This window comes from Temnothorax longispinosus, chromosome 8, assembly GCF_030848805.1.
Source record: "Temnothorax longispinosus isolate EJ_2023e chromosome 8, Tlon_JGU_v1, whole genome shotgun sequence".
Taxonomy (NCBI): domain Eukaryota; kingdom Metazoa; phylum Arthropoda; class Insecta; order Hymenoptera; family Formicidae; genus Temnothorax; species Temnothorax longispinosus.
The window spans coordinates 20,806,515-20,878,603 of record NC_092365.1 but is presented as its reverse complement, the minus strand read 5'-3'; the positions used below and the strand labels follow the sequence as shown (position 1 = coordinate 20,878,603).

The 72,089-nt window shown below is 40.2% G+C and overlaps 2 protein-coding genes across 2 annotated transcripts; both read left to right on the top strand.

Moving 5' to 3' along the window:
- Window positions 1–13,624: 13,624 nt before the first annotated feature.
- LOC139817613 (uncharacterized) lies at window positions 13,625–18,235 on the top strand. Its single transcript, XM_071785846.1, has 3 exons — window positions 13,625–13,871; window positions 17,086–17,245; window positions 17,416–18,235. Exons 1-3 carry the CDS (start codon window positions 13,855–13,857, stop codon window positions 17,584–17,586), a joined length of 348 nt encoding a protein of 115 aa, XP_071641947.1. The 5' UTR covers window positions 13,625–13,854; the 3' UTR covers window positions 17,587–18,235.
- Window positions 18,236–22,154: 3,919 nt separating this feature from the next.
- Dap (cyclin-dependent kinase inhibitor dacapo) lies at window positions 22,155–33,173 on the top strand. Its single transcript, XM_071785360.1, has 2 exons — window positions 22,155–24,417; window positions 29,812–33,173. The coding sequence occupies exons 1-2, from the start codon at window positions 23,688–23,690 to the stop codon at window positions 29,907–29,909; spliced, it is 828 nt and encodes a 275-aa protein (XP_071641461.1). The 5' UTR covers window positions 22,155–23,687; the 3' UTR covers window positions 29,910–33,173.
- Window positions 33,174–72,089: the final 38,916 nt, after the last annotated feature.

Sequence of the window (72,089 nt, the reverse complement as noted above, 5' to 3'; positions counted from 1 at the left end):
ATTTTGTACTAATTTTCTTATCTATTAATTTACGCATATTTCCAATTATCTGTGTAATATTATATTAGTGAATAAAAATATTAAGATGACATTAATATTACCATGTAATTTAAAATTGTAAATAACATATTGCTTCGAATTTTGGACTAAATGATAGATCGATTAAAAATAGATTTTAAGCCGTTCGTGACTTTGAAATTCAAAACTTCCCTTAGTTCCATCAGACAGGACATGTCCAGGTGTGCTGTTGAATGTACACTTAATGGGTACCTATCGCTTATACACGTGTAATGCGCCCCACCGCACGTTTAATTGATTGAATTAGCTATAGAACCAGTTTAGATCGGGACAGCACCTGATCGTAACAAAGTCCCGACTGATCGATTTTGACGAATCGCTTGCGATTTCCACTGGACGATCTATCAAACAGTTCTTTTTACTGTATCAAAGCTATCAATCATTTTTTTAGATTTATGCTTTCATTACTTGGTCTGACAATGGAACAAATATTTCATTACTAATGAAGCAAGTAAAAGATTTTAATCCGAGATACAGGGAAACTTTCTTTTCTATATTTTTCTTTTTTTTTAATGTTTTGAAAACCGATAAAATATTCTGGTAGGTACATATTCTGACATTATACTTTCAATTTAGAATAAAAAGACTCAGCTAGAAAAAAAAGGATTGTATCGTCTCATCCATCTTGAAAATGTCACGTATTACAATAATCGTGTACGAACATCATGATAAATTACCAGTAATCGTTCGTATATTGCTTCCGATCTTTTACAAACTGTATCTACAGCAGCAGATCAATGCCACAAACTTTAACGGTTCGTTCACACTCCCGTGAAAAACTTGAACTGTCGTCCAGACAAACGGTTGGCAAGAAAACGCGTGTCGGCAGCGGCGATAAATTGCGATCTTTACGGTGGGTCGGGGCGGTCCTAAATGAGAGGGGTAAATGTCCGATCGAGGATCACCAAACGATGTCCACAATGGCCAAAATGAACTCGCCCAGTAGCATTTCGCTTTCTAACGGCAGCACGTGTCCATCCACGTATCTTCCCCCCGCGTGTGTCTACCATATATTAACTAATACCCTGTAAACACGCGCTCGAGAGAAGGTCCAGCAGGCCGCTCTAATTAAAGGACATTCATATCGAGAGACCCGCTTCGTCGAGACCCCTTTACTTTCGGCTTTCGCGAAAACTGGTTCGAGTGTCCGTTTGGCCTGGCCCGCCACGCGAGCACCATTTGCCCGGTTTTTTTTTTGCATATGATTTGACACTTTCGAATTCTTAGTACCTGGCATTTATGTCTACCAACAGTCCATTTTGACATTTTAAAATAAGAACTTTATAATACAAAAAGGAAAAAAGGATTAATAATTTTTAATACTTTTTTTACTTATCTCATATACGGATAAAGAAACATTTGTATGAAATAACACATTTGAAGTTCGCTATGACTTTGCACCACGGCAATCAATTAGCTATATGGACGTGAAATACGTTTAGATAAAAATTAGTAACAAAAAGTTTCTCATATTTTGAAAGATTTGACATAAAGATAAACACTCTAAAATTAATTAACTTTTATTAATTAAAATGCTACATATTGAAAAGAGAACTTAAAATGTCAAAAAATAAAAGTCTTTAAAGAATTGTTTCGCAGTTTCCCGCGATTCTCAGTAGGAAATTTACATCAATAACTTTATTTACAACAAAATAGATAAACACTTGATAGAAAATTCCTGCATAAATATAACAATTATTGAATTCCTAATTATATGCTCATTATAGTCATTATTCTGAAAATACGTCGTACCTATTCAAAGAGTGCATCGCCAAGACAAATCATGCGATACGTCCTTGCAATTTTAATCGTCGTCTTTGATTGCCGCTACGTTTCATCGTTAAGCTGACAATAATCCCATTGGCAACTATAAAAACAATGAAGATATTATAAATCTGTCAATGGTACTTGCACGCTGTTCGAGCTCAATGAAATAATCGCGTAAGTCACTCAACTGTTTGGAGAAGAAACCGTTTCTTTCTTACCGTTTGCATTCCATGACCGTCGATGAGTCATGATTTATTTATACCTAACGATTTACGATCACGATTGATTAAGCAAATGTTTGGATACTGATTGCATGCAGACTTCTTCGGTTAAAACTGCGCGCATTATTGAAATTCTTACTCGATGGTACATAAACCGAATGCAAAAGTACATCGTAGATACCGAATTTCTATAACTTGTTCTCAAATTCTCTTTTTTGCAGACTATAATACAAAACTATGATACAAAAATATAATATAAAAAAACAATCCAAATATAATATATAAATACAAAAGGACTAATAAAAGCGAAACGCAATTAAATCGATGACGCAAACGATAGAGAGAGATAAAAAAAAACGATTCTCTGTACGGTGCATTTCTCCGGCGATGAAATTTCAGTCGGCATGACTTTCCCCTCGCGTCGAAGTTCGATCGATCCATCGCCGATGGATTATGGTTACACAAAGTAAGTGCGTTCGTTTGCGACATGCGGTTCCCCCCAGGGATGTCTCACGGAGGAGACCTCTCCTCCGATTCTCTTGGCCGGTGGACCAAGACACACCGCAAAAACTAACCGTATCGAGTCGCTCAGGGTTACGAATCACCGAGCCAGGCAGCGTCCTTCGTCCTGCCTCTCACGGATCCTTGTGAGAATCGTCGCGAATTTGATCACAATCGTGACTTGTTCTCCTGGATCACAACAGAACAGACGATGGCAAGGCTATTTCCAGACTCTTTCCAGCAAGCGAGCCGACGCGAATTACTGTCCATCTGCCCCGCCGCAACCAAGGTCCCTGAACCATCATTGACCATATCCAATTTTACGTTCACTTGACGAACTTTCGTTCCCCTTTCAATCTTTATATATTTTTTATCCTATTCTTAGCACAATGAAATATATATTTGCTGTTCGTTGGATTTGTGATTTTTTTATGTGTATTTACATTAATGTACATAATATACTGTCATCTATGACTGTTTTCCCATTTCCTGAAATATATATTCCGATAAAAAAATGACATATTAAAATGTAAATAGAATTAAATTTAGTATATTCGATTTTAAGATAAACGACAAGTGTGGTAATCGGCGATAACGGATATCATCTAAACGATTGTATAAATATGAGTGTGAAAATCTAATAAGAAAATAGTAGATGGCTAAACGACGTGGCTCGTAAGGAAGGAGGATTGCTGGCAGGATGCCTCGCCTAGATCCTGTCTGGAAGTCCTTCGGAGCGTGAAATCACTTCCAGCCTGAATATAAAGAGCGAAAAAACGAGTGTCCGTTTGTGTTTCGATCGTTCCGTACCACCGCCTCCGCAACTGCGCTCGAGATCATCGCGCGCCTGCTAAGCTTCTTCCCTTCGTGCGTCGCGTCGTGGACTTTGATTACTTTCTCCGGCACTCGAAGGGATCGCCATTAGCAGCAGTTAAGAACACGGCCTGAAGATACAGCTACGACGAACGCATTAGTCGAGCAATGTGGCCAGAAGTCTACCTTTTTATCAACTTCGGTTCGTCAATTTAAAACTTCATTAATGTCAGGGTGCATTTGAGTTACAATATTTAACAAGAATCTATTTTAAATTCTGATTAAGCCTTCATCGTTAAAAATACATTATTCTTTGACGCTCGATAAATAAATCTCTATTAAATATTGTTTAATTTCTCAAATAAGTTACAAGCGAAACAGAAGCATTAAAAGAAAAGGTTAAATTGTATACGAGGTTTTATTTTATACGAAATTTTATTTGTTCAAAAAATATCGAAAGTGTCGGCAGCAGAAGTTGTGCGAATGAGCTGTAAGTTAAATTCTAAGGTTGTCTCAGAGCGAGGTTGATTGCCTAATGAAAACTGACAGCCGGTATCGGTTTTCGTTTCGCATACATTTTTGATTACCCGTCGAAAGTGCGGCGCACTCCGTCGAGATAACGGCGAACGAGCGAAACGAGAGGAGGAGAGCGACAACGTTTTAAAGTTATTACGAAGAAATCGTCGCTCAAGAAAAAAGAAACGGTTAAAAATTTGTTGCCAAACAGGTTAACGTACTCTTATGACTCGTGACGCGCGGTAATGTCGCATCCGGTTTACTGGCGACTTGAAGGAAAAAAAACGTTACGAGAGCGTTCTTTGTGTGTAACATGGGCCAGACGGTCACACTTGAAACTTAAAGCTGATACAATCCTTTAAATTTTAAGAGCGCGGAAGTTTCTGAAATATACATTTCCAGAATCTCAATATATACAGTCCTAAACTAAATTGCGTTTTCACAAATAGCCGGAAGATCATTTTTCTTTTTTTTTTACATTTATTGATTTATTCAAGATGTTTCTTATTCCTATTCTATAACTGCATTCTGCATGCATGACGTGTCGATACGCATCAACGTACTAGATCTTTTTAAATCAAACGACGTGCACGTTTTCAAGTATCGCGGCTCAACGAATTAGAGTTTCCCCCTTTTTCCGGAAATAGACTTCCTTTCTCGACCGATACTCCCTCGCTGCTCGACGTACACCCCAATGTTTCTCCTCATCCGATGCCCTCCTGCAGTCATATACGCTCGTCCCGAGTCTATAAATAAAATCGACGGCTCCGCGACGCGCCGTCGTGTGCGTGCAGCGTGCACTGGGGTCAAAATCCACCGAGTGGTGTGTTCCACTTATAAATAGACATACGTAAATGGATTAACCGCGGCGGAATGTGCAGTTTGGTGCCCAAGTCCCTTTAAAACGTGGAAGAACGACCGCGGCATTAACGGAGCGCCACGCACCGTTCTGCACCTCGCTGACGAGAAGCACGCAGCATCAGTCGGTGCGATAAACTTGCGAAGAACGGTTCCCTCATCGGTGAATTTTAATATCTCGATATATCATGACCAATGTTCGCACAGCGTAATTTTCCATAATTGATCGTGCAACCGCGGTTCTCTCGGTTTCTACAGTTTGCGATAGAATCTTATTAGCAGCGAGAAAGGTGAGTCAAAATTACTCGCGTAGCGTGACGAAAAAAGCGGAGTAATTTTAGATACGAGACCGTTTTGAATAATATATATTTAATTCCATTCCAAGTTAAGAATCGTCGTCTTTCAGATGAAAGTTGACAATATACTGTACTACAGATTAATCATAATACAGCTTTTGTTTGAGGAATAAAGATTTCCTGCTTCAAACTTGTATACTTCGAAAGTACTGTCATTTAAAATTGCTTTATATTCATATCTATCCCGCGTATATTTTGTCCCAAATCGAACAAATACATTGTGGAATAGAATTCTTAAACATTTTATCAAGTTCAATTATTAACTCTAGTTAGATACAACTCGGTTAGTTTGATAGTGCAACGAAATATCTACGTTTTTTTTCACATCGCAGCGCTAATCTGCAGAAAAAAGAAGAGTTAGTCGAAACTCTGATTAATATTAACTAACGCGTCGGCGGTCATTTCTTAATATCTTGATGGTACGCGTACCGCATCCTGATGTGACATGCATATGCCTGTTCGGTCGCACATAATATCTGGAGCAGATATGTGTGTGACATACACACACACATCCGATATCTCACTAAAATTACACGAGACGATCGCATGAGATCATGGTGTCCGTTCTGCGTAATAACAATGAGCTGGACGTCACAGCATATCCACGCAAAGTGAACTTATAAAAGTATACCGCGAAATGTACCGCGCAGAACGTGCAATCCTGCGGTCGCTCTCGCGTCCGGGTAATTCCAGACTCGTAATAATCAGGGAGACAAGAGACAGATCGAGAACGGATGTAAGTGGGTCTGAGGAAGAAGAGTGAAGGGGGTTGCGCGTGACTAGTGTTACATACGGGATTTAACAGTGTAACGTTACGTTCGTTGGACGGGGCCCTTTCCTGCGCTTCTCGGATTCGCGGCGCGGGTCTTGGATTTCTCGCGGGAGGGAAAGGAGGTGATTGTGTGTGTATTGGGGTTTTAAATTCCGGGGCCAGGTTGAATGCGCCCACAGGCTGTCCTCTATGCGCCGTTTCTCCTCGATATCGAGGACAGTATCCACGTCATCGACGAGATAGGACAATACTCGTCGCGCGTCCGTGCTCGCGTGACGCCTCACCAATGATCGCGGCGAGAGCATACTCGCGACCGGAAATCGCGCTAAGAAGCGTAAGATAGGGGAGAACTTACATTTCCACCAGGCTGGGCGATATTTTTAACACTTAATGAGTGACATGCCTCATTTGGGAGTCTATGAAGATAACGGAAAAATAAAAATATCTCTTCTCATTGTGCATATGTAAATTTATAGTTACGAGTTACGATACTTGAATGATCTCATAAAGTAATGTTGAACAAGATAGATAAGTCCAATTTAAACTAGATAAATGCCCTTATGACGTTAAATATGCATATAACGCAAATATCTCATCAATAATTGGTACGGAAACAATTATTGGTATCGAAGAGCAATTCGAGTAATTAACTAGTACTTATCGCTCATTTACGTTGAGTAAAACTTATCAAAAAAATATTTCTCTTGTTACAAATTACAACAATTATTTAGCAAAGCAAAATCATAAAGATTGCCATGATAATTTTATAAAGATACGAAGGAGAAAGAAAAGCAACTCGTATCATGTTATCTTGACCTAGGATCGGATCATACCCTCTCGGTATAAATGCGAGTTCTCCGAACATGTGTACTCGAGCAATTATGTGTAATTAAAATTTATATGCTTTGGTATATACAGCGCAGTACTCTCCGTGAATATTCTCGGGTGGGAACGGGAATGATAATTATCCTCCTACTTTGCTTGATAATGTTTTATGCGTACAGAAATACGAATAAATAAAACAAAAAACGCGAAATGAGAAAACGAAGATAAGTGAAATTTTTTATAATCAAGCGACTGAAAGGCGAGAAATCGGTCTTTTTCTCCGCATTTAAAAATTTGTATCGGTTTTTATCTCGGTTAACACGCTGACAATTCTGTTGTGTATCGTACCATTGTGACGGGATTCATAAAAAAAAGTCACCGATATATCTGCGCGGCTCTTTCGAGTTCCAGACAGTGCGAGAGCAAATATTTGGGAATCTGAACGAGGATGTGCCGAAAGTGCTAAGTGCTGCGCTCGTGCCTCATGTGTCTGTAAAATTCATCGGATGCACGCGACGCTTTCATCGCCAGCATTATCTTTCTCTTAAATATTTCACCGTATATGTATCGTACCGTCATTAAATAGAATTTTTATGCAGTTGCGTTATCAATAAAAAATATAGCACGAATAACATAAAACAATTATCTCTAAACTCGAAACGTATTATACTCGTTTGTGAACAAGAAATTGTAATTTTTAAATATGAATTCGATAGACGTGATACTGCGAAGAGAAACTCAAGTAGTAGTTGAAAATGAAAGACAAATTCGACAAAACAAAAAAGTGCAGTTTCCGTTCTCGACGTATTAAAATCACAAAAGAATTGTCGTCTGATAATCTCCTTTAAGGCGTGGGACGCATACGCGTCACTGACCTGCCGCAAATAAACGTACGTTACGCGAACGAAATAACCTGCCGAAATAAACTACTAAACGATATTCCACGTCCGCGACCTACGTAAATCTATTTTCGTCTAGTGGCACGAGGTCCAAGGGGGCGGTTAGAATTGTAAGATGGTTGTGTCTTGATTCTGAGAAAAAGAATCGATAGCCCGAGACGGCCCGAGATCCTGAATAAAAACGCAAGAGGACATGATCTCACAAATTATGTCTAAATAGTGCGCAGAACGTGTTGTTTTTCCAAACAATGTCACGGTCCATAAATTTCAAAGATAAGTTTAAAAACTGTATAATCGAGAGCTCATTGAAAAAAAAGATAACCAAATGAGGGGGAATATATTTAGGAAGACGTTTCACGCGCGATATATAGAAACTACGTCGCTCGATACAATGTAGATCGCAATTGCGTGCCGTAACGTTAATTATATTAAAGGGGTTCCCGAGATAATTAACCGGCCGATAGCGATCATCGACATCGAAACGAGAGAGCGTTGAGGAAATCTCTACGATCCTACGGTAATTTCTAGTTCACATTCTTACATGAGATACACATACCGCGAGGTGAAGGACTCTTTAACGACGCTTGTTTACGGAACACACAATCTCAACAATACGCGTTTTCTACAGCAATATATATTCGAAAGTTGCATATTTTATTAACGCGTATCGTCCAAATAATTACGTGCGAAATATAAAATGTTAATTAACTGTGATGTAAAGATAATTTTTTAAGGTAACTTTTAAGCTACTTATCTAATTTCTTTCTCGCTTTATTTCTCCTCGTCCTTCCTTCTATTTGCTCGTACGAAGAAACAGAACCTCCGTTAATATCTAGCAGTGATTCACTTTTTCCGAGCATTCCGTGATTTCTTCGTCTATCCCGCGACCTCCCTTCGTACACTTATAAACGGCTGTAGCTTGTAACGGAGACAGATTGGACGCACATGAGGCCGCGCGCGCGCGCGCGCTTTGACTTTTCTCGTGCAGCTTTCCGCCCCTGGAGACGTCGCGGCTGCCAGATGAAAACATCCGACAGGAAATATTCCCCATGGATCAGGGGGAGAGTTGCTTTTTTTATACATACTGATTTAAACCGCAGTTACACAGCAGAAAGCATGGAAGGGTGACACCGCAGGCTAACTTTAAATATGAACGGTCTTAGACATTAACGGGGGGGGGGGGGATTCGTTTAACGCATGCACCCTTCGGTTAAAGGGACCATATGATTTTTTAAGGCCTTTCTTCGGAGTCAGACTCATGTCCTCTCATACACTTTTACATCAAATATACCTTTCTAATACGAAAAGAAATATTATCCATTCATTCGCATTTTTATCTTATCTATTTGTCCCGCGTTCTTAGAAAAAATATTCAATATTTCGGCAAACTTCTTAGAATAGGTAAATAAAGAATTAACGTTGGCACAATCTTCAACGCCTTACAATCTGCGACGATTTTCCGGAAAGGTATCAAACGCTTGACTCACTTCCTACACCCAATTGCAACCTGTCCCCTTTCTCGCGTCTCGAGTCTCTTCCTCGTCGAACAGAGCGTGACCGGGGTGATTTCTCTTCACGAAAAGAATACATTTCAAGGTCCGTGGATTCATGCAGGAAGCGACAGTTGGCGTGAAAGATTTTAGCATATGTCGGATCCGTAGAAAGCAACACGTGCACCATCGCTACCGCGCAGAAATTGAATGAATATGCATTCCATTCATAAGAATCACTCGAGGTTCGTTGCCTGCCCGAAGGAGGAACGCACAGCTGACTCCCCCGATGTCGAAATCAAGGCGCGTGATTTTGGATGCAAATTAGAAAGGCTCCGGATGCGTGTGTCCAAAAAAAGAGCAGAAATCACAAAGATTAGAAATCACACGAAAAATCAGGAGGAAGAGTTCGAAAATCTTCACAAATCAGATATAAGTTAGATCGAGGCTGAAAGTCCAACATTCCATTCGCCAGACGAAGGAATAATTTGATATCAACAATTACTATCGGATAGAATGCGAAACGAATGTGGTCGCGTGCTATCGAGCAAATCTGAAACGCATTAGCGACAAGTTAATAACGTCGATACTCGAGTGCCGGGAGCACGCAATTTTTACGACCCACGATAAGAAACGAAGTCAAGAACGCGCGCAAGGTAAAGTGGTTTTTGATAACATTATTAGCTTTATCAACTTTAATTAATATTACGCATATTTCATTTTATTCGCGAACGGAAACGAAACGTTGTACAAAAAGGGAGATAATAAAATTCTCTGCTAAAATTATATTCTTTTCAACACGGCATTGCTAATATTTCATCGATATGAAAAAGAAAACAGTAAAGTTGTAAAGAGGCTTATCAACAGATGTATTATTCCCAGTCACGGTGTACTGTTCAAACATTAATATTCATTAGGCATACGCCAACTAGAAATACTCATGCTAGTCATACACGACACTAAACTAGATAAGTCACAGCTAATAAGTCTTACGCCTCTTACGGCATTAACAAAATAAACAAAACTTCCTTTTAAAAATACGACAAACATTCTAAGAAAAACTATTGATTTCTAATATAGAAAGATGTAGAAGAATGCGTTAAAATTTGTTCTAACATCATCTGGTTCGTGTAGTGATGCACACACAATACGACTGTTATATTGTGGAGAAATAATATACAAAAATCCGCACTTTTAGCTCGCGATATAAGCGTATAGTTGCTATGCGGCGTTTCGGGTCACGCAAAGTTTCGCCACGCTAGCTTAGCTCTATCTCAAATGGCATCGGAAATCTTTTCTCGTGGTAAGAGATGCAAATAACTTCTTCGTCACGAGGGGACCGTCCGGCAGAAATTTCTTCGGGGCGCTAAGGGCCCGTCCGTTTGCCCGGTAACTCAAGCGGAATAATTACTGGGCACGTATATAGGCACACTACTCGAAACCCTCTCCACTTTTTCATACGACTCCTTGGCGGGCAGGGGTGAGCGAATTTACTCTTAGGGGGAATCTTCTTTCACACAGGTGTCGAGGCGCAGAACGAAGGAACCGCATTATACGCGCGGCTGCGCAAGTCGGATTTTTCGAATCTTGCCCACATTAATGATTCTTTTTCCCAGTTAATCTTTTTTGCGTCCTGACCCTATCTATTATTTTAACCTCGTTTAAAGCAAATCTTAAGAAAAAGACACAAACCACCCTTGCGCTAATCTAACCGCGTGTTTATAAAATTTCGTGTAAAAAAAGAACAAGATTATCTTATTATTAAAAGAGACATTTGCCGCGTAGCATTTATGCAATGTATGTGCCATAACCATTTTGTAATGACCAATGTGGTGCTAAAGCGATATAGTAAATATTATTATTATTACTCCAAGCTGTTATCGATCGTCGCGTGCATTCCATTTACGTAATCAAAAGCGCATTTGTAAGGTTATCACGCATAAATGTCGCGACGAAACAATAAGCGCATCGTCATGCAACAGACGTGCGTCGACATATATCGCGCAGTCGGCTAAAAGTGGTCAAGTCGTGAAGTCATACAGCTAACAGCGGATCGATCACGTCGATTTAGGCTGACTTCTTCGTATTTTTTTTATTCGACTCTATATAGGGATAATTTTTCATACGTGACTGTCTTTCGAACACATCGAGAAAGAGAAAGAAAGATGAATCTGGCATCGCGGATCACCGGCAACAACTAAAGTCGTGCGAATGATCGTGACTACGTCAAGGAGGAGAAGAGGCTGCGAGCCAGCGGACAAGCGTCGATCATCGGTAATTTCACAGCGAATATTTTTGCCCGTGGCGAAAAATCGCGGATTTTTGCCGTAAAACGAGACAATCGCCGTCGCGCCCTCGGGACGATCGTGCGCTTTGTCTCGCGACTCGTTCGATTGGCGGCGAGTGGAAAAACTCTTGTTGACGGGGTCAAGGATGGAGTCAAGGAGCGAGTCGAACACGGGGAGGTATGAAAAACGTTCCGTCGTTCGACGTTCAGGTGCGGGCTTACTCGAAAGAAAAACTTATGCGCGATTTAGTTGCTCGTGTTTCCCCCATGGCATCCACGATGCGGAACACCGCCCTTCGAAACGGTACGAAACGGCGGTTGCCCTGCAAGCCGTTAAAGAGGTCGTCGCCGGCCGTAGGAAGTGCCGTGCCCAAGGAAGGAGAATCTTTTTGAAACTACGTCTCTGAACGCTCACTCAGCTGTTACCTTTTTTTTTTAGAGTTCATCTTGATTGCACGAGTGTGCCCGCGTGTAAGAGTTCCTTACTGTCGCACTTCCCATTGTTATAAAAAAATTCTGTCGTTGGAAAATATCTCTTCTGACACCATAAATGAGACATTTGTTGAATTGCATTGAAACGTAGATGTATGTGATATATCAATAACCTTTCAAAATCCGCAAATCTCTATTCTTATCGTCAAATAAAAAATTGTGCTAATTACAGATAATTTCATAATTTTTAATTTTATAAACGGTAAAAGTAAAATATTTCGCCAACTTCGAAATATTCTCAACTAATTTAATACGCGAATATACATATGTGTAGTATATCAGCTTAATTGGCAATTTCTCATTTTGTTTTGATTGAACTGGTGAAAAGGTTAAAACCGCGGAAAGATCAACTGTCAGGAAGCAACGCGAATTTCTCTCAATTTCGCGTCTTATCATGACAAGCTGCGTTTCAATAAGATACAATGAGTCAGAATAATCTTCGTGTTACGCTCAATCGAGACGTGCGCCTATCGGATTCTACGAGCCAATATACGAGCGGCGATCACGTTACTCTCTTTGATCGTAAATGCGATCCGTCCGGCGCTCCTCGGAAAACTGCAACCTTGGACCTCGAGCGTTGCCGATAACGGTGCAACGCTGTTAATTAAGGCGCTATCGTTATGGCATCGCGCGAATTATCGGATGTGCATCGTTAATTAAGCTCCATCCCGCCCAGACGGTTCCACGAAAGCAGACATTAGTCTGGAACGGAAATACGCGCCCCAGGGTGACGTCTCGATCATCGAACTTCTCGAAGGTAGCTCCAACGCGATTTTCTTGCTAATCGTCTTCTACCCCCCCTCCTCCCCCTCCTGCCGCCCTCATCTTCGAACACAATAAGGTTCGTGGAACGTCCGGCGACATATCTTCGCCGGGAGAATATCGCCCATTGTCACGACAAACACTTTACTTACTAAAATGTTCGTCCATCGGCATCGATATAAATTCGCTTTGCAGGATGAATGACCGCGCGCAATAAAACGTGCGGTTAACGGGTTCTTTCGCGCATGCGTTCCGTTTTGCACTGTCGTTCGCGGTTACTCGTCCGCGCAAGGCCTAAACGAATCTAGGCTAGTCAGCTGCAGCCGAGATGCAGCGACACTGACTAGTCTTACCTTGAAACTAGTTGCATGCCAAGTGTCACAGCCGCAACACCGCGGAGAGAGAGTCCCTCCGTCCGCGATTCGACGCGTCAATGTGCGTTTGCTCACAATTTCCGTTGTGTCGCCCTATAAACTTCGCAAGGGAGTGGTCATTTACATATCAAGATATTTTAATTATCCGCAATCACGAGGTAAGTTAATTTCAAGTGATTTGTGGAAAGTGGAAAAGAGCTGCGAGCTGTTATTATTTCTCACGGAAATATTTTCAAATCGTTTGAGAAATCATTAGAATATCAGAATTGTTAGAAGATAGATTAATGCTTGAATTAATATATATTTAAAAATAACGTTGATGAATAACTTCTAGAATAAATCTGACAAGTACGTTAAAAGTCACGCATTCCTTTAAAATCTCGTATCCTATTAATATTCAAGTAATCTTTTATGCTGTTAGTATCGTAATTACATTATTTGAGGAAATCGATCACTCGAGCATTGAATCTTCTAGTTAGTTTGGACAAATCGAGATTGTACCGTGTTATCGATAGTAGCGTATCGAGAACCGTGCGAATGCGTGCTGACGATCGAACCCTCGTCGTAGGGTGTGTGTGCGCGCGCACAAAACCACCCCATCAGGTTCCACACCCCCGACGAAAACGTGTTTATCGATCCGGTAACCTCACAAACTGGCGACCGGCTGACATTAAACCGAAAGACGAGACGCACGTGCGAAGACGAGATAAATGAGCGCGTGCAATTACGAAGTGCAACAAAAACGATCTCAATCGAGTGCGCTCGCTCGTGTAATTAATACCAGATACCGTAATTAAGCCGATACCTTATCGCCGTTTCGCAGACACATTTACGAGAGGCCGAATGAACACTCCGAGGAAGTGAGTAGACGAATGTATAAACAGATCAAGCTGAATTCATATCTCGACGCCAACAATCGTGGCAGCGAGAATTTCCTTCGTTTCCTTAATTCTGCATAGTTTCCTTTCCTGCTTTTGACTGAGATAGAGACGACCTGCTGTCAACGTATAAACTCCGAAACCTGCCCCTGACGTAAGACCGCAAGATCGGCCATCAGATTAGCGTGACGTGCGAAGAATAAGAATAAAAATGTGGGAAGTAGAATTTGCAAGCCGCGATAAAGTTACACCGGAAATGTTAACCGCAGTTGTCTGTCGTGTACGGAATACTTTATTTTCTCATCACCTATACGAACTGCTCGATTCCATAATCGCGAGTGTTAGCACGTGCAATTGGACGAAATATCATAGGCCTATTCATTTTAGCTGAACTTCTTGCACAGTTCATCTTTTCTCCTTTACTCTTTTTCTCTCCAACGTGATAAAAGAAAAAGAGGAAAGATGAACCGTGCAAGAAGTTCAGCTGAAACGAACAGGCCTCATATTTACGTGTCTCGTGGTGAATTCTCATATGAAAACTGATAATGTGACGAAATCGAATGTGCAATCCGATATTTGTGTGGAATAGTTGAACGACCAATTGTAAGTAGGTCAGGGAAAGGCGTGTACCTTCGTGTAAACCCGTACTACCTGTTTGATAGGCTACAGGCGTATATGCGGAATGTGCGAGAGGGAATAGTCCTTTAGAATACAAGACTCTCGATCCAAAAAGAATTGAGTATACCGCATGATATTGTGGGAACGTAACAGTAATTTTCTTACGTTCTTTAAGAATTTGAGAAGAGCTACATATGTCAAATCAGACAAGTAATTTCACGCTTCGTTGAAGCTGCGCGAGGTATCATTTCAAACGAGTAGTTCCAGTACCGGCAGTCGAATCTGTTGGACAGGCATACAGTGCTCCAGATAAATCGCTGTTGTCAGCTTTAGACGACCAAATAAACGGGGCGCGCGCAATTTATGTCGGCGATAAATCCGCAATAATTGGATCGTCGCAAAAAGTTCCAGAAAATAAGAAAAATATGTATATATCGTTCTCGGACGATTGCGACTTTCGAGTTAATACGGCGCGACGATATATTATGCCGAATCAGATGATCGCTGGCTCCGCATGACGCCATTCGAGTGATTTCAACAATGCGCGCTCGTTTTTCTCCATCTCTCTCTCTCTCTCTCTCTCTCTCTCTCTCTCTCTCTCTCTCTTCCTCTCTCGCGAGTCATCTCGCACCTCGATTCGCGGACCGCCGATTTATCTTCCCGATCCGCGTACGCCGAAATGTGCTGCCGGGAAAGGAAAGCACGTATGTACACCCGAGTGCATTAACCCGGCCAGCGGAGAGATGCATCGCACTATGTCATCCTGACGCACGTTCTGAGTGTAAACCCGCGGAGTTAATGCACTCGACTGTATCACCTGCTCCACCGTACATCATAGTAATTACGCGAATAACGTGGAATTCATTCGTTAGTGCCCTCGGCGAAAGACGGCGAATCAAACCAGTTTGTGTTAACGAACGCGCGTAAAAAGCGCGGTGTTCCATTCGCGATCATTAAGAGCGTACCGGGCATAAAGAGAAATCTTTATCTCTGGCTTTGGTATAACTACGGAATCTATATTCGGTTCTTACTGGCGTTAAGAGACGTTTCTACGATTATTAAAAACGCGTGCCCATTTAAAGCAGAATCTCTGAGATTATCTTCAACGCGATGCAAACGTAAATTGGGAGGTTAGCGCGCATTCTTCGGTGTATATTATGAACAGTGGAGTATGCTTGTGCTGTGAATGGACTTTTAATTATTGCACGAATAATAAACGAAGAATTACTTCGTTTTACGTCTGTAAAAAAACTAGAATTGTGCATTCAGCTTATCGTAAACCTGTAACGCATATCCATTTTTTAATAAGAGGTTTTAAGTGCTTCAAGAATAATCAATTAGGTATGTGCAAAATATTATAGTACGCGCATTGAATTTCACAGTTTTAAAATGTTTTCCCGATGCGCAAAATATCTAGAACACAAACAGCGATATCAAAGGACTTGCAAGAGCGCGAGTGAAAATTATAAATACTGTTTGGTATGAGATGAGTCTCGCAATCGTGCCGGAAATGTAATGCATTCCAAATTCCAATACATCCGTCCAACGGCACATTAGTACGACGATACCGCAAGTTTCCCTTCTCTCTTTCGCGCGCGAAGACTTAACTCTCGATGCATATCGCCTTGTTTACAAAACGTGAAGAGTGTCATACCCGAGTGACTTGCCGCGTATCGGCTAGACGATTAATACCGAGTACTGTTATGCTGCAGAAAACTTTCCTGGTAGTTCGATAACTTTACGTCGAAGCGGCCGAAGGATATTATTGATCTCTCATCCGCATTCCGCGACATGAGTGCGTACTGCGTAACATATAAGTTCTCTTGAAATTATCGACATATCGGACAGGAATGCACACTAAAATACGTTGAAATAAAGTTAAATTCTTCTTCGGTATTTTGAAACTCGCAACGTTCTACCCTTATTTACAAACATATATCCTTGTACACATTTCTAACGGTAGAAATCTTTTCCAGTAATATCTGATCAATCTAACTGTTCCGTTGATAAGTACCTATTTCTAAAACTACTACAAAATATGTAGTTATAAAATTTATTTTTAAATAATCGTGTTTTTTGCCGTAAGTGAAAATAATATGTTTATTTTTAATTTTCAATAATCGTATACAAATGTAGCGTGAAAAGAAAAGACAGAAATTTCATGAACAATTTTCAGAACATTGCTTGACACTAGTAAACTTTTTATTCTATTTATGATATAAGAGAAAGTTTACAATGATCAATTTTTATACGTTTGTAATGCATTATAAAAACAAATGTAAACAAAATTAATTTTTATCAATCTCCCCACTTTACTTATTCAGTTAATCTATTTACTATGAATAGAAAAATCATGGCTCGTAAAAACTATCCGTGTTTAAGAAATAAAACTATTTAAGAAATAAAATTAATTTTCAAATAAATCGTCGATATAATTGAAGTTATAGAAAAATTGATAAAAGTATTAAACTTGAATTTTTCAGTAGGACAATACGTAAACTCAAATATATAAATAAATACAAAAAAAAACTATATAAAATTATTATCACTAAAAAAAACTCAATTTTTCTTACATAAGAACCCGCTTCGTGATGGCAGAAAAAACTAACAACCTATACAGCGCCCGACTCCGTAATGTGCGTAGGAGACTTTTTCAAGACGATGGTGACGACGAGCAACAGAAGCATAAGGACATTGAAAACCGTTTTTCGGAAGAGAGGCGAATACAATTGGAACAGGTAAAAAGCATAATAAACGATTCTTCTTTATTAAGTCAAATTTAAACGATTGTTAAAATTATTTCTCGTCACGATTACGTAATTATCGATCAAGTTATTTTACGCGAAATATTGCAGAGATTAGACACCGTTTAAAGTGGTCTAAAACTGAAATGCTTATTGATGCGTAGAGCATGGAGAAGTGGAACTTCGACTTCGTGCGCGGAGAACCACGACCCGGTCGCTACGAATGGGTAAAACTCGACGAACAAGGAAATGAAATTTCTGAATCCAAGGAGACAAATGGGAGAATAAGTGCGGAGGAAGCATCAGAAAACAACGTGGAACAAATCGATGGATGAAACGATCGAAGCGGCAAAAGAATCAAATTGTGATATTATTTATTGATAGATAATAAGCAAGATTTAACAATATCATATTTTTTCGAGCATGAAAAGACTACGTAAATTTTTAATTGTATAATACGTAAATAATTTTTCATGAATAATGAAAACTATATTTATAAATTCTTTTTAAAAATTTAGAACGATTTTTTTTTATATGAGTAGGGAGAGTAGTAAGTGCAAAGTCTTATAAGCAAAAGTATTTATTATTTAATTATATTTAAAATGGCAATTTGTAAATTGGACTTTATATAAATTGGCGGTTTATTTTAATTGATCAACTCTTAAGTTTCTAGTCAAAAGAGGCATGATGTCAAACATGTCTCCAAGAAACCAAAGCTAAATTTTTAATTTTATTTAACTTATTGACAAATCAGAAAACAAACAACCTGAATCATGCATTTGGTGTCTAATTAATTTTATCTATATTAGTTTCACAACATGACATTATTCATTTTAATATTCATGGAAACAAATGTGCAATACACGTTATTATACTCAATCGATATTTTTAGTACTTCGGAGTACACAATAATCGGGCAGCTTAGGAGAAAGAAATTTGTATAAAAATATACATAATATGAAATTATATGAAATTATAAAATAATTGAGTATTTTAATATATCTGTTTCTTTTTCCCTTTTTTCTTACTTTAATGCGTATATAATAATGAAAAGAGAATAGTTATATGCGCTTGGCAATTCTGATTATACGGAAGTTATGCGTGACCTAATTTATACTATGCTAAGCTGAAACATCTGCCTCGCGACGAGCAAGTATCTTGTAGCATTTGTAGCAAGGCATCTGTAGTATTGTAGAGAAGAAAAATCAGTCTTGAATATAGTATTTTTTCCAGTATTCGGAACGCAATTCGCAAAAATCTCGTTTATCAATTACAGATTAAATGCTACATTATCATACAACTGTGAATCGCCTTTAATTATTGTTTATCTATTTTCCCTCATAAAACATTCGCCGTACGAGAGTTGATACCACGAGTATCACGACTTCGTTGAAATAATCCAGAGTACTTGCCGTGAGAAGGCGCGAGAGTGCGCGTTGCACCTGGCATCATTTCTTTAAAGATCGTTTTTTCTTCGCGCTGCTCCATCATGGAAGCTGGCCACCACGGCAGTACCAGCCAGAAATTGCACTTCCGTTCCGCGAATTCCCACGGAAGTGGGCACAATCGCGACGACGACAAAGGATATTTGCCGCACAAGGTATACCACACACATTATTCTGACCGAGCATTGAGAATCCTTCCGATAAAGAGCCTTCCGCGAACGAATCACGATCACAGATGTTCAAAGGAAGAAATTTTCGAATATTTATATATGTTTCTCGCGTTATGAGTATTTTCGCGTAGTCGTAAAAAAAAATCAAACGTTTCAGCGAACGTCAATCAAAGTTGACTGAAGTTTAACCGAGTCCAATTCTTAAACAGTTGGTTTAACGTCGTCGATCTGACGTATACGTAAACTGACCGATTTATCGCTGCTCGGCATGAAACATTTATCTCGCCAGACACCGGCGTGTCTCGGAGGAAAGTAGGCTTCTCGCATCTCGGAACAGTGCACCCGTTCTCAACCTCGATCTCGATTCACCACCTTGAGCTCGATAAAGGTGATTTATCGCGGCTGCAGCTTTGTCCCCGTTGTCGCTAGCACGCGATGAGATAACGCGGCGACGGCGGCTTCAGGTAAGAGTCCGGCTTTGATAGCGAAATGATGAAACAGGTGACTCTCTTTCGGTGCATGGTAAACACGCGATGCAGATGCGGCTATATGCGCCTTCCGGTCGCGCGCCTCGCCTGCGAATAAACACCAACTTCCTTTGAAAATAATCTGGCTGACTTACGAACACACATGTGCGATATCCATGCGTTATCCATGAGACGAGAAATGTTTTTTTTTTTTTAATCGTCAGTAATCGACGCAACGACACGTACACGTCTAAAGCTGCATAAATAACACTTTGTCGATGGCTACGTCCAATAACATAGTGATAAATTAAATAATCTTTCGACAATTGTACCCGAAACTACTAAACATTAAAAACGGAAACGTAACGAGAAAAGCGATTCAATTAATTATTGCATTCCGCGCAGTAGTTTGAACATCATCATAAATCTCTTCGATTATCCACCAAATTCGCTGAGAAACCTGTCAACGTTATCTCGCAACAAATATCGCAGGAAGCAGATAATAGACCTTTCGCTTTATTGTGGGTTACAAAGCGCGACCTGTGCAACCAGACACCTCGCTGAAATGCACTCCTGCGGTGGACAATGAATGAGAGACGGTGGTCTCTCTGCGCAAAAACGCAGAAAGAATTGTTTTACGCGAGGCCCGTTCGCCCGTCTCCCCTCATTGAAATGCATCCGGTGTCACCCCTCACCACTTCCTGGATGCTGCGTGGGATTTTGTTTCCCCGGAGCACAGCGCGCTGCACCGACGCCAGGTTTGCGCGTCGTGGCCTTCCCCATTCAGAATCTTAATTAAAGATAACCCTAATTAAAGACAATACGCAAAAGAAATAACTTTTACACAATTTTTTATCCCTGTAGAATGCAAGATTATTTTGCATATTATGGATTCTTGAAAACGATATGCATAACGACTCGATGGGCATTTTCCGCTACGTTTAATCGTTAATCGAGCCGGGATACCGTGTGGGAAAAAAATAGCATCCTCAACTCACGTTTGAATATTCGAAATATTCGCGCCACGTTATGGCGGCGTGCGAGCAAGTCGTACACACGCGCACATACACGTACACACACGCCAACAAGATTGAATGCCGGGCCGCGTGGCAAACTCTCTCTCCAATTGGACTCCGGGATCGTTTATCTACGCTTCGCTCGTCGCGAGTTGCGCCGCGCCGCCTCGCCGAGCGTCGCGTCGGCGAGCGCGCGGAGCTGTTTCCCGTAGGTGTCCCCTCGCGTGCCGCGTGCGAGACGAGCACAATGGAGTAAATTGACAATTATCAATGAAAAGTCTCGATTCGTCCCGTTGATTTTATGTCATCGCACTCGGCGCCGTGACGCGCGCACAATCGTCATGAAGCGCTGTAGTTTCGCGCGCACAGAATCGAACGGAGTGTCGCGTTCGAAAGATCGAAAAACGACGGAGAACTTTTGTTCTAGATTTTGTGAATTAAAACTTTCAAATTTTCTCCTATAAATCGATTCCCGCGACTCCGACTAGGTACTCTAGAGGAAAATCGTTTAATATTTTCGCTATCAAGAGTTTTAAACTCTAAAATGATCAAGCTACCATTTTGAACCGTTGTTGACGTTAAGCAATCTAAAATATGAATAATTAAATCAATCGAGATTGATTTCGGCAGTGAATGCTAATAATCGAATCACCAACATTTAACATTATGTAAATATGATGGCGTATCAAATTGATACGCGACTACTTATAATACATTTTCTCGAAAAACCTGCAGCGAGAACTTTTCTTATATACTTCCTCCCGCGTCGAATCAGAGGGGTTTAACAAAATTATGATAACACCGTCTTATTTCTTTACAATATAGTTCAATGTAACAGTCCTTCGAACTGCGCGTGGTGAGTCTATCACGCTGTATTAAACGTCGGCGATAATCCGAGTGGTATGCAAATAAATTCACCGTGCGTAACGCGTCGCGTCGTGCAAACACGAGAATCTACCGAATATACGCACGCGATAAGATTGCGTCGCGTTGTTTTGGAGACTGGACCTATTTATTTCTCGTTCCCCACCGGGTTACCGCGTTCCCCGTTGGAAGGGGGACGCGCCGCTGCTATCCGCGAGCGGCGCGAGCACGAGTGCGTGAAGGACAATTAAAACGACGAATTAAGGGCACAATTAAATTAATTTGACACGTCCGACGACATTTTCGATCCCGATCCTGTACGTGGCCTCATTAATTACATCACGGAGCGAGAAACGTGAATGAAAGGCGCAAGAGAGAGTATATATCTCTCTCTCACGTGACTATATCTCTCTATTGTAAAATAATCGAGAAATTGAAATCAGTGATAATTCTATGACAAAATAAAAAACAAATTTAATTTTTTTTTTTCGAAAGAAAAATCGTCGCAAGAGCTAGATAGTTTTTCATTAGTGTTCTCGTAATGTCGTTCCCTCGAGTAATCCCATTAAGAATCCGACCCAACGAGTCCTCAAATTTCGTCCCCCCAAAGTCTGAAAGCTGGAATATTGGAGCAGGAGCAGAGATCGCGATTGGTATTCCTTGTGGCCGTGCTCTCCCATGCCATGGTAGGGGCCGATAACTGTACAATCTTTCCGCACGCGGTTCGCGTTCGCACGGGACGAGTCCGACCGTACGCGCAGTCAGGTCGAGGGGACTATACGTTGCGAATGGCGGTTATTTCGTTTCTCCGCTCACCGCGTGATTGGCCTCACAGTGGTGGCGGCGGCGGCGGCGTAGAGGGGGGGGGGGAGAGCCGCCGAGCCGAGCCGCGGCGGAGAATGCCGAGCTCGCGGGAGGCTCGGTTGCTCGCAATGAAAGAAGCACGCTTCAGTCGCTAGAGAGCGCTTTCCGTGTTAGCTACGTGTCTTTGCGCAGCTCCGTGAGCCGCAGATCACGCACGGGTTATATCGTCGTGTACGACGTCACGTAACTGCGCAATCGTGCCTCGCACGTCCTTCCAGCCCCCGGTGGGCCACGCGCGTGCCTTGACAGTCGCGTTTGTTTGGCGGGAAACGACGAGGCGTGCTCTTATTATCCGTGCTTATTTACGCGCGGTGTCAGAGACGAGCTCGGTTGGCGAGTACGGTTGGACTCCCCCACCGCCGATCGGCATATTGCTGCGGGCCGTGTGCAATAACATTTTTCTATGGAATTTCCTCGCGCCAAGACTACTGACTGCGTTATCGCGTTTCGGCTGTGAGTGGCAGTGTCTCGTGCGGGAGTGCGAGACGCGGAGAACGAGAGAGAAAGAGGAAGAAGGAAAGAGAGAGAGGGACAGAGATAGACAGATCGGCTCGCGTCACGGACGATCGCCACGATAGACGACGAAATTCGCGCGGGATACGTCGTAACACGCTCTCTCGCCGTCGCTCGGATACTCACGCGCAAGTGCGGCCGCGCGACGTTGCCAGATCGTCGACCGGAGGCTACGCCGAAGGAGAATCGTCTTGCGTGTTGCGCGACTTGTGAGGAGAGTGAATCGCGGGATACGAGATAGTGTTGGACCGTATAAGCGGGGTATTTTGGAGCTTCTCCACGGTGGCCTTGACTGTTCGGCGGGACAGCCCGGTGCGGTGCAGCGGAATCGCCTCTCGCGCGCGCGAGGCGGAGTTTGTTTTCGCCGCCGCGCTATCTTTGTCTGGCACATAGTAACCGTGTGTGTGTCCCCGCCACCCTTCCCCGTGTTGCCAAGCGCGGCTGCTGTTTGCCGTGCACGCGTCGCCCTATGATCCACGCTTCCCCGGGCGGGGTACGTGCCGAGGATCATCATCGTCCTTGCCTACCGCGACGAGCGTCACCGTCGGGGGACGTCGCGCGACCATCACGCCGGCGAGGACGCGGATCTGAGGGAGAAGAGAAGCGGCGCCTTGGTCAACGCTCGACGGCGGCGGCGGCAGCAGCGCGGCCATTATTCGAAATTCGGTGGGTCGCGCCACGAATCGCGGCGTTGCCACGTTCCTGTCCGCGGTGCGTAGCCGCGATTATTTCAACGTCCCACGACGACGGGGCCGTGGCGGCGGCAGCGGGGACGCGATTCCTGGAAGGAGTCATCATCGTTCCCGCGTCACGGCCAATGCTAGAAGAAGCGATCTCTTATCTCGCGTAGCGCGTGTCACAACTCTCTCGATAGTGCAGTGAGTGAAGGGAGGGGAGTGAGAGAGAGAGAGAGCGAGAAAGAGAGAAAGCAAGGACGGAAGAAGAATAGGAAGAGAGAGAGAGACAGCGGGTGCTTGTTCCTTATCTGTCGATTTTTCGCGCCCACGGACTTTTCGGTGCTGTTCGTTTACTGGAAACGGCGCGTAAACGTTTGCCGTTGTGCTGCGGAACGCGGCGGCGATAGAGCGCGACGAAATATGAGCGCACGAGTGCTGAACCCGGCGATGATGACGGAAATAAGCAGGAACCTAGGCGGCGGCGGCGGCAGCGGTAGCGGAGGCGGACGAGCGGCGCCGAGCAGGGCCGCGCTCGCCCGCGTGCGACGCGATCTCTTCGGGCCGGTGGACCACGCGGCGGCTCGGGCGCTCGCCGAGCGCGAATTGCGGGCCCAATCGTTGCTCGATGCCGATCGATGGGGCTTCAACTTTCAGCTGGGTGTCCCGCGATCGAACTCGCGTTACGAGTGGGAGCCGTTGACGGAGCACGACGTCGTGCCCGAGCCCTACGCCCTGCGCGGCATGCCGTATCTGAGGAAACACGCGCCCGGCACCCCGCGCAAGCTGCGCTTCGACGAGACGGCGTCGACCACCACCGCCTCCTCCTCGACGTCCCCGTCGTCACCGTCCACGGCGGCGGCAGCGACGACGACGACGACGACGACGACGATGACAGCGACGACGTCGTTGACAGCGATGATGACCACGATGACCGCGATGACGAGCGCGAGGATCGCCGAGCAAATGGAGACCGTCGTCGCCACGCCGACGGCCGAGAGGACGCCGCCGCAGGAGCCGCGAGTGCCCGAGATCGGCGAAGCCACGACGCCCAATCAACTCCTGGACGCGGAGCCTAAGAGGAAGAGATGCGCGATAGAGCCGTCCACCCCCGTCCTGCCCCATGCCGCGAGGAAACAGTCCACGATCACCGGTGAGTCTCTCTCTCTCTCTCTCGCGTATTCGTCTTACGCCGCTGAATAAGTCGAGATAGCGCGCAATAAACTCGCTGTTTTCGATATTTCCTCATTTTTTCGGCGATAACGCGTGTTTTCATTCAACTTCCGACAATTTTAACGGATACGGACGCCACATTTCGCCACTTGGCGCCTCGATTTCGATGTTGTGAAACGCTCTGAGGAAAAAAAGATCTAGATACCGCGGCGAAATATAGCTGATAAAAACTGTTAACGGCGCCCGAGGCGTACGTTCGCCTCTCTGGGCAATATGGGATCTCCGTCCGATTATATAAATGCACTCGGGCGCGATGTTTGTTTTCGGAATCCGTTTGGTCCGCTCGCGTACGAAATTAACGCTATCGTTATCAATACGACGATATATTCGCTCGATCGGCGGCTGCAGATTATTCCGATGAAATCACGCGTGTCGCGGTTCACGGCGATGCAACGCGACGCGCGCGGCATATTTCGCCTCCGATCGCCTAGCGTATCTTTGGTTTTCACGCCTCTAATCTGCTCGTAACTCACATCGCGCATATCTTCTAAAGCCAGAAGCTTCGGGCGTGATAAAGTTTGTTTACACCTGTATATTGTATTATGCACGTTTGGACGCGCCAAACGATCGAGAGGAAAATAATTCGCATTGTTTTCACGTCGGGGTTCACGCTTCTCGCCAAATATCACACAAATATTATCAGCCTTCATCGATCATTTGCTCGACGGTCTTGTCAGAATCTTGTTAGAGGGAATTAGTTCCATCGCTAATTTTGGAACATTAATCATCTGCTCTAAAAATAACTAGATGGGACTTTGGATTTTTAATTTTAAAACATTGTTAACAAAAGAACAATAGAATAAGGACGTGCAAAAGTTATCCTACAGTCGGCTACAAAGCAGACTTTTATGGAAAGATGCGATTCGTTGTTCGCGTGCTCGCTTCCGGTACGGAGTTATAATATTTATAATTTTATACGTCGTATATATTGTACGATTGTACGAATCGCAGAATAATTTTATACCGAAAGATAGCCGATATTTAAATAAAGTTTATCGCGGTTAATTTGCTCGATGTATTTATGTAGGAAGCGGCGTTGCCTAGGTCAATCCAATTCGTTCGCTGGAAGGTCGTCACAATTCGCGCATAATTACGTCAGCACCTGATAATAACGAGAATTGCGTTTGCATTTCGTTGCTCGTGTATTTCGAAATATTATCAGCGTTACTTACTGTTGGTCACTTTTGCATATGGATGGACAAAACGTCGAGAGTGTAGATTTGAACCGGCACTTGGGTGACAAAAATTAATAGCGGTTCTTGTCGAAGAACACTTTTACCTCACACGATATTCCATATTATTCATATATTTGTATAACGTTTGTATAATGGTAACGTATCTTTGCATAACAATGAGCAAAACGACGGGAAGTTTCATTTGAACTAGTTTTCAAATTTTATTTTCCCTAGTCTCTGGATATTTATACGTAGGCAACATTACGTTTCAACGTTTTGTATGTAGAGCGCACGATCATTTTCTTGCTTTACGTGTCAATAAAACCTGAATTCTGCTGACGAAACGCGACATATTATCGGAACTATATTATCGCGTGCCGCGATAACGTTGAGAAGAGGCCTTGATAATATATAAAAACATTTTTTTTTTATTCACGGATAAGCGAAATCGTTCGTCCGTCTACACCGCGAGCGATGACACAATCAAAATAATAGTGCATTAGATGTTTACGTCAATAATAAATGGCGCAAATCTCATTTTGAGATAATATAACAAATTTGTAAAACGGACACGATAAGTTCATGCGATGTACGTAATGGTGTTCAAATTGTTTTTATTAAAAATTGTAAAATAAATTTGATAAACTTGACCTCATGTTGCTTTCGAAACAAATAAGGTAAATGCCGGGTCATTTAAGACCTATGTCCGGACATCTTTATTATTTTAGTTTTTAACCCTTAAATGCCCCCTGGGGTCCGGCGGACCCCAGACCCTTTACAATGATATATTTTCAAACAACATTGAAAAAAATTTTCATAATTAAAGATAAAAAAATAAATGAGTAAGGAGACATTTTTCATGCTGGGGTCTTTTAGACCCCTCATGTCATTTACGAGATTCTTGAGAGGTGTGGCATTTAAGGGTTAAATAAGTATACCGCGAATTAAAATCAAAGAAAAATATAATACAAGAAAAATATTTTTATCGTTGATTCTCTCTCTTTAATTTTAATTCGCGTTTTAACTTATTTAAGGACTGAAATGATAAAAATGTCTAGACATATGTACGTGTCTAGGCATTGGTACATTTACCTCGTACCATTATTCGTCGAGAGAAGCGCGACGAGGATGCACTTGCAATAACATTTGCAAGGAAGTTACTCGAGACGGAAGAAACGGTATCGGTAATCATAATTGCATACACGATCCACCCGTACACGTGTTATCACTCTCGCGCACCAAATTATCGTTTTGCTGACGCTTTATATATTCACACGCGAGCGATGTGTATCATTAACGATTTGCAATGTTAATTTTGAGCTTAATCGCCGTTCTTTGGAAATTTGTTTGATAACGATTAATCGATTGTGCCAAGATGAGAAGAGATTGAGTCAATACATAATTGAGCGACACAACGATTAAGACGATAAGCATCGATCCGCTTTATGAAGAAAAAAGGAAGAACTTATTAACTAATTAAATTGTTTATTTTCAACTTACTTGTCGCACGCAAAAACTGCAATATTCGAAATTTTTCCAATTAAACATTACCTAAATTTCAATAACGATAAATCATGATAACTCAAAATAGATAACTCATAACTATTTACGAGTCAAACAAAATGTATGGTGCGACCAGAGAAGAAACCTATCAACATTAAATTAGTATAAATTAATGTGAATAGCGTTAAGTGATAAATCTTTATAATCAGAAAAATTGAACTCGAATGTAAAAAAAATAGTAAAGTCAAAAGTAGTGAAAAGACGTTCCTATTCGGAATTACAATGGAAATTATACGATTTCGAAGAAACTTTAATTTCCGTGCACATCGCGTGTGTTTGCAACACAGCCATCTTATCGAAGTTGTAAAACCTCACGGTTCTACCTTTTTTCTTTCATTTATTTTTCGGCCATGCACACCACCCACGCGACGCAACTATTTCTGGACGTGACTCGGCATGTGTCGCGCACGCGTGTACACGCGTGTAAACACATTTCACACGTTGCGCCAGCACGCGACGCCTTTGTTTATATTTTCACTGCAACGCGAAAAAGTGAAACTGCGCCACTTATAGTGCAAATCGACGGAGAAACGTTCATCCGCGCTTACCGTCACGTTCATGACGCATCGATACTTTATTTCATCTCGTTTACCTTTTCGAGTAAAAGACCAAGTGCTAATTCAAAGTATCTTCAAACAGAACTCGATATTAATCCGAGGTCGGTATTCATTAAGTAATCGGTTCCTGCGCCATGAAAACTTCGTTATTTAAACGGCCGTTTTTCTTAGTTCGTCTTTCGCTATCTGGAAAGGAAGTGCGCGACTTCCGGGGCATCGTGTACACACGTGTTAGATTGGATGGGAATGGATTGGGTTTCCTATCTGCGCCACTTAATTCATTCGAGGAAGTAACGAGTTCGTAACGTATTTTGCTTTACGGGGATACCCAGCTATGGGGGCGCCGAACGATATTCCTAACGTACTTTATTAATGAGCCGCGCAGTCAGCTGTTGAAATCCATATGGGGTTGCTGGCCCCAAGTGCACCCCCATGTCTTTCCCCTCTCACTCTCCCCCATTTCGGGGGCCCTTTGTATCTCCCGCGTGACGCGTGTACGTCGAGTGTTTGCACGCGTGGCGGGGGGGGGGCATCAGCTGTGCACGCAATCGCGTGCCCCTGTCTACGAACCCCAGGGGCGGCAGACGGATCGTTGGCGAAAAGGATCGGCATTTAAAATCAGGATTAGCGCCCGCATATTTCGTCGTAGATATAATTTAAAGCATCGTGCAGAGAAATTATTGTGGAACCCCCCTATCGATTCGGTTTCTTATTTGGTAACTTTCGAATCCTGAAGAATCCGCGGTAACGCTATTTAAGTTCGTTTGCTGATTGGAAAAGATATATAGGTTTCTGAATTTTGGGACAGAGGTCTGTAAACTCTGTAACATTCGTAATATAGCATAAATATAACAATAAATAAATGTGCATCAAAATATTTTAAATAATAACTTGAAAATAATTTTAATTTAAATAATAAGGATAATGGTAGAGGAACATGAAACGTAGATGGCCGTGCAATTTTCATAATTTTTGTCACGTGGCTCGGCAGACGACCCAACAATGGTACGGGGGAGGGAGCTAGAGAATTGGACAGATGCACATATTTTTCATCGCGTGGAAACTTCGCCAAATGGTATTCTAAAGGGGTGCCTTTGTATAACCTTTGGGGTATCACGCCTGCGTATCGATTTGTGAGTCACGATCAGCGAGCTTCTTTCCGACAGTTATTTTTGTTCAAAACTTGTAGTGACTTCCATAAAGTTTTTGTATAATTGTTATGTATAATCATAGAAAGTAAAATTTTATATTTTAAAGATTCAAATATCCATTATACCTTTCGAGCACTCGATCGTATCTTTAACATTTTTAATCGCAGATGTCACGAGCCTAATTCGATACGCGGTAACGAAAATATTTGTCTGAGAATTGCAACTGAGTTTGAGCGTGCAATAAAAACAATATAAAAACCTGACCTTACGCTCTTATCTTCTGATATAATTAGCGCGTACGGTGCGATATAATATTCCGAAGGTTATCAGAGAGGAAAGATTTTGCATGCATACGGTCGGGAGTAAGCTGGATTGTGCATAAGGTCAGGCGTGGCATTGCATGCGATCATAAGAAATCAAAGCCAAATGATAAGCTGCGAATTATTTACGCTGTCCGCCAGATGCGTTCCGAGACACTTCAACTCACTCCAGATGCAATGTATATTGATAAATATTATATGATAAATATATTGATAAATAGAAGTAAATATTAGAGAGGAACTATATATAATAAATGATATAATAAATACAATATAATAAATAATAAAAGAACCATGTATAATAAATAATATTAATACTTTTATAAGATCATAATAATTACGAAATTACTGTAAAATTTATAGGATGTCTTATATGCGACTAAGATGTTTTACTATACGCTTTGAAGAGTTGACCAGAGACTCTCTTATATTAGAAATTAAACGTTACTCAAAATAAGTTCCTCTTTAGATTTTACTCAACTACTTCTTTGACGAGCTTTTGTCGCCTCGGTTGTGTAAAGACATGCTTTTTTCATTGTCTGTTCCAGATTACATGAAGAGTCGTAAGCGCGGCCTAAATGGCACAAAGAGCATGATAGAGCCACCGGAGAAGATCGCTCGCAACGCGGGTCAGATACGCAGCTAAAAGCCTTCAGCTTTCTTATTCGAACTTCGTCTTCTTCCACCACGTTCGTATACAACGCGAGACAGTACTGGAAGTGGGAAACTGCAACCGGCGTGTGGAATAACGGGGAAAGAAGAAGGCAGGGACTCGGACAGGAGGCGCGAGGTCCGCGTTGGCTGTGCCATTCAATATAGTTTTATCCGTCATGAGCACAGGCGAAACAGACGGAAATGGATGAATAAAAAGAAGAGAAAAAATGAAAAAAGTCTATTAGAAACGGGAAAGTAACGCCGTTCTCCATCACGTGTATCTTCGTCTGTAATACCGCGTATAGCTTTGTAATACCGCGAGGATTATGAGAATAGTAGCAACAATCAAGAAAGGGCAATGAGACGTATAAGATAGAGAAACGAAAAGAAAACGGAAGACGCTTGGTGGGGAAGAAGAGAGAGAGAAAGAGAATATGACTCTCGTCGCTATTTTTTTATAATACGTGTCACATTTTTTTCTGTATTAGAATATAGAGTAAGTAATACTAAGGAAGATATAAAAATTAGATTGTAGATAAAGTAATATGATTTGTGTCCAAATTAATTAATGTAATATATTCTTTGTTTGTTTCTGAAAACGTTCGTAGAAAAATGTTTAAACAATGTCGTTACACAAACACGTTATATGAGAGAAATAGAATGTGTGTGTGTGAGTGAGTGTGAGAGTGAGAAAGAGAGGGAGGAAGGGAGAGAGAGAAGCTAAGAAATACATGCAAGTTTATATAGGCTATTCTCATAGGAATTAGTTGATTAGATACTAAGATATAGAACAGAGTATATCGCGTGTATTCATTGGATCTAATTGAAGGGGATGCTTGAGCTGGTCCATGGAATTTCGGTACTTGCGATTGCTGCGTTCTAACCCGGTGATGAAATTCTATCGCTGTGAAGATATTAAAATTCTATTTGAAAATAGTCCTGTGGCGGATATCGCGCCAGTTTCGACGCCGGGTCTTTGAAACGTGCGCGATATTTCAAAGCGATTTCGAATTTCCAAATTAAAAAGTTTTAGAAGCCTTTATTTGGAATTCTCAAATCGAATGTTTTTCAGTTTTTGCGAAAATCTGAAGAAGAAAAGTGCAAAAGAGCGGTTGCGATTCCGTGGCCAGAATGCGACCAGCTTTAAGGAAGAAAAGATATATGATTTAGCTGTAGTTCGTTACCCAAGTTTAAGCATTGATCTCCTGTACGATTTTAAGGAAGTACAGCCGATGCCAAATCACCCCGTGATTTTTTCTTCTCTACCTATTAAATACAGAAAAAAAAAGAAGATCCGTCATTTCCTTTCTCCCTTTTCCCCTTTGTCCCCATATCGCATTTATTTCCGGCAGATAATGCGAGAGACACGTAATCGTCGTAATCGTCACAGTTTTTATGGAAAAACATAAATTTGATATTTCCTCTTTCATACAATTCTCATTTCTTTTACGTTGCGAATTAAAATAGCGAACTTTTTTTTAACATTTTAACGTGACTTTCGATTAAAAATTGGATTCTTCGGTTTCGCCACAATATTCTCTTGAAAATTTATTTAGACACTGCTTTAACTATTCTATAATTTTCCGCGTTTCAATTGATTCAGACAAATGTAACAGCTTACATAAAAATCTATGACTTTGAACTACGATTGATTAAACGTAAAGCTAGTAGAAAGCTTTTTAGAGATTTAACCTAATCTAATCTTGAAAAAAGAAAACATACTCGATGATTCTGGTATAATATCTTCGTCAAGAATGTTGAATTAATCACAATGGCATTAACCTTTTGTCAGTCACATAATATATCTATTATCTCAAGAGGAAATGAATTTCTTTCATGATGATATATAAATTAAAAAGAAAACAAGTTGTGTGCGCCAGAAACCAAACTTCTAGCTTATCTAACAAGAGGTTAATAGCTTGCAAATTTTTATTTTCGTAATTGATAATTACGAAGAGAAGCATCATTTCCTTTAGGACAGGCATCATTGAGACCAAGAATAAAGCATTTCACAGTGTGGAAGGATTCCAGTGCAAATAGCGAAGCGAACGTTTATTTCGTTCGTCGACAACGAATTTATGAAGCATAAAATATTAGTGTACTCTATCTAATTGTATATTAATTGACTTTTATAATGGTAGCTGTTTATCATACGCGACTTTTTGTTTGTTAACGCCCCTTTAACGCGATCTTCGTCAAATATCCTATCGTATCTTGCTATTCCTGATACTTTTTCCTGTTCGCCATTTCCTTTTTGAGATTATAACCCAAAAATACGACTGGTGGTTACAAGCTATTTTTTTCAAAACCCGCCCGTAACATCGAGCATGTGGGAGAGAAGCGTCGAAAAAAAAAAATGCAAACAATAAATCAAGATTAAACGTGCGCATTGATAACAATGTTCGTTTTCTTCCGCGCGAAACAGAAAATTCAGAGTTTCACCAAATTCACGAAATAGCAGTTGGATCAGTTGAAAAATAACTATCATTGATTATTATGTTTGCGGCAGATGCGGCACCTCGCGATTTCGGCATTAGTGCAGCAAGTCATTGGAAGAAAATCAAGTGAATTTAATCTGGCGATGTTACTGTGGCGTACATCTTTCTGACAATTTTTCTCGATAAGAAAGCAGGATCGTGATACGTTTCAAGTTCTAGTAAAAAGATTATTTACCATCTTTAGTGACATATTGCGAAATTAAATAAAAATAGTGCTTTATACTCTACGGTGTCACCGCTGGATTAAAAAAAAAAAAACAGGACTTAGGAATCTTGGAATCTCGTAAGATCTGAGAGAGTCGGGACGCGTGGTGCCTGTCGTGAAGAAAACTAAAAAAATAGCAAAGAGAGAAAAATCTAATGTTTATGTAACCCTGTGATGTATTAGTATGATCTCAGTAAACATAACTTAGCGTGTACTTCTTATCTATAATAATTAGATTATGTATGTATATGCGATAGAAATTGTGACAGACATTTGAAAATTGTCATGTCGTAGAGTATAAAAATATATAGAAATCACGAATTAGATCGACGATTCCCGATATTTGTGTACGTGTGATATATGCATGAGAGTGTGTGTACGTGCGTGCTGCAGAATGAAGGATGAAAGAGAAAGATAAAACAGAGAGAGGCCACCTAGTGAATCATGCCTCACTTTCAGTCGACACTTATTCGCGATATAAAATTATATATGTGTAACGACAATATTATATTATGTATAATTATATATAAAAAAAAACTGTAACTATAAGAGAGTCTAAAAAACTAACTAACTAACATAAGTGAATTGTGACCCCAATTGTTTATTAAAAAAAAAAAAGATCTATCTATATGAGAAGCTTTTATCATTTTCTCTTCCTATATCCTTATCATATCCTTACTCGGATATCTTTCGAAAATTAATATCACTTTTTATAGCGTTTCGTGCAAAACGTGATCTTTTTCGAGCACACAATTTAAAAATATTCTTAACTCGAATGTCAAGTTTCATTACATAAGTTATTGTATATCATTTTTTATCACGAATTATCGCGTGTAGCTGAATATGTAAACCGTTTTCGATACATTCTTTTCACATCTTTTCTTTATCATGGTATTTTAAAAGCAAAAGACAAAAATAATAAGGCTTTTCGAATTTTGCAACGGAAAAATCTGGATAATAAAATGCATTCCTTCTTAATTTGATCGCAACGCGGTACAAAAAGCTTACAGAATCCAACGATTAAAGAAAATTGTGGCAGATGCAACTGTACGCAAGTGAAGGTATCTACAAGATCTTGTTCCCGGCAATTCGAGACAGGTGCTCGCGAGACTTTGCTGGTAAGTGATTTCGTTTCACCTTCATGTCCCTTTAGTCGCTGCCCAGAAGCCAATTTTGCGGTTGTAACGGTCGAATTCGTCTGACAAGAAGCACGCAGAGAATCTGGCCAATAATACAACATCGAATCATATCAACCGTGAAAAATTATTGTGTGCATTAACACGATATTCCGCAGAAACGCGATAATAATAACGCACACAACAAGCGGATGTGTTAAGGACATTTCCGTTATAAAGTACATTACTCCGGCTTGAATTTTAACAGCTTACTGCTAATCTGCTAATCTCTATTTAAGCTTATTGAAGTCATATTTTATTAAAGATAGCATCTTCGAAGTTAATGCACATCTCAGAATTTTTAATTTACTTTTTATAACGTATTTAAGACAGTATATATTTATAGAATGTATGTTTGTTGAATTTTTTAAATATTTCACATACTTGTACAATATACAATATTTTAACACGACTATAATTAAACTAATAAGAACTATCGCTTGCATCAATTATCGATTTATATTGCAGTTGCGTCGCGAATACAATTAGCGGAATAGGTCCAAAGATATCGTTACGAGCACATTCATCGACAACAGAAACGGCATTATAAATATTATAAAGTATAGGCTAGGTTGCACCTCACATCGCCGAATTTGCAAGTAAATTAACGCAAACTGACTGCAAGTCGTTGATGCAAAAAAATCCCGGCACATTGCATATATTAACGATATATTCACGGTTCCAGTTTGCGCGATCCTAATTGGATGATCCATTTGCATATCAATCGGCGAGTTTTGCAATCTTTCTGAAATTTATTATATCGTCCGATCGAAATTTTTTTCCGATTTTGGCAACAGCGCGACGTTATATTATGCAATTCCATATTATACAATATTACAGATCGGCGATAATATTGCAATAACAATTGGTTAACTTCTACAAGAAACCAACGCTAGTTTCAACTAATTTAAATTAAAGATATTTATATATTTACATATGTTTATAGTTCATATATAATGGTAAACCTCTCTGAAATGGACTTGGAAAATCGCAAAGGTAACTTGTCCAAAAAGATTAATTCTGTATTTTCAATGTCATCCGCGTCTTTAAACGCGAATCAAGAAGATAAAGTACAAGGCTTAATCTCTTTGTTAATTGTCGAAATCGTGGGCGAGGATAGCACGCGGGCCGCGCGACGTCTATCTCCGCAGTTTCTTTTTCTTTTTTTCGTGTCCCGTGTCCTCGTTGCGGCACGTAGAAACACGCGCGTTCACTGTAGCTATGCTTCTATGCAATCTCTGTTGCTAGGCGCACCTCAGACTCAGCCCACCGGCAATATTTTTAGACGATACGCTCACATGTCGTCACTGATTCTTGAATGAATCAGAGACGGGTCCTATGAACCTGCTTTCTCTCAATGAAAGTATAGTTGTGCTCTATATATTGCCGTCAAAAATGTTTATTAATATATTCATATTTTTCGAATTTTGTATAAATGATTTCCGAAATGACCATCTTTGATGAAAATATTATTTTCAATTTGATTTTTAGTATTTATCGATCGATATTATAAAAATACGGTAATATAAAATTATATGCTAACATACGTATACTGATAATATACAAAAAAATATCTATAGATTTCGTATTTTATGAAATCAATTTATAGATATATACGAAAACACGAATCAGTGAGTGCCTAATTTTTGTCGGAAATGGCAGTTCCGTTACCAAAACTTGTTGCGGGAATCGATGCGTAAAGTTCGGTTCGGTGATGGACACTCGCAAAAATGCGCACGGAAATTGCAGCGTGCACTCGGCTGCATCTCCCGTAATGGGAAATTAATGGGTGGTTAGTCGGAGCGATCCTTTTTACTTGTCGCTACGGTAATGATTCGTCATTATTATATCCAGCGACCTATGCGTATTCACGAATAAAGATCTAGAGTAAAAGTATAGAGTAAAAAAATATGGGATGTTAAATTTTACACGCACGCATACACACACAGATTAAGAGGCGCCCGTTTGTGGATCGCACCGAAGTAGACCGCCTCCTTGGTAAACGCAATATGCACGAGACTTCCGGTTTATTGTACGGCATATGCAGCGCAGAAGATCAAAAAGGATTACAGCAGGATAAACTCGAGCGATATGGAAATAATCGTTCTAAAATTGTCCAACGATTCTAAGGTGATTATCGTGTCATCACGACAAATCTCTAAGTGCAATCTCTGATGCAATTGTCGACTGTTGCTAAGGTCTAGAGAGTCCTCGAAAGAACCTTGACTGATAATTTGGATCTTCCTGTGATTTGCAACCGTTTAAACTAGCAATTTTGTAGCGTTTTGTGAAAGAGAAGCAGGATGACACGTATTTTAGATACATTGTAGATTAATTATGTTGATAATAGCTAAAAATAGGTAATGTATTTTCTTAACGAATTTATATTTAATGAATCTGAAGAAAGAATGCGATATTTTATTTTAAACACGACAACGTGATTAAAGTAGATTTTACAAATTATGAACTTTCCTTAGTGGTATAAAAAAAAGCACGTTGCACCAGTGACCAGATTATCTGCGTGTAATAATTCGCGACTGGTTTATGCCGCGTGCGATTACGGTAACAACATGGAGGTAAATTACGCCGATATTCCCCCTAGACCTGCTATATAACGATCGACACAAGTGGCATCGACGATGTATCGGCATCCGCAGCACGCTTTAATCACGTGTGCACGCATCTCACCTCTTCTAAGCTAGCAGGACCAAATCGGCAGTATCATACAAATAAACTTAATACATATATTTATCCCTTCTGCTCAAAAAATAACTCACCGGCCGATGTGCAACAGCGGAGTTGTAATTCTGCGTTGATCTGTAACAAAAGAAATATTTTTATATTAAAGCTACGTCCAAGATAATCGACAGTAAATAATTATCGAAGTAAATAATTATTGCCCGTTTTTAAAACATTATTTTAACAAATATCTGATTTTAAAATGTAAAAAACAATCGCGGCCGCCGGCGCCGCAATAAGCGGCTGGATATTTCCGTGTTAACTAGTTCGCATAATTCATCCACGAAAAATTGTGCAAATAATACTGCGACCGTGCGAATAAGAGAGAGACGCGACGTTCGCGACGTAATATCTCGCATACGCCGGAGATCAGACTCGACCCGAAATTGCACCGTAGTTAAAAACCACGAAAGTGGCGGAGTCCACCACAGAACTGACAGGACGGCAAAATATAATATATTATAATATAAGAAAATTAACAACTACTCACCCCACGGCGCTCGCTCCGCCGTCGCCCAGGATGCCTCCCAGGCCCCGTTCTCCTCTCCTCGATCGTCCTCCGTTACTCCGTTGGTCCATTGTCGCACTCACCCACAACGCGACGACGTTCACGAGCGAAAATCGACGATATCGTCGATATCGTCTCCTCTTATGATCGCGCGACACTAAAGGCACACGGCACTCCCGGTATTAATCTCGCGACGCGGTAACTAATTACGTCGCGGTCGAAGAAACTACGAACGAAACTATACGATCCGCTTGACGCCCATGACGCCATGACGCCGCACCGTGACATCCCGCGATTCCCGCGCGCAGGTAGACACGACAAGTGAAGCGAAGGTGGCGGAGAGAATTTCGTAAATCGCGCACGGCCAACTTCACTCGCCCGGAGCAACTGTCTCGAGAACGCGATTACGCGATTACGCGACTTTGATTAACTACGGATTATCCTCGAAGCACATGAATTAAATGAACTTTCGATATATGTCCCACAGTTTTTCGCAAGCTAAACAATCGGACCCGGCGACTCGTGTATTTACTCGGGTACTGGAGCGAGGGGCGCGGGGCGCGGGAGTAACGACACGTCTGACGTCAGAACAGGTCACGGGCGACGCGGTAAACATGAGTAGTGGGGATAGAGTGGGGGTAAGGTGAATACACACGGTGCGCGGTCGCCGCCTCGCCGCGGTCGGTTAGTTCGGAGTTCGGTATGCCGGGTATGCGTATCGCATAAAGCCTATACCCCTCTCTATCCCCACTGCTCATGTTACCAAGGCGCCCGCGGCCCGTTCTGATTTCTGATGTCGTTGCTCGCGGATCGCACATCGCAGAGTAATATAAGTACGAATCGCCAGGTCCGATTATTCAGATTACAGAAAAATGTGATACATCGAATGTTCATTTAAGGCCGGTTCTAATACAATCAGTCGTATGTCGCCTATGTCGGATGGCCCAATGAGAGAATTTCTTTTTCGATAACGAATTTTTCTCATTGGACCATCGGTTACGTTCCGACATCCGAGGTATAAATCGCATTCGATTATACATTCATTCGGATACGCGGTCTCACTTTTCTCAACCGTCAACTTGACTCGCGTCTTGCGTTGTGTCGCGCAGCTTCAGAATAGAATTTCCGTCGTTTTCGGAACGGATAAAGAACCCGAAATCAAGGCAATCACACACAAAATGCATAGCTTAGCATAAGACCAATGAGCATCCAGCATAAAGTCGCCATATTGATTTACATAAGATGTTCATTGGTCCGTCCAGCGCGACGCGCCCTAATATCATATATGTCGAATGTTTATTTAATACATGTGCTTCGCGGAATTAGATACGGATGCCGAGGTATATATCGCATTCGATAATAGTGACTTTCGCCGGGGACGTTAAAGCGCGGTCGTGCGCGCCGCGGTAAACACGAGTAGTGGGGGTAGAGGAGTGGTATCGAGGCGTGCTGACGTCACGCATACCGAGCGCGCACCGTGCCTAGTTACCTGTAGCCCCCATTTCGTCCCTACCAAATAGTGTGACGAGAAGCCGTTAGCCACGGCGCGGCGCCCGCGTCCCGCGACTCTCGCGCTCCATGCATCAGTGCAGAGCGCGGCTTCTTCGTCGTAATCAGTCATAATTTTTCCGTTGCCGTGTAATTAAGTAGGTACGTGCCGCGTCGCGATATTAATGCCGGGAGTGTCGTGCGAAGTGTTGAAAATATCGCGGAGATCGCGCGATCATAAGCGACGATATCGGTCGATTTTCATGAATGTCGTGAGTGAGTGGACGCGACGCCACGGTTGCTTTTGGCGAGTGAAGTTGGCCGTGCGATTTACGAAATTCCGCCATGTTCGTCTACCTGCGGGACATCGCGGATTGCGGCACGGGTGCGGCGTCGAGCGGATCGTACAGCTTTTTCGCCGTAATTTTTCCGTCGCCGTGTAATCAAGTACTCGCCGCGAGATTAATGCCGGGAGTGTCGTGCAAAGTGTCGAAAATATCGCGCGATCATAAGCGACGACGCGATCTTATCGTCGATTTTCGTGAAAGTCGCGAGTGAGTAGTGACGCGACGCCATGGTTGCTGTTGGCGAGTCCGCGAGTGAAGTTAACCGTGCGATTTACGAAATTCTCTCCGCCATATTGTCGTCTCCCTGCGGGACATCGCGGCACGGCGTCGAGCAGATCGTATAGTTTCGTTCGTAGCTGCTCCGCCGTAATTTTTCCGTTGCCGTGTAACCAAGTACGCGCCGCGAGATTAATGCCGGGAGTGTCGTGCAAAGTGTCGAAAATATCGCGCGATCATAAGCGACGCGATCTTATCGTCGATTTTCGTGAAAGTCGCGAGTGAGTAGTGACGCGACGCCATGGTTGCTGTTGGCGAGTCCGCGAGTGAAGTTAACCGTGCGATTTACGAAATTCTCTCCGCCATATTGTCGTCTCCCTGCGGGACATCGCGGCACGGCGTCGAGCAGATCGTATAGTTTCGTTCGTAGCTGCTCCGCCGTAATTTTTCCGTTGCCGTGTAACCAAGTACGCGCCGCGAGATTAATGCCGGGAGTGTCGTGCAAAGTGTCGAAAATATCGCGCGATCATAAGCGACGCGATCTTATCGTCGATTTTCGTGAAAGTCGCGAGTGAGTAGTGACGCGACGTCACGGTTGCTGTTGGCGAGTCCGCGAGTGAAGTTAACCGTGCGATTTACGAAATTCTCTCCGTCATATTGTCGTCTCCCTGCGGGACATCGCGGCACGGCGTCGAGCAGATCGTATAGTTTCGTTCGTAGCTGCTCCGCCGTAATTTTTCCGTTGCCGTGTAACCAAGTACGCGCCGCGAGATTAATGCCGGGAGTTTCGTGCAAAGTGTCGAAAATATCGCGCGATCATAAGCGACGCGATCTTATCGTCTATTTTCGTGAAAGTCGCGAGTGAGTAGTGACGCGACGTCACGGTTGCTGTTGGCGAGTCCGCGAGTGAAGTTAACCGTGCGATTTACGAAATTCTCTCCGTCATATTGTCGTCTCCCTGCGGGACATCGCGGCACGGCGTCGAGCAGATCGTATAGTTTCGTTCGTAGCTTCTCCGCCGTAATTTTTCCGTTGCCGTGTAATTAAGTACGTCACGAGATTAATGCCGGGAGTGTCGTACAAAGTGTCGAAAATATCGCGCGATCATAAGCTACGCGATCTTATCATCGATTTTCGTGAACGTTCGTGAGTGAGTGCGGAGTGCGCCAACCGGCCAACGGAGTACGGATTAACGCTGCAACGGAGAAGGACCTGGCGAATCGTGGAGAGGAGGAGGAGGCCTGGCAAAGGCATCGGGCCCCGACGGAGCAACCTTGGGGTAAGTGTTATTTCTCATTTTTAAAATTAATTGTTCTTTTCTATTTATTCGCGTCGATTTATCTCGGATAAGCAAGAAATAATTTGAGAAACCGAACGTTTATCTAAAATTTTATAAAAGTTTATATTCTCATAAAGGTTTTTCTCAGGAAATAAGTAAATTACATATATTAGTAAATCTAATTAAAAGACGACGTAGACGTGACGTTTAAAAATTATTTTTTGAAACATTGATTATTTTGAGCGTCTATTTAATATGAATCTTTCATTTTTGTGTTACAGAATCATCGGAGCAACGTGGCTGACTAACTCCGTCTGTTGCGCATCGGTCGGTGAGTGACTTTTTTAATAATGATCACTTGATATCTGAGGTGAGATTGGGTGAGATCAAATAATGTTTGCGATTTATTTCGCGGTTCGGTTCGTGGTTCGCGGTTCGCGAGTCGGATTGTACTAATTTTTTTCCAACATTGATTTATTTACCTATTGATTTATTCATCGTTTGATTTTTTAATTTCGGTTACATATATATATATATATATCTCTTTTTTTCTTTTTTATTTTTTGAATTGATAGCAAAGCAAAGAATACAACGACCATACCTACCGGTCCGACAAAGATCAAGGTCTTGCCGGTCTTACCTCGGGGCTATCGTGAATTTATAGTCGGCGCCGTCTTTAGATTTGTAGAATTCGAACTGGATATCTATTTGTCCCAACATTAGTTATCCGGTCCATTGCTACGATTATTACAGCTTTTTTTATTATTATGTCGCTGCGGCGTCGAATAAAGTCGGGATTAATAATCGCGGACAGCTCTCTCGGTTTAATATACATAACGCCGGTTAATATTCGTCGCGTTTGTAGCTTTGTATAAATTTTACGTCCGACATTGGCCGAACGCGGCCGAAAATATCCGAGATTTTTAGCTATTGCGTCCATTGCGCGTCAAATGCGCTTCATTTCTCGTCATCAACCCCCTTACCCTCCGTTTGATTTTTTAATTTCGGTTGTTTCGTGTACATTATGCTATTTAAATTCAGATATTCGCGATCAAGATATAATCTCGACGATTTCGATTAAAATGCGGTTAATATATTCTTTGCATTCTTTGAGTCGGGGCCGGCCGCTTGGTTGCCTTTACCTTTACCTAAACTTAAACGCATAAAAATATATAAACAAGCGCAGTTCTCGTGCCTCTTCTTGTTTAAGACATTTTTGTTATTTTTTTTGGAACTTGCAGCTGAAACTTATCAAAAATATATTTTAAAAGAAATACCTAATACAGATTTCTCTAAACATTTTTACGTAATATTTAATTAATATTTAAATACTGTCTAACATTCCTTTTGTAATACGTTGGCTCCAGTTTAAGTGCACAAGCAGATATAGTTTCCTAGAGATATCAAACTGTTAGAAAAAACGTGGTCTAAATTTTTTAGGTAAAGAATTAAAAATTGGTAATATGGAATACACATTGGAAAGACTACTGTGATTCCATTTTACGTAGTTGCCATTCACATATTTCATTCATAACTTCCGAAAAAAGTACTGTAGGTGAAATAAGAACTGCCGAAATTCAGTAGCTTTGAATCGGTAACATTCGCCTAAACTTCTCGTGCGCGAACTTTTTTGGACAACTATGTGTAGCTATTGTTAGTAAACGCTCGGAAATATACCTTTTTGTTTATATTTAGTGCTCTTGGTTTAAATTTTTCACCAATCCATGCAGCCAGTAAAATATCGGTTCGGTTCCGGTTTCGGTACATAAAAATATTTAATAAAGGTTTCGGTTTCTCTGTTTCGGTTTTCTAGCTAACAAAAGTATCGGTATTGCGCAAATTAGTTTTTTCGGTTCCGGTTTATCAAAATTTTTTTATTTGAAATTTGTATTAAATTAAATTATTTACATATTATCAGTTTTTTATTTAATGATTTACTTTTAATACGTAATTAGGATAATAATTGTATTAATAATTATGTGCAAAGCATTAATGGACTTTAATTTAAAATTATAGATCTATTTTTCACATATATGTTTTGTATTTTGACAATTAGTAGTCCTGAGAAATGAGGAGGGGAGGGAAGTCGCTGACCACTTTCATTTACATAAATTACAAAAATATTTTCTATAAGGCTCTAGAATCTATCCATTTCCGAGCCTATTCTTTTCAAGGCAATAGATTATAATATATGCGCAACTTAGTTTTTTTCCGGTTCCGTTTTGTTAAAATTTTCTTGAAATTTTTATTAAATTAAATTATTTACATATGCATACTGCGTGTGCCACTGTAAAGTTGGCACCGCATTTTCAAAAATCGTCTGGATGTATCTTTTCCAGAAGAAACCTTTCCCCAGCTTTTTTTCTTTATTTGAATGAATGAATAATTCTTTAAATGAATTTTTGACTCAATGTGTTCCGTACAGAACATTGCCAGCTTTTTTTATCCGCGGTTCTATAGTACTATAGTTTCGTGATTCATGTCTTTTATGTTTACGTGGCTTGTTCGTTTTTCTGTCATGTTTGTCTCGAGCATTGCCGGGAAGGCGCGGTTTTGTTCGGCGGGAGTGCGCTTGTGCGCCTGAGTCTCCCTTCCATCAACGGAGGTCGTCACGTCGGAAAATTTCGAATTTTTAAAGGACCGTTTAGGGACATCAGCGGGTTTACATTCCGGTGCTTCGTGTCGACGTGGTGTCTTGGATGTTGCATTGTTCGGTGTGACTTTGACTTCGCAGAGTATCGTGAGTTCGTCTGGCGGCGGGTCGTTGACCTGGTCCGGAGAAGGGTCTCTCCTGGCGAAATTTCGACATCCCCAATTCTTATTTTTGAGGGTGTTTCTGTATTAGTGCTCTCCATTATATGTTTTTTCCTTTTTGGCATTGGTGATACCGGATTGGAGTGTTGCATTTGGCATTTGTGACTCCCTGCACGAGGTGGGAGTGAGAGGTGGCGACGGGTAGTTTTTGGTTTCTTCTGTGCCCTTGGTGTGCGGTTCTGGGCGCCACCTTACTTTTTGGTTGGCGCCTTCTGAGAGGGGTGGAGGCTTTGATTTTGTATTTGATTCGCAGCTTGGGGTTTTCGATTGTCCGTTCATGCGACGGTTTTCGTATTTGGGATTTCGTGCGGCTTCTTGTAGCGTTCGACGCGCCGATACTGCGGGTGACCGACGGTCCAGCAGACATTTCTCACACTGATTACACACTTGTGTTAATTTCTCGACATTTTATGAAGTTGAAATTATCGCAGCTTGACGAAATTATCGCAGCTTATTGTACAATAGCCTTTGGGCTAAAGCACAAGGATTGTCATAACCGTTTACGACAATCTTTGTGCATGGGCTCTTTCATCAAGATGGGACTTACTTTTACTCTGGCTGCGTTCTGATTTTCAGTACTTGCAGTGACTCTCTGCAATGCTCTCCATTATATGTGTTTTTTTTTTTAGCATTAATGATACCAAATTGGAATATTGCATTTAACATTTGTGACTCCCTGCACGAAATAACTTACGCAAAGCTTATACGCAAAAACCCAATCATATCCGCGTATAACGCGGCGGGAGAAAAATAGCGTCACGTAGCGAGCTCTCGGGTGTCGCATAAAATTCCGGATCGACGACAGGGATTTTCGTCCGATCGAATGACTGAGTCGCGGATTTATATGTTATAACTTAATGGTGACAACGAAGCAAGCATCGATCGCTCGCTCTTTATTGCTTTATTTTAATCAGGTGTTTCTGAGACGCGAAGAGCGCGTGATTCATCTACACGCGTCGTTGTGCGATTATAAAATTGTTCTCAACACTTTCAAGCAGAAACCCGGACCGGATGAAAATATCGGTTCGATTTCGGTTTCGGTACATTAAAATACTTAATAAAGGTTTCGGTTTCTGTTTCGGTTTTCTAGCTAACACAAGTATCGATATTGCGCAAATTACAGTTTTTTCGGTTTCGGTTTATTAAAATTTTTTTATTTGAAATTTGTATTAAATTATTTACATATTATCAGCTTTTTATTTAATGATTTACTTTTAATACGTAATTATGATAATAATTGTATCAATAATTATGTGCAAAGCATTAATGGACTTTAATTTAAAATTATAGATCTATTTTTCACATGTTTTGTATTTTGATAATTCGTAGTTTTGAGTAATGAGGAGGGGAGGGAAGTGGCTGACCACTTTTATTTACATAAATTACAAAAATATTTTCTAGGCTCTAGAATCTATCCATTTCCGATCCTATCCTTTACAAGGCAATAGATTATAATATATGCGCAACTTAGTTTTTTCCGGTTCCGTTTTGTTAAAATTTTCTTGAAATTTTTATTAAATTAAATTATTTACATATTCATACTGCGTGTGCCACTGTAAAGTTGGCACCTCATTTTCAAAAGTCGTCTGGATGTATCTTTTCCAGAAGAAACCTTTCCTCAACTTTTTTTTCTTTATTTTAATGAATTTTTGACTCAATGTGTTCCGTACAGAACCTTGCCAGCTTTTTTTATCCGCGGTTCTATAATACGGGTAATGCTCAATGATATACGAATAGATGCCATTCAAGCACGTTTATCACACAGATCTCGTACGCGGCATGCACGACGCGTTATAAAATTGCACCGTTTATACGTTTGCCGCCGCATTGTTGCTTCCGATGCTAAGCCGCTGATGCAGCATCTCGGCGAAAAGTCGTGCGTGAGTCGCGGATGGTTCTGCGCTTAAAGACGCCTTCTCAGAATCAGTCATGCGCTATTAATTAGCAAACGTCGCATGATTAATTCTCTTGTTATCATTACAAGATCATTATTTGCTATGCAATCGGAATGATGTTTGCTGTATAAGTAAGTGTAAAATCACAACGTCAATGAGAGCCTTTGCGGTCTGTTTAGCTTTTCATTGTATTGATCGTGAGATATAGTTGAAAATTAGTTGAGTTAATCCGCGTTAGTACGTGGAATGAATATCATATGTCATAGAGTGAACCTGTAATCCCTGAACATAAGTCGCATATAAATTTATCGAATAAAATTTTTGTGTATATTACGACCTTCTTGTTATGTGTATGAAGTTAGCATATCAATTGTCAGCATATCAAAAAAAAAGTAGAGTTCTCTTTGCATACAACCGAGTTCTATAGTTCCTGATAATTTTTAACAATAGTTCTGGTCATTAAATATAAATAAACGGAAGTTGAGAAATGATATGCTAACTTCCCGCGAAGTTAGCATATCATATAATTTTTTCAGAATGAATTTTATAGTTCTTGACGAGTTTTATAGTTCTGTAACATAGTTCTGACCATTAACTATCTCTAAATAATTATTAACAATTATTATCAGCATATCACTCGTACTAGAGTGATATGCTATGCTTCGGCGATAAGTTCTCGGTTCCTTCGAAATTTTAAACAATAGTTCTGAACTCCCTGACGATAGTTCCGTACAGTTCTGACCACTGGCAACCTTTAAATAATTATTAACAATTGTTATCAGCATATCACTCGTACTAGAGTGATATGCTATGCTTCTACGACAAGTTCTCGGCTCGTTCGAAATTTTAAACAATAGTTCTGAACCCCCTGACGATAGTTCCGTACAGTTCTGACCACTGGCAACCTTTAAATAATTATTAACAATTGTTATCAGCATATCACTCGTACTAGAGTGATATGCTATGCTTCTGCGACAAGTTCTCGGCTCGTTCGAAATTTTAAACAATAGTTCTGAACCCCCTGACGATAGTTCCGTACAGTTCTGACCACTGGCTACCTTTAAATAATTATTAACCATTGTTATCAGCATATCACTTATACTAGAGTGATATGCTATGCTTCTGCGATAAGTTCTCGGCTCGTTCGAGATTTTAAACAACAGTTCTAAACCCCCTGACGATAATTCCGTACAGTTCTGACTACTGGCAACCTTTAAATAATTATTAACAATTATTATCAGCATATCACTTGTACTACAGTGATATGCTATGCTTCTGCGACAAGTTTTTGGCTCTTTCGAAATTTTAAACAATAGTTCTGAACTCCCTGACGATAGTTCCGTACAGTTCTGACTACTGGCAACCTTTAAATAATTATTAACAATTGTTATCAGCATATCACTCGTACTAGAGTGATATGCTATGCTTCTACGACAAGTCCTCGGCTCGTTCGAAATTTTAAACAATAGTTCTAAACTCCCTGACGATAGTTCCGTACAGTTCTGACCACTGGCAACCTTTAAATAATTATTAACAATTGTTATCAGCATATTACTCGTACTAGAGTGATATGCTATGCTTCTGCGAAAAGTTTTCGGCTCCTTCCAATTTTAAACAATAGTTCTGAACTCCCTGACGATAGTTCCGTACAGTTCTGACCACTGGCAACCTTTAAATAATTATTAACCATTGTTATCAGCATATCACTTATACTAGAGTGATATGCTATGCTTCTGCGATAAGTTCTCGGCTCGTTCGAGATTTTAAACAACAGTTCTAAACCCCCTGACGATAATTCCGTACAGTTCTGACTACTGGCAACCTTTAAATAATTATTAACAATTATTATCAGCATATCACTCGTACTACAGTGATATGCTATGCTTCTGCGACAAGTTTTCGGCTCCTTCGAAATTTTAAACAATAGTTATAAACTCCCTGACGACAGTTCCGTACAGTTCTGACCACTGGCAACCTTTAAATAATTATTAACAATTGTTATCAGCATATCACTTATACTAGAGTGATATGCTATGCTTCTGCGACTAGTTCTCGGCTCGTTCGAGATTTTAAACAACAGTTCTAAACTCCCTGACGATAATTCCGTACAGTTCTGATTACTGGCAACCTTTAAATAATTATTAACAATTGTTATCAGCATACCACTCGTACTAGAGTGATATGCTATGCTTTTACGACAAGTTCTCGGCTCCTTCGAAATTTTAAACAATAGTTCTGAACACCCTGACGATAGTTCCGTACAGTTCTGACCACTGGCAACCTTTAAATAATTATTAACAATTATTATCAGCATATCACTCGTACTACAGTGATATGCTATGCTTCTGCGACAAGTTTTCGGCTCCTTCGAAATTTTAAACAATAGTTATAAACTCCCTGACGACAGTTCCGTACAGTTCTGACCACTGGCAACCTTTAAATAATTATTAACCATTGTTATCAGCATATCACTTATACTAGAGTGATATGCTATGCTTTTGCGATAAGTTCTCGGCTCGTTCGAGATTTTAAACAACAGTTCTAAACCCCCTGACGATAATTCCGTACAGTTCTGACTACTGGCAACCTTTAAATAATTATTAACAATTATTATCAGCATATCACTCGTACTACAGTGATATGCTATGCTTCTGCGACAAGTTCTCGGCTCCTTCGAAATTTTAAACAATAGTTATAAACTCCCTGACGATAGTTCCGTACAGTTCTGACCACTGGCAACCTTTAAATAATTATTAACAATTGTTATCAGCATATCACTTATACTAGAGTGATATGCTATGTTTCTGCGACTAGTTCTCGGCTCCTTCGAAATTTTAAACAATAGTTCTGAACACCCTGACGATAGTTCCGTACAGTTCTGACCACTGGCAACCTTTAAATAATTATTAACAATTGTTATCAGCATATCACTCGTACTAGAGTGATATGCTATGCTTCTGCGACAAGTTTTCGGCTCTTTCGCAATTTTAAGCAATAGTTCTGAACTCCCTGACGATAGTTCCGTACAGTTCTGACCACTGGCAACCTTTAAATAATTATTAACCATTGTTATCAGCATATCACTTATACTAGAGTGATATGCTATGCTTTTGCGATAAGTTCTCGGCTCGTTCGAGATTTTAAACAACAGTTCTAAACCCCCTGACGATAATTCCGTACAGTTCTGACTACTGGCAACCTTTAAATAATTATTAACAATTATTATCAGCATATCACTCGTACTACAGTGATATGCTATGCTTTTGCGACAAGTTTTCGGCTCCTTCGAAATTTTAAATAATAGTTCTGAACTCCCTGACGATAGTTCCGTACAGTTCTGACTACTGGCAACCTTTAAATAATTATTAACAATTGTTATCAGCATATCACTCGTACTAGAGTGATATGCTATGCTTCTACGACAAGTCCTCGGCTCGTTCGAAATTTTAAACAATAGTTCTGAACCCCCTGACGATAGTTCCGTACAGTTCTGACCACTGGCAACCTTTAAATAATTATTAACCATTGTTATCAGCATATCACTTATACTAGAGTGATATGCTATGCTTCTGCGATAAGTTCTCGGCTCGTTCGAGATTTTAAACAACAGTTCTAAACTCCCTGACGATAATTCCGTACAGTTCTATGCTTATATGCTTATATGAGCTTATATGAGCATAATGAAGACCAGTAATCGTCTTACAAAATGTTCATAATAAATAAAAATACGTACTTTCGTTCTTTTTATAAAGAATATCTTACTTTTTATCGACGAGAAGTTAACAAAACGCGAGAAAAATAATTTGTATTTGAGAATCTGTAATTAGTTTTAATTATTTATTACGCGGAGAATCACGGAGGAAAGAAAAAATTTACTGCGCGATTATTGTATTTGCGAGCACCCCGGGCGAAAATGTTTTTATCGTAGAAACCGCAAATCTCGTAATGACGAAAGTCATTAAACATCGCGTAAATTGTTGGGATCCTTGCGAACAACTCCGTGAGGCCCTCCGCCCTTTTCGACAAACGCCATTATGATCGCGGGGAACAACACGGGGTCGACGGCCCTTTCGTAAACAGATTGCTTACGCTCAAGGCCGCCAGCGTAGTACGTGATGCACACACTTAAGATTTTCGCATACGTTCCCTGCGCGTGCAGAAACTCACAGAAACTCGCCTGCAACGGTTCTCGGCTAGATAATTCTTCTTTTTACACACGGAATTAAAGCTCTTACACTTCGACGATTAATTAAACGATCATGCTAAAGGAATAGATCAGAATAGGGAAGAAAAACAAGAAGATGTGTATAGAACAATCTTTATAGGATTCCGTTTTTTTTTCTTACTTTTGTAAGTTTTACTTTTGCACTTTTATGATTTTAGTTGCCTTTTCTTGTGATTTGCATCTTTTTCACAGAGATCTCTGTATGAACGCGGTTTTTGTTCAGCATTTTTCTTAAATGAAACTCTTTGAATGATTCTACCGAGGTATGCATGCACCGCGGTTCCTGGAAGATCAAATTGCATTCGTCCATTTCGCTGGCCATAAATTTATTTACTGCATATCGTTAGGCAGCCGCATGTACTTCATATTCATCGCGAGAGACGGAAGTATGGTATGGAGATGAAAGTATTAAAGCTATATATTGCGTTGACAAAATAATGCCGGGTTGGTAAATAATTTCAGAACGACGGTCAGCGATGTTTTAATGAGCATGCCCATGCAACCGGTCTTCCGCCGAGATCGCATGTACCCGGACAGAAGTCCACGAACTATCCTTCTCGCGTGAAAGCCACATTTGTCAAAGAATGTATTTGTCTTGTAGTTATACATATAAGGACAGGTACAGAATTGTCTAATTACGTTGTTGCATGCAAATAAACGGTTGCTACACTCTAAATTTATGAACCCACTTGATTATTAATATTGTTCACGGAGTAACTATATTTTACTAATAATTGAAAAATTAAGTTATAATTTATATTAGTTATAAACGAAGGTAGATATATTTCTCCAATAATATCTATTTTATCTTACGTCATAAACGTACCGGACATGATAATATCAATCGTGCGATTTAGTCAGCGACAGAGAACTCGCAGAGATATATCAATCCGCAGTTTTTCATTTTCGTTACCCGGTATCTTCCCTCGTGGATCGCGCAGAGCATGTTGTTATCCTCCGGTGCTGCATGGTCTCTACGGTTCCTTTTATTGGCCGCTTATCTCCGACCGATGATGAATCATCGGCCGGCCAACACGACGTTGTTGCGAGAGAGGGAAGAGAAGGAGAGGAAGCAAGATGGCTGGAAAGCGCACAGAGGATCGCAGTGATGCTCTGCGCGCGATCATGGTGTACGCGTGTGTTAGTGTACGCGTGTATGGTCGTGAAATGGCCGAGGTGCAACGAGAGATAGAGAAGGAAAGGAGGAAGGTTGGTGAAGAAAGAGGAAAGAAGAAAGGAGAGGGAGCGTGCGGAGAAAGAGCATGAGAGAGAGAGAGAGAGAGAGAGAGAGAGAGAGAAAAGCAGTGGGAGAGGGACGCGTGAGCATGGTGTTGACCGGGCTTTGAACCCTGGTCCCACTGGAGTACTACGTCGTAGTACGGAGAGCTTGTCCGGATTAGAGTTGGTCTCTCCTCCTTGGTTTACCGCACTATGAACCTTGCTCCTCTTTCTTACGTTCTTTGTTTCGTCAAGTTTCTTCTCTTCACATCTTTCGCTATTTGAAGCCGACGAAGAAATAAAATACCGAATCGATATATTCATTAAATTAATCAAATTATATATAGGATATTCTATAGAGTATTTGATAGAGATTTTATACGCCTTACGGTCTAGCAGTGTCTTGGTAGACGAATTAGCGAAAGTTAAAGCCATTGAATTCTTTGTCTTTATGAAATATTTAATCAATGTGTTTGCCATGCATACGACTAATGCACTAGAGAGCATCATAAGCGTTAGCGTATATATTACTTTTTAAAATTAAAAATTTTCAAATTTTCAAATTTTTTCTCATAGACCTCATAGTTCTTCAACATATATGTCCTACGCGGAGCTTGATAGAGCGTACTATGCGTTTCTTCTCGTAAGCTAACTTTATGGAATATCCCAGAGAAGAAAGGGACGATATTTCATCCGCGTCCAGCCTTTCCAGCATCCTCCTGCGCCTATCGCGGTGTCCGACGCGATCATTCGCTCGAGCAGGTCGAATACCCCGCGTCTCATCTCCCTGTCCTCTCGCGAAGGGATAGATCGTTCTCTCGGCGAGGAAAGGTATTTTCCCCCTCGCTTGTCTATCGAGTACGTTGAACCCCTTCTTCCCGCTGGTGTTCGACGAAAGCGCAAAAAGCGTTTATCGCGCGGATCGGAACTACCGCTCTCGCTCCGCGGACGATGCTCGGTTGAAGCGATTTCTGCCGAGTCATGGGTGCACGTCGCACGATGCACCGCGATGCAACGCGGTACCGCGCGGTCGTGTGTGCGTGTTTCGGTCCCCAGTCCAGCTCCTCGTCTTGCGCATCGTTTCTTCTCCACGAGAAGAGAACGAGAGAGAGAGAAAGAAAGAGAGAAAAGAGAGGGAGAGAGAAAGAGAAAGCTCGAACTGCAGGTAACTACCGCTCTTCTGCCTTTACCTTGAAGAGGCCGACGGTAGGGGATGGGATGCATCTTCTGTAGGGATGCATGACGGGGACGGGACGCACGGAGGGACGATGTATATACGGGCAGGCAGGCACGCAGGGAAGGTGGAGGACCGTTGCACTGACCGGGCTTTGAACCCGCTATGTAGTAAACAACAGGTACGTTGCACCCGTACCCGCAATTTGTAAGAGCCTGTGTGAGAGCATGATGAAGACTCTCTGTATCTCTTTCTTCGTCTCTTTATCTCCTTATCTCTATCTTTCTTTCCTTTGAGGAGTCGCCGTCCGAAAATAATACCGAAAACAACTTCGAATAACGGCCCACGAGACTCCGTCCCCGCCTTGTCTCCCACCTCTTGAATCTCTCGTTTCCTGCCCGATTCGGGCAAGATTGGGAATAGGCCCAGATTGGCTGGGCGCGACTCCTGGATACCGAAATCAGGATCGGTATCGCCGAACGAGACGGCGATTTGATGATCTGATGACGGTGATTTCGCATATGGAAGTTCGCTGAGCTTGGACTGGGTCAAAGTTCCGCGCGTTGGAGGAGACTCGTTTACTGAATTAATCGTTCAAAACCTGACCTCACAGTCGCGTAAATGTATTCGTTTCATTGATATTCATAAGTGAAAGAAGAGACATTTATTATCTCGAAAAAGCAGTATCTTTTTGGACAAGCTGGCGTGTTTCTCTGCAAAATATTTTTATTTGTTTTGGGACTTAATTTTGCTATTTATTTGTTTTGGGATTTAATTTTGCTATTTTATATTACGCTCGCAGTTGTACTCATCTATCAGAAAGCGAACTATCGGTGCCAAACGAGGCCAAACCGTATCTGCGCATAGCGCGACAACTTCCGGTTTACAAGATTCTACCGAGCTTCGATAATTGCGACTTTGTGGGATGATAATAGTATGATAATGCATTCTAATTTGCTTTTTTAGCAAACGATTTTCCGTCGTAAAAGTGCGTAACGTCTTGCGACGTTAAATATAATTGTTTTACTGTTTGTTCTTTTTTTTTTATTCGAAGTAGATTTTACAAATTATGAACGTTCCTTTTCTGGAGACGCACATTTCTGTTTTATTTTTATTCAAGTCTTTATTAATTCAGACAATTCAGTAGTTTCTTTCGAAATTAAAATTGTTTTGGCAACATCCGCGCTTACAGTGTTACAGTGGTGACTGGAAGAACTAAATATGTCGGTAAAACTGGCAGCTCTTGATTCTTGTGGTAATCTTGGATAATTTGAATCTTGTGTCGATTAAAAATTACATTGCGTGAGTAGTTAATAACGTCTAACTGTTGAACGCAACGAAATCTGAGAATTAATTCTCAGTAACGATAATTTATTTTTTACAAATTATGGATTTTTATCGCCGCAACTGGCGTTGCGTTGCAACGATAAGTCGACCGACGGAGTTTCTAGATTAGTTTGGCACGTAATCATTCTGTTCTTTTATGTTTACGTGGCTTGTTCGTTTTTCTGTCATGTTTGTCTCGAGCATTGCCGGGAAGGCGCGGTTTTGTTCGGCGGGAGTGCGCTTGTGCGCCTGAGTCTCCCTTCCATCAACGGAGGTCGTCACGTCGGAAAATTTCGAATTTTTAAAGGACCGTTTAGGGACATCAGCGGGTTTACATTCCGGTGCTTCGTGTCGACGTGGTGTCTTGGATGTTGCATTGTTCAGTGTGACTTTGACTTCGCAGAGTATCGTGAGTTCGTCTGGCGGCGGGTCGTTGACCTGGTCCGGAGAAGGGTCTCTCCTGGCGAAATTTCGACATCCCCAATTCTTATTTTTGAGGGTGTTTCTGTATTAGTGCTCTCCATTATATGTTTTTTCCTTTTTGGCATTGGTGATACCGGATTGGAGTGTTGCATTTGGCATTTGTGACTCCCTGCACGAGGTGGGAGTGAGAGGTGGCGACGGGTAGTTTTTGGTTTCTTCTGTGCCCTTGGTGTGCGGTTCTGGGCGCCACCTTACTTTTTGGTTGGCGCCTTCTGAGAGGGGTGGAGGCTTTGATTTTGTATTTGATTCGCAGCTTGGGGTTTTCGATTGTCCGTTCATGCGACGGTTTTCGTATTTGGGATTTCGTGCGGCTTCTTGTAGCGTTCGACGCGCCGATACTGCGGGTGACCGACGGTCCAGCAGACATTTTTCACATTGATTACACACTTGTGTTAATTTCTCGACATTTTATAAAGTTGAAATTATCGCAGCTTGACAAAATTATCGCAGCTTATTGTACAATAGCCTTTGGGCTAAAGCACAAGGATTGTCATAACCGTTTATACGACAATCTTTGTGCATGGGCTCTTTCATGACTTACTTTTACTCTGGCTGCGTTCTGATTTTCAGTACTTGCAGTGACTCTCTGCAATGCTCTTCATTATATGTGTTTTTTTTTTAGCATTAATGATACCAAATTGGAATATTGCATTTAACATTTGTGACTCCCTGCACGAAATAACTTACGCAAAGCTTATACGCAAAAACCCAATCATATCCGCGTATAACGCGGCGGGAGAAAAATAGCGTCACGTAGCGAGCTCTCGGGTGTCGCATAAAATTTCGGATCGACGACAGGGATTTTCGTCCGATCGAATGACTGAGTCGCGGATTTATATGTTATAACTTAATGGTGACAACGAAGCAAGCATCGATCGCTCGCTCTTTATTGCTTTATTTTAATCAGGTGTTTCTGAGACGCGACGAGCGCGTGATTCATCTACACGCGTCGTTGTGCGATTATAAAATTGTTCTCAACACTTTAAAGCAGAAACCCGGACCGGATGAAAATATCGGTTCGATTTCGGTTTCGGTACATTAAAATACTTAATAAAGGTTTCGGTTTCTGTTTCGGTTTTCTAGCTAACACAAGTATCGATATTGCGCAAATTACAGTTTTTTCGGTTTCGGTTTATTAAAATTTTTTTATTTGAAATTTGTATTAAATTATTTACATATTATCAGCTTTTTATTTAATGATTTACTTTTAATACGTAATTATGATAATAATTGTATCAATAATTATGTGCAAAGCATTAATGGACTTTAATTTAAAATTATAGATCTATTTTTCACATATATTTTGTATTTTGACAATTAGTAGTCCTGAGTGATGAGGAGGGGAGGGAAGTGGCTGACCACTTTTATTTACATAAATTACAAAAATATTTTTTAGGCTCTAGTAGAATCTATCCATTTCCGAGCCTATATCCTTTTCAAGGCAATAGATTATAATATATGCGCAACTTACAGTTTTTTTCCGGTTCCGTTTTGTTAAAATTTTCTTGAAATTTTTATTAAATTAAATTATTTACATATGCATACTGCGTGTGCCACTGTAAAGTTGGCACCTCCATTTTCAAAAATCGTCTGAATGTATCTTTTCCAGAAGAAACCTTTCCCCAACTTTTTTTTCTTTATTTTAATGAATTTTTGACTCAATGTGTTCCGTACAGAACATTGTCAGCTTTTTTTATCCGCGGTTCTATAGTACGGGTAATGCTCAATGATATACGAATAGATGCCATTCAATACTGAATAAAGGTTTCGGTTTTCTAGCTAACAAAAGTATCGGAATTGGGCAAATTACAGTCTTTTCGGTATTGATTTAAAAAAATTTTTTTATTTGAAATTTGTATTAAATTAAATTATTTACATTTAGATTTATATTTAGAATCGGTACTTTATTTGCCCCAAGGGGCCTTAAAGGGCGTTTTTAAGGAACGTACCCAAATTTTTACATATTCTCTATTCCCATAAAAGAAACACCTGGCCATTGTGCGACCTCACAAATTAACACCCACCCTCCCTTTCTCTTTATATATTTCTAGGACCTAGACCGAACGAAAATATCGGTTCGGTTCCGGTTTCGGTCCATTAAAATACTTATTTATAAAGGTTTCGTTTTCGATTTCGGTTTTGTAGCTAATAAAAGTATCGGTATTACGCAAATTTAGTTTTTTTGGTTCCGATTTATTAAAATTTTCTTAATGAAATTTTTATTAAATTGAATTGTTTATATAATAAGTGATGATATTTCGACGTATAGATGTTACTAGATTAAGTTTCGTATAATCATTTACCAAACCTATGGAATTTCCGAAAATGCTATCTATGATATCTCAGACTTATTGGCAAATGCACATTGTGTCAAGCATGGCCTTCTCATTTATTTAAACAGTTCTTTTCTATAAATATTTCATTTTTTAAATCAAGATTTTTCGCATCACAAGCTTTCCATTATGCATTCATGAATGCTTCGCATGCAAGCAAATAGAAACTGATTGATATAGATAAAATGGTAAATAACTTGTTTGATAAAATGTGGAGTTTTTATCTTCTAACAGCGACTCTAGAATATTTTCTCGTTAAAATAAATATTAAACCTTATTGAATTACATATCAAGTATAATTATCTAAAATCTAAACAGTTAAAGTTAGCATAACGTATTACGACCTATAGTGTAAATAATATTCAAGCCGAAAAATAAAGAGACGGGTAGCAACAGCGCAGGTGAGAAAGAAATTCTTACGGTCAAGAAAAGTCGTGGGAAAAAAGCGGAATCTTCGGCTTTTCTTACGCCTTTACGGACGGTTTTATTAACGTAGAATCCCAGGATGCATCTTGCGGCGCGCACACTGGATTGTAGTTTCTTCTTGCGAGAGTTGCGCGAGGTTAGGAGATTGCATTCCTCGAAGTAATTTCGGTCCAAGGTTCTGCTAAGGTTTCCTCTCCTCTCGATTTGCTTCGCTAGTCGTCGGATCGTATCTGCGATGCCACTTACTCCGATACGAAATTGAAGCCATGAATTGCAAAAAGACGATTGCGGATTCGATTTTTAACGCGGCACGAGTGATCGGCATCATTTCGCTGATCTCATTTAAAGAATCCTACTTCAGCAACTCAAAAAAAAAATGACGCGATCATGATTCTAAAGCAAGATTTATTTCTGTCACAACAATGTTGCCGAGTGGAATTCCACAGTTGGGAATCTTTAATTATAATACATAATTATAAGGGAACGTAGTCTGGAAGATTTACACCGACCGCGACGGCGCGTTACGTGGGGGACTACTCGTCCTTTTCTATTTTCTACCGGGGAACAATTTTCTTGTTATATAGGAGTGGACGGTTGGATTTTAAAAATACTGGCTTAGTCGGGGCTCTTGGAGGTAATACTTTTCTCGGCTATAAGAATTTCCACGGATCATCCCGCATAGGTCGTAAACCGAATTAACCTCCGCCGGGAAAAATGTTGACCATGGAGTTTCAACGTTACACAGTGTTGCTAGGTGCCTGTAATTCTACTTTGGACGCAATTTTACATGTTGGAAATATGAAGGATATATCATGTGGCTTGTATCTGTACGCCGAGGCAACTTTTAATTCAAAATTAATCATGCTGTGAATTAATTCGAAATATACAACGTTTGCTCTCATTGTCAGTTTCAATTTCTTTCATATTTATGTAAATCTATTAAAAATTATATAATTAAATTATATAATTCAAAATTATATAATAATTAATAAGATAAGAATATAAGGAATTAGATCATAAAATTTGCGAACGATAGCCTCTTGTAATTAAAAAAAGAAAAAACATTTTGAATCAGTAAGTCATTCTAAGCGGTCGTATTTGCTCTGTGGGAAGCTATGGGTTACGGACAAAACTTTCCATCTCGCTGCGTGACAGAGATAGCCACTTTGTGGCACGGTCTGCATTACGAAGGGAACGATTTTTGTCCGGTGCAACCCTACGAACGGTCGTTGACCGGGAAATGACCTGCATCATCCCGAGCTCGGCTCGTAGTACCTGCTCATGTGGCACAATGTTGCTGGAGTCGATCGAGTGACGTGAGGAAATTCGAGGCGGCAGTTAAGACAAGAAACAAAGACATACTTTGTTTGAAAAACGATACATTCCTACTTTTAAAACTGTTCGATCAGATTTTAAATGTGATTGACGAAAGAGACATTTAATATCATTTACTCTAATATTCAATAATAATTATTTAATTATTTTATATAAAATTATTTTTACTTGCTTTTTCCTTTCTGTTTTGCATAATCATCATATACTCATTTTACTGAATAGTCCCCTAACAATAATATTATACTGATAATAACAAAAAGAGCGTTGTTGATTTCTAAACGCACGGCGGCGGTTCAAATAGCAATGATTATTTCATCTATCGATCCATTATAATAGATCCATTAAATACCTTGATTGCTCTGACGACTATAAATATTCGTCGCGTGAACACTTTCGCGCGCGCGCGCGCGCGCGCGCACTCACATTCACATATACATTCGCACAGCTCACAGCAAAGCATTATAGATTTTTCAATTCTATTAAAACGCAAACGGTGCAATGGTTATTTCGCTTAATTTCTGCGGCACATAAATCATACGGGTGATAAACAAACGATTCGTTACGAGGGCAAGGTGTCTCGACCGCACGTACTGCGATCTTCCATAATGAATCTACTATAGTTTCGATGCGGTTAATCCTTGATTACATGTAGGCACGTATACCCGACACGGAGCTCGTAATTTACAATCAGAACGTAGACGATAATTATAATCGCTTAAACCGGGAAATTTTTATGGAACGAATTTTTCATTACAATATATGTATGTATCTCTTAAATATGAAACATTTTATGCGTGCGTTATCCTAATAATTCAATAAAAAAGCTATATAAATTAATATATTATAAGAATTAATTCAAATTGAATTTTTTGATCATGCAATAATTCAATTGAATTTCATAAGTTAATTAAATCTTTTTGCACTATATGATATCGATTTATAAAATTTTCGCAATGTTTGAAGATCTTGAAAAGTTTATTGCAAATCGGCTTTATATTTCTCAGAATATCAGGTTATCAAAATGAAAAGATATACCTAATAATGATCAGAATTATAGTTTTACAGCAGAAACCTCGATCTTTTCGACAAGAATACGAGCGGAAAACTCGCATTATACAGGGTATCTTTTCCCCACATAGTTGTTTGCGTAATCTGTTCCCTGTTCAGATAGTTACACCCGAGGTCACACCCGCACATAGTTGTCTTTAAAGTCCTTTCCGTGGTTTCCTGTTCTAATTCCGGCGTCTCGTAAGTAGTCCACTTTTCTCACGAGTTATAACTGCGTTGTTTAAAACCATGTTTTTTCACATCTCGGCGGCAGCAATTTCAACAGCAACATTACTCCTCCCTCCATCCAGCCATCACGAATTGCGATATGCTTCGCTACTTTTCTTTATATTCTCTTTTTAAATTCATATATCCAACAGATAATAATCTGCCTTCAGAAATAAATATGAAATATAATTATTATTACTACTTTTAACTTTTAAATGACGCAAAAATCTGCAGAAACCATCTGCGAAATAAAAATTTCTTGGCCCTTCTAACGATTACACTTATTGACGTGGAAGAAAAACTTTTTTTTCGATAATATCGCCGGATAATTCATGGCGACAATTTGCACCTAGTGATACGTACATCGGAGTCTGTCACGATGCGCGCTCCTTCGGCCGGCTCGCTCATACCGGCAATCACGATAATCACGAAGTTTAATGAGAAGCCCTTCCCGATTAACGAGCAGTCGCGTCAAAGTGGCGAACACCAAGATCGCGTGATCGAGCCCGTTGTATTTCCCGAAAATGCAACGCGATGCTATCGTTCTCCTTGCATGAAGCGCCGCATTGTCCCCTTCGCGTAAATTTGTCGAACGTGCACGAAAAACAACACTTTCCCGGAAGGGAGGACCGAGGTCCCCCCATATTTTATGAATATTGCATCGGCGAGTTTCATACTGCGCACCATTAATCTACCGTCACCGCACGTTGTCAGCATCATTATTGATGAACCCCTCCGTGAATTTATCTTCATTGTTTTCTATGTTTTCATCTTCGGGTCTTAATTTTTTTAAGATGTAATGATTTTTAACGGTACCGGTTTCGATTCCAGTCCTATTGGTTTTACAAAATTTCCATACGGTTTTTGTTTCAGACAATGCGTTTTCATTATTTTAATTATTTTTAATTATTTTCATAACTTGATTTACACGATGCAACACAAATAAAATATTTTATAAAATTATTTATTTAATAATTCTAGTTATTCACCAATCAATTCCGATTATTATGATGTAATGGTATCAAAATATTAAATATGCAAACAATTAATTATATAATGTAATAAAAAAAATTTACTCACCAGCCGTTGTTTCGTCGCAGTCGGTTGGTTTCGCCACTGCTTCAACACCACACGGCTAACCATATTCCTGATGTTGTCACTTACGACAGTCCATCGATCTCACATGGCACTTCTAAATTTCACAAACACGTTATATTTTCACAAGTGCAAAGTACGATTATTCCGATCGAATGATTCTGATCGTGACGAGCGCGAAATAAAATTTTACGAGACGGTTTTGTCGAAAAAATTCGACGTTGGTTCGACGGGACGCCGCATATTTTTTCGAGAAAAAACGACGTCGCGTTTTACGGCGCTGGTTTTGATTTCTTGCACAGTTTTCTCTTCTCGTCTTCCCAGTATTTGGCGAACACGAAGCAGTTCAGATTTTCTGTGCTTTTATCTAAATCTGACTGATAGCTTGCGATCATTACATTTTATTTTTTCGAAATAATAATATAATTTGACCCAAGTTTATGACCAATATGGCAAAAGTGGTTTTCAAAAACTCAAATGATAACTTAAAAAATAGAAATCTACAATAATATCATTTATCTAAATTATTCTAATACACTCTTAAGCATGTGTCGCCAAAAATTGGAGGTACACGTTGAAATAAAAACCCTACGTAATTACGAGGGACATAATTACTATAAAAAATAGAAGGGAAGATGGTACCTCGAAGTCAGGAAGTACATTACGTATCTCCAATTTTTGGCGATACATGCTTACCGCATAATGTACTCTTAAGCATGTGTCGCCAAAAATTGGAGGTACACGTTGAAATAAAAATCCTACGTAATTACGAGGGACATAAGTACCATAAAAAATAGAAGGAAAGATGGTACCTCGGAGTCAGGAAGTACATTACGTACCTACAATTTTTGGCGACACATGCTTAAGAGTTTACATATCTGCATTACTTGTTTCTTCCAGTTTTTTATCAAATACGGATACATGTTTTGTGTCGGTGGATGACTACATTATATACACAAAATAAACGATTCTGCTGCTGCTGCTGTATCACTGTCTAATTTGCGAATGTATTCCATGCATTCGCACTGTGACTCCCGGCACGCACCGCGAAATACTCCGCGAATGTCACTGCTTGTGAATATATTCATATTTATGTTAGTTGCGTAAATAATATAACAGTCGTATAAAACGGTCTAAGAATCCTTTACATACGGGAAGCCCTCTAAAAAACTGTATCTCCTAAAAAATTGTACCGTGAATTTATAAGTGCGGTGCCTCCAATCGGTACCTCCTCCTTTATCAGTACCTCGTGTGTATTCCGTACCTTGTGCTACTCTACCGGGAAAAGTATCTCCTAGCAGTATGTAACGCGAAATGTCATTTCCATTTAGAAATTAGTACCTCGAATTTGGAGATACTACGCGGTACATGCTTAAGAGTGTAATTCTGTGAGGTCTCTGAGATCCCATCCACATTTGTCATCGTAACTTCAGCAAAAATTCAATTTATTTATTTATTTTTTTAATCGATTGAGAATCGATCCATGAATAGGCCCATAATGTATAAAAGTCGATAGAATTAAATCGATGCGTTCCGTTTCACGCATGATGCGCATAATGCATCATTTATCCTTGTTCTTCACTGAACGCACTCCTAAGAGTTTCAAGATATACGAGTAAAAAGAAAAGAATATAGGGGACAAAAGTGCAGAAACGCGAAAAAAGGAAGTTGAGCTGGGGTCTTGGAGATTTCACCATGTATACTGTAGTATCCGAAGTAAGAATATCGAGGAGCAATGTTATCTTTTGTTTATATACGTCGTAAATATATTATTATGTATAGTACAGCAGAGATTGATAATCGCATCGACAGTCGCACGTCGTAACTCGCTCGCTGTTCGGACTCAACTCTCTCTAATGCTATGCTTGCCGCCGCATGCTCCGCTCGCGGTCATATAAACAAAAGATAACATTGCTCCTCGATATTCTTACTTCGGATACTACAATACCTAGGGTTAACAAGCAGCACTGCGCTGCTGCATTCTCGATGCTGCATAACAAGGAAGAAATTGATATAATTCATATTTTTATTTAAAAAACCGTATATATGCAGCACACGGAAAGAATGGTTTTGCTGAAGTGTCTAAAAATTTATCTGAATAAAGATCTAAAAGTAATTTTGTTGGATCATCAAAATAATTATGTAGAACACCTAAACTGATTGCTAAAATGTCAAAATTTTTTACAGCATTATCATATTTTAGCGACTTACTATAATTATTTTGATGGTGCAACAAAATTATTTTCAGATCTGTATCTAGCTAAATTTTTAGATACCTACAGTCGTTTTGGTTTGACCCAACTGGCTAAATTAATATTTTTACATATAATAATAATTTGGCCAGTTGGGTCGAACCAAAACGACTGTTGTTTTGAATTATTTACTGGCGACGGAAGTTACTTGTTTTGTTTTTAGATACTTACTTCAGCAAAATCGTTCTTTCCGTGTACATATTTTTATCAAGGTCTAAATATTGTTAATATATATCACTAATGTAAAATGTATATAAAATAATTTTTTTATCTGCGAAAGTTGTTGGAATATTATCGAATCATTAGAGCATTATAAAATCTTGAGTTTAAATTTTTTACGATCTAATAAATAAAACTGTACGTATGAATTTACAATCATCCACAGTAGTATTTAAAGGGGTAAAACGTTTTGAAGACTCGACCGTTGAATTTGAGTCTAAGGATGAGAAATCAGTGAAATTTATGGAGAAGAACAGTATGTTATATCAAAAGATTTGTTGTACGTCACCAACAGTAACTATTTTAAGAATAATATATTTTACACATGAGGGAAAAGAGAAAGTTATGATAAATGGATTAATGACGCGTAATGAGTTAATATTTATTTTAAAGTAGATTAGTGTAAAGTAGATTATGGCATTTAAAATTATCATGTGAACATTATTTGTTACACTTTGTGAATCGCTTATTACCTTTTGTGAATTATGGCAGAAAGGATAAAAGGTTTATGGACATATTATAGTTATCTCACGAATCTCACGTGTTGGCGCTGAACGACCCTTCTTAAGAGTTCCAAGCTCATTGAAGCATGCGATTATCTATCACTTTAGTCGGGGTGTCGAAGTTGGCCGGCCTTGCAGCGTGGGAGAAGCGGACGCGATTCCCGCCACCGCTGCGAATCTAGCCCCGGCGCCGGGTATGCTTGAAACGCAATGCCAGTGCACTACGTTTAACACACATGGATATCCATTCACGAAATAACTTATTACTATTTATTTCTATTTTAATTTGACACGGCTACTGGGGGCAAATCTCGTGGAGACCGTGGACATATTCGGACGTGTTTTGTCCTGAATAATTTTTGAAGATTGCTAATGCCATCAGCGCTGAGATTAGATTGAATCTTTCGAGTCTGTATTTATTATCTTCGACTTGTTCTTGGCCGTTATGTGATCCCGAGGAGGATTAGGTGCCATCAAATCAAAGAAGAAGAAGAAGGCTGTACTGGGGGCTACGGCACGAGTCTCGTGCGTCAAGAGGCGTAATCGTTTCTATACCCGATAACTGGCTCCTACTCTCAAGGGACCAGCTATGCACTCACTGGGTGCCTCCGTACTAATCGAGTCACCACTCTCGCATCGTGCGTGCACCATCCGAGAACCCGGGCATGAAGATTCATTCTTGACTTTTTCATATTTACTACGTGTTGGAGAGCAAACGGATTGACAACCGAGAGCTCTCTAGATAACCGTGCCCTTTCTTGGCCCCACAACTCGCCATGGACAGCGGTACTTGGGCCCGTAACACTACAGGACCTTAGTGGCGCATTCAGATCGCCATTGACGTCGCTTGGTTACTGCAGAGCGCGCCGACTAGAGTCGACATCAGATCTTGTGATCGAGCCGTACTGAATTAGAACAGCTCCATTGCAACGTTCCAGCAAGACCACTGGGAGGTGGGCGCCTGACATGACTGGGAGAAGCTATATATTCGCGTCACCAGACCAATTGAAGCATGCGATTATCTTTTACTTTAGCCGGGGAGTCGAAGTTGGCCGGCCTTGCAACGTGGGAGAAGCGGACGCGATTCCCGCCACCGCTGCGAGTCGAGCCCCGGCGCCGGGTATGCTTGAAACGCAATGCCAGTGCACTACGTTTGACACACATAGATATCTATTCACGAAATAACTTATTACTATTTGTTTCTATTTTAATTTGACACGGCTACTGGGGGCAAATCTCGTGGAGACCGTGGACATATTCGGACGTGTTTTGTCCTGAATAATTTTTGAAGATTGCTAATGCCATCAGCGCCGAGATTAGATTGAATCTTTCGAGTTTGTATTTATTATCTTCGACTTGTTCTTGGCTGTTATGTGATCCCGAGGAGGATTAGGTGCCATCAAATCAAAGAAGAAGAAGAAGGCTACTGGGGGCCACGGCACGAGTCTCGTGCGTCAAGAGGCGTAATTGTTTCTATACCCGATAACTGGCTCCTACTCTCAAGGGACCAGCTATGCACTCACTGGGTGTCTCCGTACTAACCGAGTCACCACTCTCGCATCGCTTGCACGTGACCATCCGAGAACCCGGGCATGAAGATTCATTCTTGACTTTTTCATATTTACTACGTGTTGGAGAGCAAACGGATTGACAGCCGAGAGCTCCCCAGATAACCGTGCCCTTTCTTGGCCCCACAACTCACCATGGACAGCGGTACTTGGGCCCGTATCACTACAGGCCCTTAGTGGCGCATTCAGATCGCCATTGACGTCGCTTGGTTACTGCAGAGCGAGCCGACCAGCCGACATCAGATCTTGCGACCGAGCCGTACTGAATCAGAACAGCCCCATTGCAACGTTCCAGCGAGACCACTGGGAGGTGGGCGCATGACTTGACTGGGAGAGGCTATATATTCGTATCACCAGATCAATTGACTTTAACCCTAGGCCCAAAGGAACTCGTGCAGAGAATCAAAGGCCTAAGACAGCCTAACTCGGTCGATACAATACGACAGTGCTCGCACCAGCGCAGTTTTCGAGCCACTCGGATCGTCGGATCCTAACACGGATCCGCCACTTTTTTTGCGCTCCTTTCTGCCACGATTCACAAAAGGTAGTAGCCTTGCCACTGTTAACAACGTGGACGGGAGCGAGGCCGCCGTGGCCAGCGTGATTACCGGTAGTAGGTCCGACGCACGTTGCACGTAACTTTTAATTTTTTAATTCGTCATGATTATTTGTACTTAATGCGTTAAATTATGCGTTTTACTCATTGATATTGTTTAACAATAATCTTATCGTTGCTTATTAAAAATGCAACGATAATTTTATCATTGCATCTTTAATACGCGTATATATCGATGCTGTGAGATTTATATCAATATTACTCGTATAAAGCCGGGTACTCACTAGGAGCAACGTGCAACGCAACGGTTGCTACAATTTTTTCACAATGTGTTTGTTCCGGAATAAGACGTATTCACTAGTTGCAGCAACCGTTGCGTTGCACGTTGTACGGTTCTAGTGAGTATCCGGCATAACAAACTCTCTCCGTGATTATATCTCCGATTTAAGATAAGCTTATTGTACTCTCAACGCAAATACGTGTGTTAGAAATTCGCGGTTGACTTATGGCCGCTGGACATTAGTATACTCTGCCTGTTGCGTTTCGCCGCAAAACCTAAGGCCGGGTACTCACTAGGACCGTGCAACGTGCAACGCAACGGTTGCTACAATTTTTTCACAATGTGTTTCGAAATAAGACATACTCACTAGTTGCAGCAATCGTTGCGTTGCACGTTGCACGGTCTTAGTGAGTACCCGGCATAAGATGGCTAATAGAATGGCTGGCAAAAAATGATGCTGTTGATACATCTTTTTTTTTTCGTGTATATTTCCCTTATTACCTGTAGCATAGCGTGACCTTGCGATCTCGTAATATCAGGAATTGAGCGCTAGTCAAGCGAAAAGCATTAGAACTCCTCAACATAAATCGTGTAGATACTCTTCGAAAAGAAGCTGAAACTCTCTAATCAGAACTATCAAATTTTAAAGTAGGAGTGCCAGCTTCACACATCCGTCAGATTATATCCTTTCGCGAATTGTTAGAGCTATGTCAACGACAGGAAAAATAAAATGAAATAATTGCAAGCGATCGGTTCCGATCGGTCAGATTCAGATGAAAGCAAAGTAAATCTGAACTGCTTCGTGTTCGCCCCAAATACTGGTAAGACCCCTGTTGAGTTGGCCCCCTCACCTTGCAGAAATAAAAAAAAAATAGCGCAAAATTACAAGTTATTTGTGAGCTTTTATATTCTGCAGATTAAAATTTTTGAGCTCGTCACACTGAACAGGAATTTAATATTTTTTATGGGGGGCTGAGTTAACGTTTAAAAATAAATATTGAATTGATTTTTACGGCAGAATTAGGAGCTATTTATGAGTTTTCAAAATGATATAGTTTCGATTTTTGATCTCATCCTTTTAACCCCGAAACAACCCTTTAATTGATTTAACTCAAGAGAAAAATGTTGAGAAAAATTTAAATATATTGTATCGCGGATATAATTCGTATAGCGTATAAACTCTAAGAATAAATTCTTAAAATACGCGCATTTTGATTATTGAGCTACAACCCCTTCGCAAGAAAACCATCCCATCTTAAAATGAATAAAATTATTTTGCGACTAAATATTGTTTACTAAATTCTGAACACTAAAATAAAAAGAAAGAGTACTTCACTCTTGAGACTGTTAGGGATCGGGGGTAGTTTTCCATCAAACGGCTATTAGGGTACAAAATCTGAAACTTCATATTTTTGTGATACAAATTATCCTGAATCGAGTCTACAAGTAGCAATTGATTCTGCTGATGAGAACGAGTACTTTACTCTTGAGACTAATAGGACTGAGTTCTATTAGGAGCTGTTTGAAGCAGAAGGGATGAATATATTAAGTTTATTTGTATGATACAAATTAGAACAAATTCAGTCCTTCAAATTTTTGTATTTAATTTTTTTTTGTGGTCTTTCTAGCTTAATGCTAAGGTAGCACCGCCACGATTTTCTCCGAAATGGCACAGGATACAAAATTGTTATTAGTGGTACAAAATAGTACAAAATAGTACTAAATATTCTGATAGGTCCGGTTTGATTCTGCCGATTTGGTCCTGCTAGCTTAGAAGAGGTCACGCATCTCTGTGACCGTGCACACGGATGCGGAACGATAATCCCACGGGATTCGATCTCTTTCCGCTCTCGGCACGAAGCACCGAGACTACGGGGATCTGTAATATAAATTTGCAATCGCGCGCAATGTCACTTGTCGTTATCGATACCCTCACGCTCGACATCATTAATAACGTCGGATAAAATAACCGCGACGAATGAAAACAATTCCTTGAAATTTTACTTTACCCGCCCGAAGGTCCGCTATTTTATCTTCAACGTAGATTTTCTAAATTTGAAATTTATTTCTCTTTGAATACAAAGTCGTCGATGGCATTTATGTTCAAAACAAAAGAAATAAGAACTTTTTACGTAAAGAAATTAAATTTCGTAAAAAAATTAAAAAAATACTATAATTGGCGTTATTGGCAGTTTAATGGACGGAGAAAAATAATAGGGAGATTCCGTTCTCGTCGGCAACGTACAGATTGTTCGCACGCCAATCTCGGAAGGTCCTTAATCTAAATGTGTGTGAACGTATCTTTGCGCGGCCGATGCATCTGGGCGACCGTGAAGACGAGTATACAGCCGATCATCCCGGGTGCTTCGATCCCGATCCGCCGTAGGCGAGAGAAGCCGGGCCCGCATCGTCATTTTTAGTCACGATCCGGCGAGATCTTAGCGATGCACGCGGTCGTTTTTCTTCTGGCTAAAAGATTATTTTTGTAACAAGCGCATTTATCACTACCACCAAAGCGCAGACGTTCCTTGCACGATCATTCGACAATTATTCAGTGATCGAAATCTATTAGTTCGTTTAGACGTTTCCTTCAGACTTTGAATGTAATTTACTATTTATTGGATTCCATTTATCTATTCATCTGATGCTAGATAAAAAGCTTACGCGAAAAAAGGATAGTACCCCATTGTAATTTGCAAATGATACTATTACGCTGCGTTTTTGTATAGTATAAATTTATTCTAGCAATTAGCTTGTGCGCCCAATAAAATTATTTAGATGGTCCAACATAATTTTATTCCAGGTTTGTATTTATTTAAAATTTTAGATACTTTAGTGAAACCATTCTTTCTTTCAGTATATATACATATAGTTTAAAGAGGGACCACCCCACGAGCCTGATACGAGCTTCTCAGAAGCCAAACCAATCGATTCCACGGAGTAAAAAGCAGAGAAGATTGATGAGAAGATAAAAAAATTGTACGCTTTCTAACGCTAAAATTAAGAAATTTACGAAAAGGAATTGATCAAGTTTTGGGCTTCCGAATGGCTTATACGTTGCATGTTTCTTATCGGCAGTTCTCCACTGACTTACGCGCACGAGAGCACTCACTCGTATTGTCCTGACACCTTCTACCGGTTTACACGTACACATGCAAGCAGTCTGGCGTTATATTATCCCGATATAGCCGATATAGGTATAAGCGCGAGCCGAGGAACCGAGCAAAACAGTCCGGCGAACTTGGACAAATTCCGTAAACATGCCTCGGACTCGACCGGCCCTCGGACAGGGTTCTTTGAAACGTATTTCTGTTATTCACCGAATTAATATTAATATTACCTGGTTTAAAATTGCTTTTTGTCGCGGTTATATCATCGTTGTTAAGTAATCATAAATCCGCGTTTTTATATAACTTAACTGCTTAACGATTTAGCGTAATCTGTGTTATGTATTTCGTAGAGATTGTGACCTTCGTTGTCTCGTGCGTAAGACGATCTTAAAACGTTTCGGAGAAATAAAAATCTCGGATCTTAAAAATTGTACATCGAGTTTAGATTCAAAACTTTTGTACATCTTGTTTTTTTCCATCTTGGATATATTTATAAAGAAATTTTATTTATATAGAATAGAAAATTGAAAGAGATAAAATTTATAGAATATTAGAGAATTACCTATATTATTAAGGAGCTTTCCTATAGTGTGACAGGGCCTAAAATGAATGATTTTTAAAAGGAAAACGACAAAGCCAATTGATGAACAACTTTTCCCACATATTTTACTATATTTCAAGAGTGCATACAAATTTTTTCAAAATTTTATATCTGTTATTAAAGCCTGTGCCAGCCATTTTTTTGGAGCGCCGCGAAAAAACGGTGACCATGATTGCAGCCGTCAAAAAAGCAAAAGGATTCTTAATCTACTTGAGTGTGGCTATCGTCTGAAGCAGAATCATGAAAAAATATTGAAAATTTAAAAAATTATAGCGATTATAATTATTTTCGTTTTTTAGCAGACGTTTTTTTAGCTATAATTTTTTAAATTTTCAATATTTTTTCATGATTCTGCTTTAGACGGTAGCCACACTCAAGTAGATCAAGAATCCTTTTGCTTTTTTGTTTCAGATAACTACAACGGCTGCAATCGTGGTCACCGTTTTTTCGCGGCGCTCCAAAAAAATGGCTGACACGGGCTTTAATAAAAAATATAAAATTTTGAAAAAATTTGTATGCACTCTTGAAATATAGTAAAATATGTGGGAAAAGTTGTTCATCAATTTGGCTTTGTCGTTTTCCTTTTAAAAATCATTCATTTTAGGTCCTGTCACACTAGGGAAGCCTTTTAAAATATTCTTTTTATCAGATAATCATCGTATTTTCCAAGACATCTGTCTCGAGCATTATGTGTTTCATCGCAAGTATAGGATTATCACGTTTATTTATTTATTTTTTGTGTTGATGCCAACAGCATTAATAAGCTACAACTGATGGTGGATTATTAGCAAGATTGTCGACGTTGCACCAAAGTCCTAGTCGTTCCGAAAATAATTTATGCGCATCTTTCTATTGAAATGCTATCCGAAAATTTTGCAGATTATTATAATGTCTAGATACGATACAGAAATAATATTTGCTTCAAAAAATAACATTTTTTTATACGAGGATAATATAAGCTTTGTATAGAAATTATTTTCTTGTTACACGGATTGCAAAATTATTTACTTAAAAATTACAAAATCCATACTAACTTCCTTCTTAGAAATATCAAACGAAATTCGTTTAGGCGAAAGGTGTTTTATTTAAGAAAATTATTCATTACTTATTTTTAATACTTTTATTAACGCGACAATAAATTATTACACACAGTTCTGAAACTTTTATTTCGCGCAAAGGGCGTATGCAACATCCGTCTTTGAAAAGTAAAGAATATTCACGAGAGAGAGAGATAATAGTGGCGGCGATGAGGGCGGAATATTCTTTTCGGGCAGCTTAACGTCCCGTACCACTTCGGATATTTAAAATGCAAATCTATACGCCAATAAATCTCTGGTATACGATTCGAGCGCGAGTGTTGCGAGGAGAGAAAAAGAAAAAGACAGTTTTTCGTTTTCTTTCTCCCTTCTTCTGGATATGCCTTCAAATTCTATGTTATTTGTCGGAGATCCTTCGCCCAAAAAACGGCGCTATTTCTATACGTCAAGATGTTATCAAGCGATATAGTCGATTTGATTGACAGCGGAAGGAACCAACGACTTTGTAATTTTACTGCGTAATTCCTTATATAAGTCTCCGATTTAAATATTAATTTTAAACTTTTTCAGTCAATTGATCTCTTTATAATACTAAAGAGACGCTCGCGCCTGCTGCTCTCATATTTTTCTCAAAATCATTCGAATGATGAAAACACAAATATATCTTCTATTTTTTACTTGTTTTCTGGGTAGGGAAATGTCTTATAGCCGCATGTAGTTTACTCGAAGCCTATATAATCTATTTCAACACTAAGAAAAAAATATTTTAATTTAAATAAATATCTAATTCTAAATAAATATGTGTATTACATCAAGTAAATAAGCTGTTAGGAGTCACGTAATAAATATTTTTTTTAATTTTTTCTTGATGCGATGCGCCGAATAAACCTAATAATAATCAATGGATGTCGGGGTCCTTATCTATAGTGAGAACCGAGCCTGCTTTGTCAACGTGCGCATTTACTAATCTGTGCCAATCTGTGAGCTGTCACCTGCGAACACGGGGTTGATTCTCCATTCGCTAGACATTTACATTAATCAAAGTTCCATTAGGAAAAGTATCACAATCATTCAAGCGGACAAGCAATTTTTAATATATCTGATATGCTATGATTTACTTATCGAATGCATCGCGCCGCCATTTGCGTTAATAACTTTAAGCAGAGTCATAAAAAGACAAAAGTTCAACTATTATAGGTATATAGATGCGAATCGTGATACAATCGAAAAAGAACGAAATTATAAAAAAAAAAAATTATTTCCATACAAAAATATTCTCAGTTATAATAATTCGATCGCGTTCCGCAGATATCATGTGGATAGTTTTTTTACATTCTAATATAAGCGTGGTAATTATCCGTAATCTAGATAATAACAATGGCAGATTTATTTTCCGTAACAGAAGACACTCTTCTGCTGCGTATCGCGAGCGAAGATTTATTTCATAATCCTGGCGTGGCGTGGCCTGTGTAGCCCCCTTTATTCCTTTATCCGTGGGTAATATGAAATATGGTAATTGGCGTCACCGTAGGGATCGGAACGGTTGATTTAAATTGCCTAATTGTAAGTTCCTCCCGTTCCACGTCTTCTGGGCAGAGCTGATCGGTAGTTGTGTTCTCCGCGGTAGCAACCGCACGTAATAGCATTCGGAAGACATGGGCAAAAAGACGGGGAGGAGCAGAAGGGGAGGGAGTAAAAAAAAGAGAGAAAGAGAGAGAAAAGAACGGGAGGGCAGAGAAAAAGGTATAAGATGAAAGAAAAAAAAAGTTGCGAAAGAGGGGAGGGGAACGCGCGAGACTTGGAGAAGAGAAGGAGAGAGGTGAAGCGAAGAGGGACATCAGGAGAGATTAAAATCGAAAGCGAATCTTTCTCCTGCTGCAATATCCTCAGACGGCATCTTCGTCCTCCTGACTGATTCACGACCTATTCACCTATAATATCTACTATATAAAACGAAAAAAATTTTACAAAACGACACTCAGCCTTTCTAAA

Coding starts and splice junctions, on each gene's coding strand:
- LOC139817613 (XM_071785846.1), top strand. Junction 17,246..17,415: donor GGCGAATACAATTGGAACAG/GTAAAAAGCATA, acceptor ATTGATGCGTAG/AGCATGGAGAAGTGGAACTT.
- Dap (XM_071785360.1), top strand. CDS start 23,688: ATGAGCGCACGAGTGCTGAACCCGGCGATGATGACGGAAATAAGCAGG. Junction 24,418..29,811: donor GAAACAGTCCACGATCACCG/GTGAGTCTCTCT, acceptor TGTCTGTTCCAG/ATTACATGAAGAGTCGTAAG.